This window comes from Cinclus cinclus, chromosome 5 (genome assembly GCF_963662255.1).
Source record: "Cinclus cinclus chromosome 5, bCinCin1.1, whole genome shotgun sequence".
In the NCBI taxonomy this organism is placed as follows: domain Eukaryota; kingdom Metazoa; phylum Chordata; class Aves; order Passeriformes; family Cinclidae; genus Cinclus; species Cinclus cinclus.
The window spans coordinates 13111738-13183826 of NC_085050.1; the positions used below are offsets into that span (position 1 = coordinate 13111738).

General features: G+C 40.2%; 1 protein-coding gene across 2 annotated transcripts; it reads right to left on the reverse strand.

Annotated features, from left to right (window-relative positions):
- Positions 1-12222: 12222 nt before the first annotated feature.
- Positions 12223-31533, reverse strand: WDR1 (WD repeat domain 1). Of its 2 annotated transcripts, XM_062492673.1 has the most exons (15): positions 31370-31533; positions 30986-31107; positions 27062-27152; positions 24088-24235; positions 22537-22717; positions 20619-20696; positions 19879-19959; positions 19531-19764; positions 18629-18716; positions 17549-17705; positions 16847-16934; positions 15780-15890; positions 15143-15316; positions 13871-14015; positions 12223-13575 (listed from the first exon to the last, which is right to left on the reverse strand). In XM_062492673.1, the coding sequence occupies exons 1-15, from the start codon at positions 31383-31385 to the stop codon at positions 13466-13468; spliced, it is 1824 nt and encodes a 607-aa protein (XP_062348657.1). In that variant the 5' UTR covers positions 31386-31533; the 3' UTR covers positions 12223-13465. The 2 variants fall into 2 exon arrangements, with proteins under 2 accessions (XP_062348657.1, XP_062348658.1); XM_062492674.1 differs by lacking the exons at positions 22537-22717; positions 24088-24235; positions 27062-27152.
- Between the last annotated feature and the right edge of the window lie 40556 nt (positions 31534-72089).

Genomic DNA, 72089 nt, shown 5'->3' on the forward strand with positions numbered 1-72089 from the left:
TATCTCTGTTACTGTCATTATGTCTAGACATAATCTAGGCACAGTCCTGGGTAATTGGTTGTAATTGGTAATGCTTGGGTCTGGGGTGTAGACAAGATGATCTCCAGAGGCCCCTTCCAACATCAACCACTCTATGATTCTCCAAAATTATTATACATATTAAAAGAGAATTATAATTTTTAAAATTCAAGTAGTTTTAATGGCTGTGGTGAAGTTACAGTGAAAAGAGCAGGAATCAAAACAAGTAAAATATTGCCTTTCTGGTTTTGCTTGATCAATGATTGTGTTGTGTCAGTATTTAGGTCAGCATAACCCTACTGAAATCAGCTTTTTCTCACACCCTGGGGGATTCTACATCCAGCCGTTTCCTTGTCTGACACTTTGTTACAAAATCAAGTAATCTCCTGTGATGTAAAAGTAGGTTCGTCCTTCATTCTGCGCTGATGTTTTTGAGAGGAAAAGACAGAGTTATTCTATCACCAACCATTTTTCATTATTCAAAAAATTACTGTTCAAAGAAAATCCATCTTTACTCAACAAAAACCTTGCACAGTTGTCTGTCAGGAAGGCATGTGACTTCTACATGGGTTCGTGAGTTCTGGATGAAAAAACATGCCAGATCTAACTGTCTGGGACTCTAGGTCCCATTTCTGTACTGGTATGTATTCTAAGCTGGAATCACCTTCTCCCTGTATCAGTCAGAGAGGCTGCATGACACAAGATATGGGAATTCTGCTAAATAATAGGGACAATGCAGTAACCTTCAGGTCTTAGGTAAAATCCTTAGGTCAAACAACACTGTAGAGATTGCCAGTACGTGACATGTGTTTACCTGTCCCAGTTAGCCCACTGTGAGATGACAATGGCCCAGTCTGGAAGAGAGTAGACTGCAAGGAGCATTCACAATAAGCATTATGGACAAAACTGTGTCAGCTCCACCCTACACAATCCTCCAATGTTATCCCAGCAGACTTTGTACCCTCAGGCAATTTCTCAAGGCATGCAACACACCCAGGTCATGTCATGTTATCAAACTATGCCCCTGATGGGTTGCAACATTGCACTTGTATAATTTCAGACTTGTTGAACTCATCAGAAGGTGTAATGCTCAGGAGAGGTACAAATCCAAGCACCGTGTGGTGTGGACATGAGCAAACTGTTCCACTTCAACCCTGCTTTATCTGGCAGTATGTGGCTGGCTCTGCTTGGTTTTGCAGTCTGTATGCAGCCATGGGGCCTTTGGCCTCCTGGCTTCTTGGTCCTGGTGAAAACATGAAAAATTTCTGCTGGGACAGAGGGAGGAATCAGTCTTGTTAAACCATAGAATTATAGAATATTCTGAAATGGAAGGGACCTGAAAGGATCAAGTCCAACTCCTGGCCCTGCACAGGATCACCCCAAAAGTCACACCATGTGTCTGAGAGCACTGTTCTTGAGCTCTGTCAGGACTGGTGCTGTGACCCTTCCCTGGCGAGCCTGTTCCAGGGCCCAAACACCTGCTGGGTGAAGAATATTTTCCTAATATCCAGCCTAAACCTTTCCTGCCACAATTTCAAGCCATTCCTTTGGATCCTGTCACTGTCACCACAGAGCAGAGATCAGTGCCTGCCCCTGCTCTTCCCCTCACAGAATTTGTAGCTGCAGTGAAGTTTCCCCTCAATCCCCTCTTCTCCAGGCTGAAGGAAATAAATGACCTCAGGTCCTCCTAAGCACTACACAATGGTGTAGTTTTATTACCTGAAAATTTAATATGCAACAAGCAAGACATTCCTGGGTGAAACTTCGATGCCTTTGATGTGTATCAGGCCAAATCTGATGACCTAATAGTTCCTTCCGACCTTAACTTGGGTGAGTGAGATATGCGTGGGCAGGTGTCTCACCAGGGGACACTGGGTAGCCAATTACAGCCCACAGAGGAGTGGCATGAATTGTTTCCTTTAGCAATTTTTTGGCATGACACATTACCATCTTCTCAGGTAATAAGTGACAGGGAAAGCCTTTTCTTGCCTAAGAAAAGAAATTACACAATTTACAAGGAAAAAAAAAGTACTAAGGGAGCACTGTGTTAAATAAGGCAACAGGAACATAAGTCAAATATTCCTGTAAAATCTACTGGCATGCAATGATTGTAATGTAGGTGTTACCTTAGGTGTATTATATTGGGATGTGTTGCAAAAGAAACAGGAAAACTGTGACAAGAGCAAATAGGAGATTGTTCCACTTACATCATGCAAATGAAAAGGTCTGTTCTAAAATCAAATAAAACTGACTTAATTCATCAGGATGTCATCAGTTGCACTTGATGAATGGCCACTTATAGCACTCAGGACACAATTTTGGCACAGTGTCATACTGGCAGGGTACCAATCCTGCCATGCTCTTGAGGCAGACACGTGTGACTCAGCAGAGACATCCATCGGTGTTGAGTGACTCTAGGCTCCTCTTCTACCAAAACCATTTAAAGTGAGACCTTTTGTGCTGTGACTGGGAGGTGGGCACACTGTCTGCACATCTCCAAAGGGCAATCTTCCCAAAATACTCACAATGTGGTTGCTGGAGGTCATTTGAGCTCTCTTTCTCCTTTGAAAGGGCAAGTACTAATAATAAACAAGACAAATAATTGAGCAAAAGGAGGAGTTAAACGAACAAATAAACAGTGCAAATTAGTTCTACATGCCTTCAATATCACACACTGCACTGCGCTAGCATATGGCTGGTCATTACTGGTCATTACTGTAGGTATTTGATACATCATGCATTGGCCAATAATGGACAAACTCATCTAAAAATACAGGAACAATATTTCAGCGTATAGAATTCCAGTTTTAAAATAATTCAGTTCCAGTCTAAACACCGGTAAGTGCAGTGTGGTTATTACAGTGCTTGCTTAGATGGTAAAGAAGATGATTTTATAGTTAAAGAATATTAAGATAATTAAGAAATTTAAACTAATTAAACTAAGACCTAAAAGGGCAGCCAAAATATAAATTAGTTGGTCTATTTAACAGCCTATCTCTTTAAGAATGTAGGCTCTATGAAGAAATCAAACCACTGTGAACTGAATCTGGACCATCATGATTTATATAGTTATCCCTCTTCAAAGTGTAGCATTTTTATGGTGCCATCATAATTTAATAATGTAAAGCTTAATGATTTAAAGTGAACTTCACAACACAATGCCAAAACAGTCAGATATATTAATATTCAAAAAATAGTATCTACTACATTTATCAGAACCTGCACCATTTAGAAAACCCCTCCTAGAAGATGTTATCTTTGACATTCAGATTTACATTATCCAAACTGGTTTCCTCTTCCTTAAAAATATCCAGAAATTTAAAAATACATGGCAAAGCTTGAATCAATTTCAGTAAGTGATTGGCACTTCTCCTTCCTAAAACCCAGGGTTGCAGCATTGCTGCTTAAATTGTAATGAAGGTGTTCCACAGGTTAATACTTATAATAGCTTAATGCCAAGGAGACGGAGAGGCTTGAAAGCAGCAATACCTGGGAAAGCAACTCACCTTTCTGTAAATAATCACTCAAAGCTAGCCTTTCATTTCTACCACCAGGTACAAGGAAGAGACACCAGAAAAAGGATTAGCTCATAAATGGGATATCCGGCTCACAATGCTGCATTCCAGGAAACTCTCAGTGGTTCTGGGAAAAACCAGCAGCAAGAGCACATGATTACTTTATCTCGAATTTTCCTTCCATAAGCCAGGCAACTTCAGAGCAGAAATGAGGTGGTCTTGGCTGAGCATCTGTTACCTCATTGGAAGAGAGTGCATTGGTCAAGTCATTCAGAACCTACTTCATGGGAACAGGTAGTGATGGAATGACCTTAAAGCATTTAAATTATGTAGCTTCTGTCTCAGAACAGCATTACCAAAGGTCTAGCAGGATTTGGTGATGGCGCTCTAAGACCCTCTGGGAACCAGTGCCATCACATTGGTGCTAGTGAGTGTGACTGGTGAGATCTCCTCTCAGTGGAGCACACAGGATGGGAGAGCAGACACATGGACACACAGCCATTTATCCAAACATGGGTCTAGCAGCAATGCTTTAGAAACAGGCTTGATTTTCTTTTGGTCTGGAAGGCTGATCTTAAGGAGGTCCTCTTCAAAAATACAAAACAAAATCTTTAAAAGCCATGATTGCACTAGAGTCTGGCAAAAAGTAGCGGATTTTTATACTTGTAAGCATTGGAAGCCTTATCAAATGAAATTCAGCAGCTTCTCAGAGAGGACAAAGCTGTCTGTCTGAGCTACATGTTTTCTTCTATGTGCTATTAAAAAATGCTCTTTTAATCACTTGTCCATATGGGTGTGCCACAACATTGGTTCTCCACAGGTGGGCTGTGGATGAGATAAAGTTAACTTCTTTAACTTCTTAACAGCTGAAATAGTAGAAGCGGACAATAGTTGATGATATAGGTGTTCCCCAAGCTCCCAATGATTTTTCTGGAAGACCAGGAGTGCCAGGTAAGACACACAGAACAGATCATAAAAAACCTGTACCCAATCCCAGTTACTGTGACAGGAATCTAATTCTAAACTGCAACTGCCAATGCTTCTTCCTTAAAATGCACATTTCTGGCTCATGGAAAGACCTTTGTCTCTAGATTATAACACATATTTGAGCTACAGACTTTCAAATAAAGAAATGCTCATCTTCTAGAAAAGGTGGAATGAAAAAATTTCTGAACAAATCCAGCCATCTCTATGCAGTCTCCTCTGTATGCGTGGCAAAATTTTCTGCCTCTGTCCCCAGGCAAACTCCGTACAGACCCTGCTACTCTCCCTGTGAGGCACTGAGGCCATGTGTCCACCTCCAGCTCTCCCAGTGGCTCCACTGAGTCTGCCCAGCTCTGGTGAGGGCAGGGATAGTTTCCCATCCCACCAGTGTTCTTCAGGGACCATGATGTCAGAGTCCAAGTAGGGCCAGTTGGCACCTTTGTCCTTGTTGTCGATCCAGATGCTGTGACACCAAGCCTTGTTCATCAGGCACACAGCTCAAGCAGCTACATGGCCCAGCACAATGCCATGTCCAGCTGTGCTCCCTTGACCCAAACAAGACAACCCAACTCAGCTGAATTGTTTTGTGCCCAGTATGGGCCTTAGCATCCTTTACTTTTTGATATTCCAGAGCCAGGTCCAGAGTGATAAGGTCACCCCTGAGCCTCCTCTTTTCCAGGCTAAATACCCCCAGCTCCCTCAGCTTCTCCTCATCAGACTTGTGCTCCAGACCCTTCACCACCTTTGCTGCCCTTCTCTGGACTCACTCCAGCACCTCAACCTTCCTGAACTGAGAGGTCCAGAACTGGTCACAGAACTCGAGGTGTGGCCTCAGCAGTGCTGATTACAGGGGGAGAGACATTGCCCTGCTCCTGCTCACCGCAATATTCCTGATCCAAGGCAGGTGCCAGTGTCCTTCTTGGCCATGTGGGCACACACTGGCTCATATTCAGCGTTGTCAAACAGAACCCTCAGGTCCTATTCCATCAGGCAGCTTTCCAGCCACTCTGCCCTCAGCCTGCAGCACTGCCTGAGTTTTGGGCAGGACCTGGAGCTTGGTCTTGTTGAATTTCTTACCATTGGTCTTGGCCCATTGATCCAGCCTATCCAGATTCCTCTGCAGATAATGGCTGGAGAGATGGTGACTGGAATCATCAATAGTGGTGAGCCTCTCTCCACTGCCTTGCCAGAAATGCTCACAAGAAGATGAGAGGACATTATTATCAAGGAAGACTATTGTGTATGTACCCTCAGGCTGCATCACCAAGAAACCTGGAGCAGCTACATTGATGGGAGACCAAAGTCATGTCAGGCATTGTTTTCTGGGTATCCCTGTGCCCCTCAAGCAATCTGCTGATGGCACATCCTTCATAGCCCTTGAGACCCTGCCTACATTGCCAGTGCAGGACTGGCTCTGCAGCTTGCCCAAATCTGCCAGCTGCACTAGGCTGCTGCAAAACCCAGCAGCACTCCCCTGCCAAGGAGTGCAATCTACCCACCTTGAAAGACCTTCTCTTCGTATCAGTCCTTTGTTGGCTCAGCTGGTCACTGACTCTTTCCCAGTCCAGCTGTTTTCTGTGCATTCATGGTTATCAGAATAGGATCAGCAAAGCTCCAGCTCCAGATCTTCGTACAATTGATGTTGCTGCCTTGTTATAAGATGCTATCACTGACTTTGTTAACCTAGACATTAATAAGTCAAGTTGTGCTGATCACAATAAAATGGAGTTGATTTAACTTGTTTCTGTTGGCAAATCATAGATTATCTGGTCACCTGATAAAGGTTCATTTGTTCATATTTTGTTACAGTATCAAAACCATTATACAAACCTCCACTATTTTCAGCTCTGAGGCTTTCCTAACTGATCAAGCACCAAAATTATTATCTTAGCACTGTTCAACTCCTACAGTGACCACTTTTACAAGTGCCAAACAAGATGCACACATCTTTTTCCACAAGGTCCTCTGTCCTACCTTACACATTGAGGACTCATCACCCTGTCTTTGATTCAACTTAGACCAGACATCACTTTCTCTGCTCTTGTAAGAAAATACTGTCACAAAATTGCCCTTAAACATAGGCATATAAATATAATAAAAATTTATCAATGCATATTTGACACCACCTACCTTTTCATCTCTTTATTTCAACATGGTCTAACAGAAGGTGTCCTTGCCGACAGCAACGGAGGGTTGGTGATTTGTGAAGTCCCTTCCAACCCAAACCATTCTAGGATTTTATAATTCTTTTTGCCTGCTTAAGTTCCAGCCCTCTCAGTGGCCCTTTTCTATATAGTAAATAATAAAGAACAGCGCTCATCATGATGATGCTATGCTGATCTGAGGTGATGTTCCGGCTGTAAAACCCTTGCCAAACAGCCTTTTTCCCTTCGAGACACTGCTTTCTGTCCTCGCGGGCAGCTCTGTGTCAGGGAGCAGCAGCAGGAGCACAGAGCAGGGTGACACGTGGGGATCACACGGATATATGGGCAGGGGCTGGCGGGGCTGTGGGCTGCCCTTCTCCCTGCGCGGGCTGCATGCTGCCGTGCCACGAGGAACAGCTAAATCATTCCCGAAACAGAAATAACTTGGAAGGACAATAGCTGGAAACGGAGTGGGAGATGCCGTCAGCAGTGCTGTTCTGCCACCTGGTGCTGGAGCACCGTCCCGGCTGGTCCCCGCGGCTGCCTTCCCGCTTCCTTCCCTTCCTCCCTCCTGCTTCCCTCCTGCTTCCTTCCCTCCCTCCCTCCCGCTTCCCTCCTTCCCTCCCTCCCTCCCTCCCTCCATCCCTCCCGGGACCTGCCCCGAGCGCCTCTCCCACCAGCAGCGCCGGCAGCACAGCCAGAGACCACCACAGAACTGTGAAATCCTTCTTTTACCCTGGATGATTTTTACTACTAATGAATATCATTGCCCTTTGCACAGGGCAGTCCCGGTGACTAAATTGTGTCCTAGAATGAGATAACTACTGTTTGCAAAGATGTAACTGCTACTTACCCATAATTTATAGGCACATCATGTGATACTTGGGGTTGTCCTGTGCAGGGTCAGAAACTGCACTTTGATGATCTTTGTGGGTCCCTTCACATTCAGAAATTCCAACTCTATTCGCTGATTCTATTTCGATTTTTAATGGCTAAGTCTAAAAAGTACCAAATACATTTATGATCTGATTAGGTGTGTTCTTAACCCCTTCCTCACCTAACATTTCCTTTTACATTTTAATATGGTGCACATGTTTCTGTAGTTATAAATTGAGGCACGGCTTAGTCTGAAGCATGCATTAAGGATTTGTGTTTTAACTGCTTGGAAACGGATTGTACCTGAAGAATATCAAGAATACTCAGCAGAAGGGACTGTTTTCCACTTCCAAATAAATGCTGTTGGGAAATGAAAGAAAGACTGTGTCTAAATACCTTCTGCTTTAACTTACTTGGCTACAGCTTCTTCCCCACAGTTTCCTAATCCTGGAATCACTATCCTTGCCTTATGGGGTAGTGCCTGGGTACAATGGGCACTTCTAGAGTCTCTGCACTAAGAACGATTCCGAGAACCTTGAGAAGCTCAGCAGCAAGCCAGTGCTGCTTCCCTGCAGCTCAGTGGGCGTATGAAGGACCTTCAAAGGCAACACATGGAGCAAGCCCCTGTGTTCTGTACAAGTCAAGCACAGGTTGCAGGCTGCATATAGGCAATGAGGTCTAGGAAACAAATATGCCAGCCGAGAAATCTGGCCTGCCTGCAGAGCATGAGAATCTTGGCACAGACATTTATCAATATTTATTTGACCATAATATTTACACCTGGCTACCCTGAGAAGATTTCCCCCTTCCCATTTTAATGCCCACAAGCTTTATAGAGTAAAACAAATCAACAGGCAAACACTGAGGCCTGACTGACATGTTAAGCAACTCTCAGGTATTCAGATCCTCTGACAATGCAGCCTGAATGATGTTGATAAGCCATGTCTTCAGGGGTTGCCAAGTACAGGTGACTCCCTTGCTCATGCAGGACAGACCTGCTGGCAATCACACAGACCAGGCAATTTGGAATGTCAAGGAATTCTGGGTATCATAGAAGAAGCCTCTTTTGGTGTCAGGGGTAAATTGCACTTCAAATTTCTATCTTTCTCTGCAGGAAATCAGAACTGACTGACCTAACTCAGAGGTAGGCACAGAGTGACTGCTCACAGAACAAGTTGGCTGGTCTGGGCCAACAGCCCCACTGCTCCCAGTTCCACAGGCAGTATACTCAGCTGCCATCTTCTCATTAGGATGTAACTGTTACAGTTCCAGAACTGAACATTTCAGAAAGAAAGTTCAGAATTATTTAAAAGTGAGGCTTATTCCACAGACCTGATGCGCTTCCTGCAGGTCTCAAGCAACAAGGCAACAAAACAAAGTTTCTTCTGCTGTTTTAGCAGAGAAACACAGCAGTGCTGTAGATATTTAGAACATGCACAATACAGCTGTTTTTCTTGAATATTTCAAGGAAAACATGGAAGTCTGTTCTTAAATGAGGGAAATAATCAGGCACAAGGTGATAGAAAAAGCTCAAGCACTCACTTTCTGGCTTGGGTTTTCACAGAGGCCTTCTCCCACCCCTCTGCATGTGCCAGCGTGCTCTGGAGAGGCACAACCATCAGGAGGAAACAATGTTATGATCTACCTAAAAACTGGATGTACTCAAGTCCATAGGGTGGTGATGGGACCAGCATAGAGCTGTAGAAGTGGCTGGTCCACATGATTATGAGAGAGTTAAAATATCATACATGAAACAAACCATGTTTATCATGAGAGGGCTCTGATCACTGGAAAAAGACCTCAACTCTGAATAAAAAGAAGACCCAAGGAAGAGGGGCTAGTTTGCTTCCACTGCAGTCCCCAGAGGGATGAGGGCACGCTTCCTCTTAGAATTTATTCCTAAATACTTGCAGGACACAGGAATAACCAACATGGACTTGGCACAGGCAAATTAGACTTGACCACTGGATAATTCTGCATCTCACTGCTCACAGCATTGCTGATGAGGTGAGGAAGGTGATGCAGCACATCTGGGCCTCAGACAATGCCTCCCACAACAGCTTTCCTTAGAAGCTGAGGTGTGTGGGCTGGAAGAAGTCAACAACTTAACATCCAACTGGGGCCAGCAGGTAACAGAGAAAATATTCCAGAGGAACAATACCAAGGGCACAGTACTCAACCTTCTCCTGCAAATAACACATAATATAAATAAGTGGTCACTCAATGCAGCTTGGAGTCTCAGGCTGGATATTAGAAAAAACTTAAGCGGAACAGATTACTCAAAGAAGCTGCATGATCAACATCCTTTTCAGTTTCTTAAGACTTGATTAGAAAACAGACCATAGCTGACCTGGTCTAGTATTACCCATTCATTGCAGTCTGATGATTGTTATGAGTCCCTACCAAACTGAGATATTCTGTGATTCTTTCCCTGCTTTGCTTCATTCCCAAGTCTCTCTGGGAAGCTTTGTACTTCCAGAACAAGCCATCTGCTATATATATGAGAACTTGTGACTTGGTCTCAGCCCAGCCAGTTAACTGCGTAATTCTGCTCCCAGACTCACTGAAGGCACCTTTTTCACTTCTATATACTTTCATCACAGAGATAGACAGGGCAAAATTTACCGTAGGGAACAATTTTTAATCAGCAAATTCCTTCTTGTACCACAACCATGAAACAGTATCTGCAGTGACATACTGGGTTCTCTACTCAGAAACATATCTCAAAAAAAAAAAAAAAAAACCCCAAAAAAAACAAACAAAAAAACCCAAACAAACAAAAAATCCACAAACAAACAAACAAAAATAAAATCAGTTCAAAGTTGAAGGATTCTACCTCTTTGGTATCTTACTTCAGAAAAATATTAATGTAATTTAGAGTTTAAGGCTGCTATCCTTAGTCTGAAGAATTCTCACTATTAAGAGCAAAAGCATTTGGCAGAGGAACAGAGGCATCAGAACCACTATCCATCATTCCATTGCATCCAACAAAACAAACAACTTCCATCTCCAAATAGGTCAGTGATGCCCTTTATTTTTCCCCTCTACCAATTGCCAATTAAAGAGTTGCATTTAGGATTTGCTGATATTCCACACAACAGCTGCTGGTAAGTTTCTGGCTGACTGTACAGACCAGCTTCTTGGAAGGCCAATGTGCTATACAAGTGTGGCAGAAATGGAACAGGCAGCCAGGATTAAATCACAGTTAAAGGGGGAGGGGAGAGGAATGCTTGCATTACAGCCTTGTGAGGAATTACTGGTCACATTAGTTCTCCAAATCTACCCTGGCCTAATTAAGCTGCATTTTCACTGTAAAGCAGGCAATCTGCCAGTCACGGTGAAGTGAAACCAGCTTTCCATTAACTGCCAGAAGGAGCTCAAAAGCATGTTCATGTTTAAAACAGAAGCCTTCAAGAATAAAGAGGTTTTAGAGCTATGTTTTAACAGGGCTTGATCTAACATTAAAATACAGCTCTTAAGATAGCAACATATAAGGTGCTATGGGGTTTTGTTAGGTGAGGAGTCTTTTATTTGGTTGATTTTTCTTCTATTTGCATCCTCAAAGTCTGATTTCATATTCATATCAAGTATCACTATTTCTTTTTGAAGTCAGTACAAGCTGGTACATCACTCTAAGATGATACAGACCACCTTTTTTTTTTTTTTCCTGTTTGTTTGTCCAAGGGCAGGCCAAGGGATTTGAGTTTAGCCCAAGACATCTGCAGTCTGGGGCAAAACACAAGTAATGTAGGGGCCTGATTCCGAGCAGTATAGCCAGACTCCTTAGATCAGTTTGTGATGTGTGTACACCAGATCAACAAGGCACCTGTGCTAAGATGTTTGGTCCAACAGTGGAATATATTTTAAGTTTTTTAGACAGGATTTGCTAGCCAACTACAAAGACAGTGTTAGTTCTTAAGGAATTAGAAGCTCAGGCCATATGCCAATAAACAAATCCAGTGGAAGCTGAAGCACGAGCAGTCACCCTCACTGCCGTCCAAACACACATCTCAATGCAGGGTTTCTAGCTAACAGGCAGTCCACAGGAGCAGTACTACAAGACCTTCAAGGAATCAAAAAACAGCTCATCCTACACATCACCTTTCAGGCATAGTGCACAAGCAGTGACAACTGTTTATCTTCTCCTCCCCCCCCTTACAATTACTTAAATGGCAGGGATTCAACTACCACAGGAACCCACTGCTCAGATTCAATAGCAACTCTTCCAGGTCAGACTTGGAAACGATGGATGAATTGCTCACTGTGTCAGTCCCTATGCAACAGCAGAGCACGTTTAGGGGCTAGACACTGAGAAAACCTTGTTAATATGGATCTTAAGCCAAATATCAAACATACCCTTTTCCAAAACTTCTCTTGTCCTTGCATTGTAAGTAAACATAACATGCAAAACTGCTAATATAGAGACACAGTAAACACAAAGAAACCATAAACAAAATATCCCACCTCTAAGGAGGAAAAAAAATAAAAATCTGTGTCAACTGTTCCACTGTAGATGTTGGTTTGCAAGCTAGGAGACATTCTGATCACCACCCCTAAAAAGAAATCAACATTTTTCTTTTTCAAAAGATGTATCACCAACATTTCATTTTTGTGAGGCAACTCTTTTTCAGCAATTGAGCAATAAGCCACACTATAAGCAGCAAAAGCATTTTATTTGCTGTATAATTAGTGTCATTAGAAATATGATTGGTAAAAAAACCACGCAAGTCCACACAGAAAGGAAAGCTTAATAAAACCCAAAGACAACTGGAAAGGTGGTAGTGGTAGAGACTTAGCAGAGAAAACTTTTTTTAAGTCTTCCAAGGTTCTAGACAGCAACAACTCTTTTTGGCCATCAGAGATGCTAAGAAATCTTCCTACTACTTTGCATCAGAGCGTCCTCCTCCACCCTTGTTGGACTGCTAGTTTCAAATCACTTAAACACATTGTGGAGTGTGAGAAGGGAACTAAACACAACATCAGGATCTCTTTGCATGAGGTAACGCTTTCATGCAACTGTTCTGCACATGCAAAGGCATAAAACTTACTGAGCAAACACCATCTTCTCAAAAATCACTTCAAGTCATAACAACACTTTTTTTAATTCCTGTATTTTCCAAAAGGTGGTAGAAGTACTGCATTTTTTTAAACAATAACATGCTTATCCTCCTTCAAACAGAAAATATCTTTCATCTTTGAAACAGAATGATTTCTTTTCTCTGACACTGAAATGATGAGACAGTCTTAATTCATGAAAGTAACAATTGTGTTTCTGAAGCAACAAGTTGCCACAATGATTATTTGTAAACATTATACCCACAACAGTAAGTACATTAAAATCCCACACTTCCACCTTAAAATAAACCACAAAGATTTGACATGAAATACATAAAAAGTTTATTATGAATGTACCCCATCTTCTTATCTGGAGGAGAAAATCTGAGGCAACAGTTTGGTGCAGTATAGAGAAGCAAAGCAATATACAGTAGCTGCACACAGCTTGATTGGTTTCAGACCACAACTAAATACTCTTACTATGACTGTTAGTACAGAAATGTTCTGTAATTAGAAAAAAATGAGAAGTATTACTCTCATGCTGTACAGTCTTATGTTTCTTGGTTAGAAAAGAACAACTGATTGAGTTTGAATCTTTCACGCCTGAACCTTGCACACCAACGTGTTTGGCTGTTGCCTCTGGAATGTTCAGCACAAAGGTTAAGCTCCAGACATAATTAAGTGCTTTTCATGTGCAAACTGTTACTTGCTAAAGCTTTCAAAGTACATTTAATTACAGATATGAACACCCTGTAAAGATATGAGGATATGACAGCAGACCCAGAGGCCAATACAGATTTTTTAAAAGAAATGCTATGTTCCACTGCAGTAGTTCTAGTCCCTGATTAGGTCCTTCCAAAGAGGGGGCATATTTCAATTGTAGGAGATAGACCACTCTTTAACAGAAGCATCATGGGATGTTGTTACCAGAGTATGTTCATCCAACCACGCCAAGCCGCTTACATGATGTAGTCTGTGAGCATCTGTATTGCAGTGCAAAGCAACAGAAAAGAAAGAGTTAGGAGGGCTGGGTTGACAAGGTAACTTCATCACATTCCAAATATAGTTTTTAGTTGCATTAAATACTAGTACTGGATTTTAAAAGTAACTACAAAAACAACAGAAGAATTCCAGCTAGTGTGGCTAGGCAGAGATTAACATAAAGGCTAAATTACTTTGGGAACATTCAAAGCCTGCTTACTTACCATTAATCTACAAAACAGTGTTGGATTTCAACAACTACTAGCAACTTTCAAAAGTAATATGTTGAAAAGATACCTGGTATCTTGACTCTGGTCTCTGGATCACTCACAGTCCAAACATATACCATCATGTCCATGCCTCCAGAAGCAAAGTGTTCGTTGTCTGGTGACCATGCAATACAAACAACCTTTGCATGGTGTCCATAAAAGACATTATGCTCCTATTTGAAAATTAGAGAGACAAGGGTTATTCTAGTAGTTTATGCTACTTCAGGAAATCATTAGCTTTCAATGTGCAGCATCAGAACATACATCTCAGGTGCGGATGGATGCACTTTGCAACCAAGTGGTGGCTTCACTTCATATGATTCGTTTAAATACTTAGTAGGCCAATAAAATACAAACCCCTCTTGTAAAAAAAACAAAAACAAAACAAAAAACCTACAACCTTTTTCTATGAAAGCTTGACATGTTATGTGCATCCACAATTTACAGGCTTCTCAAATTATCCCACAGATGTTTCTCAAGGCAAAATTATTTCAATTTTTACTTAGAAAATGTCTTTTGTGAAAAGCCATCCTGTGCTTTTACTTCAGCCTTTTTTTAGTCAAAGTTTAAGGATTTTACAGGCTGATATGCATTGACTGCTTGGGCTGAAAAGTGGAAATTGCCCATTTTAGGTTTTTGGTTAAAAGAAAGTAGATTGGCAGATAAAGCAAGATTCCCTGTCCTAGCATATCCCTTTCATAGCTTAGTCCTCACCATGGAACTGTGTGCCAGAGCTGGCAGAATTTTATTGCCAAGCCTGATTTATTTACTTCATTGAATATTATTGTATTGCATGATTCTTATCAAACTGAGCCTACATTCTTCTCCATTTTACCAAAATGCACACAAGTTCTCCAACACACATGGCAAGTATTTTGTTATTTCCTTTAAAAAACCCAAACTACCAAACTAGTGGTTCAGCAGACCCAAAGGAACTTTCTGTTTTTAACTAAGGCTAGTCTGTTGAAATTCAGCTCCTTCCTGTTTTAACTGTGCATTTGTTATTAGATGGCTTTCAGCGTTTTCCCCGTAGCCAGCCTATGGTGCACATTTCCTTAACCATTCTTATGGTCTTGGAGGGTTCACATAGGCTGCTATTAACACCTGTACTAGCCCAAAATAGCAGGTAAACAGCCACAGGAACATGAAACTTGCATCAATTATTAACAATGATTAAGGCTCAGCAGCTTCACTCATGTAGTACGTAGGTTTTACAATGTACTTCACTACATCAGATTTAGACATGAGCTGTCAGTCAACTTGTTTATAAACAAAGATAACTCATTACAGCAATTCTTACCGCGTAGCCATCAGCAACACTAAAGACAGTGACAACTTTGTTTGCATCACAGACTGCAAGAAAGGCACCATCGTGAGAATATGCCAGGTCAGTAACGGGACCTTTAGCTTCCAAAGTCTTATCATCACTTTTCAAAGAGGTTCCTTGGATTGAATACAAATGGACATTCCCATCCTGCAAATTAATTACAAAGAAAAGGTAGAAAAATTTTTCACTAGAAAGAGGCGTTTCTGGAACTTTTTGCATTAATTCTGTTTGGCAGTGCTTACATTAAGAAAAAGTTTAGATAGCCTGTCATTTATGTTGGCTACAGTCCACCAAGTGTGGAAATTAACCCATTTTCTAGAATTTGCCAACTCCAAGAACACACTGGGTAAAAACAATTTGGCAACTTCAAAACAGCAAGTGGAGAAATTCAATTCAAAAAGAAGTGAAATAGACTTTAGATCACAGTTGTGGCAGAACCTGGGGAATAAAAGCCCAGGAACAACAAATAACACACAGCTTACTTTAACAATACTGATGTTGTTACCAATTATCACCTACCCTTTCTCAACACAACACACCTACTATTATTAAATGCTTCTGTTACTTGCACCAGTGTTCAAAGTAGTAGTTTTAGGAAGTGCAACCTTACCGCTCCTCCCACTGCTGCTGTACTTCCTGTGGGGTGAATGGCTACAGCTTCTGGCTCATAGCCAAGGTCATCAATTGCAAAACATTTTTTCTTATCTTTCATCAAGACAATCTGTAAGTAAAAAAACCCAGTAACTAAGACCCTTCTTCAAAGTACCAAATATAAAACTACTACTAAACCACATTGCTTAGTCATAAATACCAATCCCATCTGGCAGAAGTTTAGTGTATCCTCATCTTAAGGGAATAGTTTCATTCTTAAAAAAAAAAAAAAAAATTGAAGAAATGCTTACATGTGGTGACTAATCTGCTGTACTGCAGTACTTGTGTGTTCTAACTTACACAGTGCAGGGCATTCTCCATCGCCCTCAGCTCTGCTTCACTTGGTTTGAACATCAAATAAACATGGACAAACCAGTATTTTCAGCAATGCTTATTCCCTTCCTGGTTCATTGTTAAAGGGAGGGAGGCAGGACCAAATTAGTAGCAAGTTAATGCTGCAGAGTTAAATTTCAAAGGCTACTTCCTATCCAGTTCTATGCTATGGTTAACTGGGACTGACTCACACGAAAACAGGTTTGGACAACATTATCAAATGTCCCAAACACAAAACCAGCACCCATGAAGAAAGCATACATCATTATTAGTTAATAATGTTTTGTTACAAAAGCGCCTTGGTGCAATGCCTCTGGTTTTCTGTGATCTGCATACTAGTGGCAAGCAAGCTAGAGCTGCTTATGCTGTACAACAGCACTAGCTAACTGGATAGTTGGACTAACTGAAAAAAAAAAAAAAAGCAGGAGAAAATCATCCTTTTGCCAAAACCGTGTCACTGAACATATCTGGAAAGAGTGTGGTTCTGAAGTTAACCTTCCAGCACAAAGCTGTACTGATAGCAAATACAGAGGCACCCACACAAGGGTCTTTCTGAAATGTAAATCCATACATAAACATGAAATTGGTACAGGATGCAAAAAGACAAGGTAATCCCACACTAAATAAATAAATGTTGCCATACATGGCATTATTAACACAGCAATAGTTGATAATCCACATGTCAATACTTACTTGTCCAATGCATAAAACTACAGTATAACCACCAGGACCCACAGCTAAACATTTTGGTTGAACATCCATTTTCACAGCATCCTGGCCACTGGAAGAGAATGTGCCAAAGTGGAGAAGCAGGAAGGACAAAGCAAGAAGTAGTTATTCCATGTCTACAATTATATTAAATTGCCCATTCAAATAATCACCCCCTAATCATCAAGAACACGCATAACTTATATTCTTATCCTCTAATCTTACAGTTTCCTATTGTTTTGTGTTTAAAAGCTTTACTAACTTGATCAGCCAGTACACCTTTAAAATGAAAACCAATGTTACTATATTACAGTTTAATTTTTAAACTAACTAGATTATCTTAACAAGATTCCTTGAATTCTGGTTTCCATGAAGAATCAGCTGTGTCCCACTCCCCCTAACCACATTTACCTCCACTATCCCTGGGTATTTATGCATCACAAAACAGACACCCTTCCTACAGCCACTAAGTCACCCAATACAAGACAGGTCTCCATCTAACCCATGGAAGGGCTAAAACAAATTGAAAAGCCTGGGATGCATTTCTCGCCAGAAAAAAAGCACAAGGTTGCTACAGTTTCCACGGTAACATAAATAAACTCCAGCATTTATATTTAGCATATAAAGTCAACAACACTCTTGCTGTAAAACAATTATACTGCAATAAAAGGCAACATTTTAACTAACCTGTAATCTCTCTTGCTAAGGTTGGTATAGCGCACAGTGTCGTCCATACTGCAGGTGACCAGCTGGTCCATTTCATCCACTGCCATTCTAGAAACCTGGTTTGTGTGGCCTTTCCCAGAAAAGCCATCATTCTCTCCAGTTTCAGAATCCCAATAATGTGCATAATAGAATTAAGGAACATTTGAAGATACTGGTGTGGTCAGATTCCACACCATAAAAAGTGGATAAATAATTGACAGAACATAAATAACAAATTACTGAGAGAACAGTTAAGGTTAGAAGGGACCTCTGGAGATTTAGTCCAACTTGCTGCTCAAACTGGTGTCAGCTACAACAGGCTGCAGGGTTCTGTAAGGTTTTGAGTATCTCTAAGGATGGAGACTCTACAAGCTCCATGGGCAACCTCATAATACTTATTAACTGAAACTCTGATGTTCTGTAGTGAGCTAAAGGACCTGCCACAAACAATAGCAAGTACTGAAATAATCAGCATTAAGTCTGAGACTAGAAAATATTTTTTAAGGAATTTTAGTTAGAAGCCCTTGCAACACTGGCTTTCCCACATGATGTTATATGGTAACATCAGTGTTAATTAGTCACACTGTATTACAGGTCTGAAAAGAAAGAGGACCTATATTTGTAAGATTTTATACCAACATGACACCATTTTAAAGGCAGGATAAAGGACTGTGGTTGTAACTAGACACTTCAGAATGCTGGAAATATGACAGAATATGCAGAAGGTTACAAGTGGAAAATGTATATTGCTGTTTCTTGATGTTACAGGAGGCTAATTTATATATTTATTTGCTCCTCCATACTGTCCTTTACTTGCTCCTCCATCCTACCCAAGCTACCTATCATGAAGAAGCAACAACTGTAAATTAAGAGCTGGCTTATATTTAGAAGGAAAGTGTGAAGGTAGGTAGTAAAACAGGTATTGGGGGAAAGCAAAATAAACTTTAGACAAGTTATCCAAAGTGTCCAATAAACTTTTTCTTTGGCAAAGCTTTTTTTTTTCCATCTTTCCTAATGAGCTCTCTCAGATTAGAATAAGTATCACTACCATTCAAAGGATATTAATATGACCATCATTACTTCCAGAGTAAATATAGGATTTTCCACCATTTTTGTGCACCGTAAGACACTGAATTGACTTACTATGACCCTGTGAATGTGACATAAATAATTATTGATGAGCAATTTTTAACACATACATACACCTATTTGAGAAGAATGATAGGTTATTCAGAAAATAACATGCTAATCACAAGCATTAACAGTCACCCAGTATAAAAAGCACTATTTTACAGTTCAGTCATTTAACTGTTATAGCACTGCTATTGCTCTGTCCTTGATGAGAAACGATAAGCACCATGGATGCCCTTATTAGCCTGGTGAGACAAAATACTTTTGTAACCTTTTCATCACAGCTTTTCAGGCACTTTATGATTCAGGGAAAATGACTAAATATGGTCATGTACCCATACCAACTTCCAGAATTATAGCAGTGATAGCAAAAATCTGGGACATTGTTTCTAGTTCATGTAAAAATGTAAGTTCCCATGTGAGAGTCTTGTGTCAGCCAACTCCTTAAATCCCAAAATTAAACTCTGATTGCATGGCAACCCTAATCACCTTGTCCACGATACACTAGTTCTGGGAAAATGAAACATCACTGGTAGTTTTCTATCTGTGCTGTATTTCTTATCTCAAGAATGCTTAATAGCTGCACAAAAGATAAGTTGATAACATTAATCAAAATGAAAAAAATCAATCTGGGTATTTGCACAAAGCACAGTCTCACACATGTAAATAGCAACTTACTGATTCATATAACTTCAAGAAACAGTCACACATAGCTCATTTGGCAATACTAATTTAATAAAACTATTTTTCAATACCTGCTATTTCATCTTTACAACTTCACTCACTGAGTCATTTATTGCAGAAACTCACACAGTAACAGAACTTTAACCTACCTTTATGACACGTAAAGGCTTATTTGGATTGTTCTTGTCCAAATAATTGATATAGCCAGACAGGGAGATAGTCAGTAAATGGTCTTTCTGCCACAAGCAACCCAGCTGCTGATCCAACACGTTTGATCCCATGTTAAAAGTATTTACAATAGAATTAGCACCAACATCCCAGATTTTAGCAGTTTTATCTCCAGAAGCAGAAAGCAACTGACTGCTGTCAGGGCTCCAACTAATCTGTAAAAACAAATGTCACCACAAGACAGTAAGTTCATCAATCCAAGATTTTGCAATCCATTAACTGGGTAATAAAACACTATGGATCATTTGCACAAAAGAAGTGATACTTACAGCATAAATACCTCCATCATGTGCTTTGCCTCCACCAAGAGCGCACACTTTCTCTCCAGTCTTCCCATCATAGACAAAAATCTTAAAAGAAAACACCGACATACAACTTAAAGGGAAAAGCAGTAATGGAAAAAACCCCAAGACAGTGTCTGATACTTTTATACACTAGACCCCTTTTTAAGGAGAGGCACAAGCCATGATGCATTGAATAATCAAGACTAAAGGACTGAGATGAAAATTGTAAATAATTACAGCAAGTCCCCTGTACTTTGGATCCAGAAATTTGAAATTCTGAAAGCTGTTACAGTTTTGAATCCTGCTGTGATGGCAGCTGCTTAGTACTCCTGTTATGGGAGTCCGCCCTCTAAGATGGACAAGCTACCTATGGTAGAAGTCATTGTCAACCTGCCCTTATCAGTAGGGAGTACACATGGAGCCAGGCTGCCATCTATGAATTCACTATTTCAGCTAGACCTCTCAGGATCATAACATACATATTCCAAAAGTCCAACACATTCCTCCCAAAATAACCTGTAAGAGAATGCTAGGAAGACTGAATGGGTAAAAGGCTCGTTATTACCACTTATCAGTTACTACAGCTTTACAGGAGGATACTTAGAAGTCTAAACTTGTGGCATAAAGAAGCATCATGGATTTTACAATACTAATTCTATTCCCAAAATGCACAAGAAAACCTTCTCATGATAAAATTAATATTAGAAGAGTTCCTTGATTTTTACCTGCCCATCTGCACTAGCTGTAGCAAATCTGTTCCCATCAGGAGAAAACCTCACACAGTTCACAAACCGTGTATGGTCCTGTAGAAAAAAGAAAGAATCACCAAACAAAGAACAGACTGTTCCATACAGAAGACATTCTAGTAACAATGAAGTTCTCTTACACGTGAACTATAAATTAGCCGTGTAGGAGATGCTTTTTGTACAGAATTGGTATGAGGCAAGTTTAGCCTTGATCTGAAGAGAGTCATGAGGACCAAGAACAGTCCAGGGAAGACACTGTGACATCATTACTGATGTAGTTAAAACAACTCAGTGCACACCAGGAGAATGATTACCCAGTTTCAGGGATAAGAATTTTTAAAAGTCAGAGGCAGCCTACATGCAAACTTGAGATTTTTTTCCCCCAGTTTTCATTGCCTTCTTCTGCAACATTCTCCAGATTTCAACTCCTGCTTCACTGTGCAGCGAGTTCTATACTCACAGGAGTATCTTATCCTTCTTATTGCAACAACAACAACAACAACAAAAAAGCACAGGCATAAGGAATAAGTTACTATTTTACTGAAATTCCATTCTGGGAAACTGCATTAGTGGTAGTTCTGTGAAGTAATGAGGCAAGACTGATGTATGCTCCCCAAATAGACTATTTACAAGTAGGAGACTATTCAAACCATGCAAACTAGAAAACACACATTAAATAGGGAAACACCACAATGAGGCCAAAGCTCCCATGCAGAGAGATTTGGAAGACTATTTTTAGTATTATGGAAGGCATATTCTAACTTACTTTCTTCAATTATACTTTTTATTTCCCCCCCTCCCCAACAATACTGTAGGCTCTCATCTAAACCATCTAACAGCCCATACCAGAATCCCATATATCAACTCAAATATCACTTTAAAAGGAAGGCTGCATCACATACCAGTCTAAGCAGCACTGGTAAGCAATTTGGACTTCAGGGTTCCAAAACAACCAGCTTAGCAAAATGCAAGTATCAGCTTAAGTTCAGAAATATATTAGGCAACTACATCATTTCACTGGATTGCAGAGCTCAAAACAATTCCTTTTCTAGAACTGGAATGGAATCCTTGCTAAAGTCAGCATATGAGGACTATTCAAAGCTCACGTGTAGGAGAATAAAAGGCCTACTACATTGAAAATATTTAGTTTGTATTTTAAAAACAATCTACTACTGCAATAATATCCAGTATCTTTGCAATAGTTTTTTTTGTGGCAGGAGATCTCTTGCCATCAAAACAGCTGCAGAAGCTTGTGGTTTTTTTTATTTTCCTTGGCCTTAAGCAACAACAAACTACCACCTTCACTGTGGTAGTTACAGCATTTGTTTCATTTAAGAGATCGTAACAAGTTAAATAAGAAACAAAGTTAAAAGGAACATAGAGAAAAAAAAAACCTGACCACATAAGTTACATACTCATTAGGTGAAAGAGAAATCAAGTTGTGCTTTCAAACACCTACACTCACCGATCTAAGCAGCCCTGGGATTTCAGATTTGAGCATTCTTAATCAGATTAGAAAATTCCATTAATCACCATATTTCTTGAAACATGCACCTTTAAGAAATTCTAAACACATCTGAACTGGGAAACAGAGGACTGAGGGCATCAGTAGAGCCAATAAAACGGCCTACTTCATCTTTTCCATTGCTTCGTGAGAATGAAAAAAGAAAACTGGAAACAGTGTTTCAGGTTGTCTTTTTAAGCAATAATTTTTTTTGGTTTTCTTGGCCTGAGATAAACGTTTGGTTATACATGGTTTTAAGAAAGCCACTTGACACCAGCTATGCTTCAAAAGGGGGAACTGAGAACTTCTGTTGTAACAGCCAGTTGTGACAAGAACTGCAAGCTTCTTGGAAACTGCACAGTTTAATAGAGCCACATCTAAACTTAAACTCACGCTTAGTGTAAACTTGAACTTGAATGGCGGTCCCTCAAAGAAAGCAGCACAGTTGTCATCACTGCCAGTTGCCAGACGATATGGTCTCGTTTGTTTAATGTCCACGCTATTGATCACTTTATTGTGCCCGGTAATCTCACCAACAGAAGAGCCACTATCCCACAGGAACACTGCTCCAAATCTAGTTAGAAAAGCACACAATAACTACAATTCATAAAAGTTACATGTAGATTAACTCCTTGAACATCTGCAAACAGCAGATTTGAGTGCACTCAAAGGAAAGAAATTAGGTCATCTCATTAATCACATACAAGCGCATCATAGTTCCCTGAAGGCTATTTGAGATCTTACTGGTGGGAGATTCTAATCTTCAATAGGAGACTTTTGCTGAAGGGGACGGACAATCAGGTTTTGCATATAAAGCCTCTAAAATTCAGATATCCAATGTATATTCCTCACTAAGATTACTGGTTTATAAAAGAAAGCAGTAAATAACTCCATCTGCCTAGCCACAACACAGACTGCAGAAAGCTAGGGTAACAACGACACTGGATCACAGTTATCTGACTATTTAGCCTAGACTGGATACCATCACTTTTAGAAATATTATTACTTACAGGTTTAAGGCAGAGGAGTTATAAAAGCATTTTTGACAGTTTTTACTCTAAATCACCTTTAAAAAAAACCCAGTAAAATCAATATTGAGGCATTATACCATCAGAGCATTGCTGTTTCAAAAGCCTTCTTTAGAATCCCTTCAAGAATATTCTAGACTGAAAGTACATCCACATAACAGAAAGCTGGCCAAGTTTTTGAAGGAGAGCAAACTCACATTGTGTTAGAGGGAGCAATGGAGGACAAAGAGTTGCTTTCAAGGACAATACATGATGGAATAAAAAATGGTGCAGGGAACTAGGGAACAGCACTACACAATGCTTTTCAGCCCTTTATGTGTAAGATTACCTGGTCTGGACTCTGCTTAAAAAACTCTGACAGTCTTGGAACATTAAATGGAGGACACAAACCTAAATGAGCATATCATTTAATTAGGTAGAAGACGACTGCTTGATGTCCTTTCATTAAACTACCGTAGTAAGGCCTAAAATATACTGCCAAAGGAGAAAATTCAGATATGCTTTTTTTAAACCCTTATTCAATCAGTTGAATAAGGCCATGAGTGAAGGAAGGAGGGGGGGGAAATCTTGTTTCCCCCTTCACACCCTATCAGAATCTGACAAAAAAAAATCCCCCAAACAGCTATCCTTGAATGCAATACCCACCTACTTCCAAGAAACAAATCCCATACAATTTTTTAAACTAAGCAATTGTAACAGAACTGTATTTTCCAACTAATTTACATCTGTCAAACACTGCATAGAAGACTTTGCTGCAGAACAGTCCTGAAGTCAAGACAGAGAAAAAGCAATTACTCCATTCCATTGAAGATTTAAAAGCTTTCTGCAAGGAACTTGCTTCGCTAAGAATGTAGAGGTTTACAGCAAATGCACATATGTATGTATAAACACACACAAACACAAAAGAATTACTCACTTTTCTCTTCCTTCTCCAACCACAGCAATTCTCTTGCTGTCTTCAGTCCATGCAAGGTCCTTTATTTTTCCTGCAAATGGCTGATACTCATACTTCAGTAGGTGTTCCTTCTGTGTAGTATCCCAGATTCTCAGCTTTCCAGAGACATCTGCCATAATAAAACAGCATGTAACTATTGTTCCAACATGACTCAGTCACATGACTCATCACTCTGCCAGAGGACAGATTTTCAGCTACACTGAATACTGGTACTAGGGACCTATACCTTACCCTATTACAACTACTACAAATCCCTTTATTTAGGAATGCTGAAGACTACATCCATTTCAATAAATTAGGTTTTTAACCAGATATTATGATCCAAGACATGCAGCACCAAATACAACAGACAGAGAAAACGTTTGCAGACATGTGAAAAAACTGCACAGTAAGAGAGTAGGAACTTTAATGTTATCAGCTGATATGTGTGTTAAGTATCTGTTACAAAAAGAACAAGCCAGGCCAGCCCCACTGCCCAGCAGCTACAAGAGAGCTCACTGACCCTTCACGGGGAAGTAAGCCACCCTACACGGAGGGAGCAGTCCAGTGGACAGTGGTAGATGCACTATAATTTGTACCTTCAAAGGAGACCTGTTTTGCATCAAAATACCAGGCATATGTAGATGTACAGAGATTTCTGCACATCAGTGCATATTAATGCACATCAGTGTACTTTTTCTATACAGAAGCATGTACACACTTAATGGTGGAGATACCTGGAATACTAGACAGGAATACTAGACAGAATATTCAGGAAGAGTAATGTCAAAAGCAGCAGACATGACACAGCAGTTAACAATTTAAGACTTAAGGTAATGAAAGCTCCCCAGCTCACTGTTTCCACTGAGTATTGTAAAACCCAAGAGCTACTCAGAGCAATTACTATAGTGCAGGATTGTAACCGGAGGAATTGTTCTATACACAGACAAATTTACACATCTCTAATGAAACCCACACAGCCAAATCTGTGTGTATTGTACCCTTCAAAAAAGACACTGTTCTAGAATAAAACATGTGCTAAAATATGCAACTTTCACCTCAGCAGAACGTTTACATTCTGTTCACCATTTACTGGTGCATGTTTACCATTCAATTTAAACATACAGCCACCCTGCATCTTCGGGACCTGGTCATAGACTGATCTTCATCTCTGCCTAAAGGACAGACCCAGAATTTTATAGAGAGAAATGGTTATTGAAGCAGAACTTTAATGCAGCTTTTACAGTCTAATTGTTTTCTCCATCTATTAATAGATAAAACACAGAGCTTTAACTTTGCAGTATCTCCCATTAGTACATCTGCTACAACTGCAATAAGAAATTACCATAGAAGCCAAAAGCATATTGCCAAAGGTCTGTCTCATGAAGCACATGAAGTATTAATGCAGGCTGCATGGCTAATGCAGATTTATAGACAGAGAAATGAATCTCACATGTTATACTTAGAAACAGCTTAAACAGCCTGGTCATCTATCTTCAGACCCCATGCTCAGCAGTATCACAAAACTATTTATAAATTACATATAGAAGACACTTTTTAAGGGAAAATACCACAACCTAAACTCTTCCACTTAGGTATGACAAAAATTCTGAGAAAAAAATCAACCAAATATTTCCCTAGCACAGTATCTATTATTGTTCTTTTACAAAGGACTGGAAATCTAAAAGAATACAAAAAAATTAGATAGTTTTGGTGAGTATTAAGTGCTGCATAAACCTAGAGCACCAAGTTTGTAGAATACAGAATGCAAACTGGATTTTAAGAGGTTATTCAATTTGACACATGGTCCACACACAAGATTGCGCCAAGAAAATCCTGGCTGTGGTCCCTTTCAGACAAGAATGTGAGAAAAAGGGAAGGAAAAAAACAAAGGAAAAAAACTCTGCTATCAGTGTTCTTAAAGATTTCCCCATACTCCAAAAATACTTATTCTAATACAGCTTTCTGATAGGAAGGAAACCAAGAAGGACAGGACATTTTACACTTAAAAAAAACCATTTCCCTCAAAAATGCTGAAAGAGAAACTCCCATTCTACTAAGACCTTTGCAGGAATCTGTGCTTCCTTTCTAAGGTTCTCGTATTCATAATGTTTCATTTTCAGAACTATTACTTAGAAAATATATCTATTTGGGCACATTACTTGCTTTTGAAGCACTTCTAATTGATAATGGCAAGCATTTTTTAAAGAATCTATATATTAGCTGCAAATCTTCGTAAGAAATACAAGTTACAGTATTGTATTTATCAACATTCTTCACTGTATATCAGTCCTCCTAAAAGAAAAATACCAATTATTTGATGCAAGCGCCTATTAAAAAGGGTTTATTTAGTTCTCTAGTAGTCAAAAACTGCTACAATACATGAAATTCACACTAAAAATTCATGTCACATGTCCTCAAACTATAGATTCATATGCATTATATGGAAACAGACTCAGACTCTTTGCCTGCTAACTTGGGGAGAAGAGTTTTCTTAGTTCAGGTAAAAAAGTAACAATAGTCATAAATGTTGCCAAGTTGGGTCAGGAAGAAGGGAAAAAAAGGAATACACACTGTTTTAGAATCCCTCCCCCGTTCATAATGTATCAAAGTTTATTAACATCGCAAAAAATAGTCCTGCATTTTCAGAAATAACTTTTCACTCTGATACATTTACACAAGTCTTCATCACATTAAGTATTTAGGGTTCATTTCCAGGTTCTTTCCTCATCAAAATAACACATCTTAAAATGACCAAGAATGTCACTAAGCTCAATGCCTGAGAAAGGTTAAAGGAACAAGGACAGAAACCATTCCTCCTTCAGAGATGTGAAAGTAAGTCCACCAAAGCACATCCCATTGACTGCATACTCCATACACATACACAGTGTCATTCCAGTCACGCCAGTAACTTCAACAGCTCTGCCCACACATCTCATGCACATGGATACTTTACCTCCGGATGCTATGTAGAATCCACTGGGAGCATACTTGGCAACTACAACCTGGTGGGCATGCTCAGTGTAGATGTCAGCAATTGCAGGATTCTATTTTGAAGGGAAAAAAAAAGTTAAAAGTTGCACTTCCTCCGTTTCAAAGGAATAAAATCAGAAATTCAACAATAAAATTTGTGACTTCTCCTTGCACTCCCTTCTCTCAAACCCTGCCTTCCAGCTTAAATTGAGCAACTGTCTAAAAGTGAGAAGTGCAGTACACATTGCAGAACACTGCTGGTACCATTGAAGCAACACACAATACTTTCTAACAACTGGCACAAAGAAGGATTTCCTCTTAAGGAAGCCTGAAGTGCTGGGACCTTTTCTTCTCCAATACCTGCCAAACAGTAGAGAAACACTCTCCACAATAACAGGCCAAGCATAAGACTCTCCTCTTCTAGGGCTAGCCCAGGGATAAAGCAGCTACCCAAGTAGAATATTAAATATGAGCTGTGCTTTGCAGCACACATATAAAATTCTACTGTTGTCAAGTATGAAACTTAAGCCTGCAGTCAACCATAACACATAGCTGTTAATCATCACCATGCACCCAAAATCACTCAATAACCAATGAGATGTGCTAGGCTTGCTCTTTCTTGATAATTGCAATCTGCTTAAAAAGCCAGTAGACCTGGTATCAAGAGTGGTACAGGAATTCTGAAAGAAATTCACTGCCACTCCATCATAAAATTATGTCTTCAGTCTAAACTAGGTTTTGAGATATTTCGCATTGTGCAATAAAACAAACTCTTATCTGAGCAAATCAGTAGTGCTATAGAGGCAGCACACAAATCAAAAAAGAATGACATCAAAGAACAAACTGCTTTCAAATTAATTGTATAGGGAAGTCATTCTGCACCCCACTCAATTAGAGTGTATATATGCTACAACTGTAATAACACTACTCTTTAGAAATATTTTTCTACCATTTAACAGGCTTGTTCCAGCCCCAAAAACTTCACTCATATGAGCACAACAAAATTCCATTTTTACTGGTATAATTAATACAGATTTATTCAGTTGAACCAGAAAACCACCTGATGTTATGGTATGACTCAGCCATCCAATCAGGAAAACCTACAACACCCGCTCTGTGTTAGAAAGCAGTCTGCTGCTCACAATTCCTTGCTGTTGCAGTACTGTTACATCTCAGGAGACAGAACACAGCTTGCTTGTCCAAAACGAAGCTCTTTTCCAATCCTGCTTTCATGCATTGCTTGAGTGCGTTAAGCCCTGCTTAAGTCACGACCATCTGCACTTACAGCATGCACATTCCTCTTCATTTTGTGTCCAACTGGATTTCATCTGAGCCAGATGAGATAATGCTTTCTCTAGTCTATATCTGCATCACCTACATGTTCAGGGAGTTTAAATGTCCCCCCACATATTGTTATTAATGGCTACTATTAATAGCTACTATTTTACAGTAAGAAACTCCAAGAGTCCAGAAAACTAAGCTGAGACACTAACTTGAAGGGTTAAATGAAATATAAAGACCCAAATTTAAGACATGGTAAGTAGATTTCAGAAACCAGGTAAAAAGTCAGAGCTGTCAAATTGTACATTATTTATTCAATAGTATTATTTCTGCTTGTAAAGTCAGTTTTCTAACTTGCATGTTTTTCACATCAAGCAAAACCCCCAGAAAACCACTTCTAAAAAGATATTTCAGGAGAAAATTATAGTGTGAGCTGGGACAAATGTAGTACCTAGATTAAACCAGCAGTGAGCTTATGTGGCTTATTTCAAACACTGAAACCAGAGCCACATATGAAAGTGAGTAGTTTAAGTTCCAAGCTTCAAAGTAGTCTTAGACCCATGAAGATAAAATATTAATGAAGTGTGAAACCTTAAAAATATCACTAGTCTTTCTCACAGAGCTTCCCCAGCACTGCTCCAGAACTACTTATTGTTAAAGGAAGTCTCTAGATCATGCTCAAAGATCAAGCATTAAGCCTGAATGCTATATTCATCTGATTAGCTAATGCTCGATAGCTTTAGACTTAAGGAGAAAGGTGATCACCGCATTTTGATGACCTGTTTTTTTTTTTTTTTTAATTAGAGCACAACCATTCTGTGGGAGAACTGCTCATGGAGGAATTACACACAGACCCCCCCAACATTCCATTTCGTTGTTGCAAACTTTTAGAGAGGCTTCTATATCTTGCAAAGAAGGCACAGTTCTTAACTACAAGTGAACACGTGTGCAAGTCAGGTTACAAACTGCAACATCCTCCAGCACAAAAGCCACAGAACAGGCCTTGGTCAGTTTTTGTGTTACTACTATAATACATTCTGTAGTCACCTGTCAATTATTAACAGTAGCAAACTCCCCTGGTAAATTAGGTAAGTCTGCATATCAGCATGAATTGCACCATAAAAGGGAAGGATTCCTGACTTGCATTCTCAGCTCCCCTTGAGAGTTAAACAGTTTGAATTTGAATTCCCACAACCCCACCTGGCCTGTTCTCAGGTCACCATGTGCCCTATGCCCCCCAGGTCACAGCTGGGGGTCGCATGTGGATTGGACTAATCTTCAGTGAGCTGATTCAGGTAAAGCAAATTGCTTCCTTCCAATTTAACCTCCAAAATAGGATCAGAAGAGCATTAATGATAATGCAAGGGAGAAGGTCAGCATTCACAACTTGGTCAGAAACTGTAATGTAAGCAGAGTGGCTTTTCCCTTTTCTCTCATCACACTGTGTGCCATTACAGGGTTTAACTGGGGCTTCTGGTTTCAGAAACTTGAACTTTTCCTGATACCAAGAGCAAAATACTATTACAAAGACATTATACCGACACACTGAAACCAGAGCGGGAGCTTACTTTTGGTTTTAAGTGGATGAATTTAAAGCGATAGCAATCAAGAAATCTGCAAGGAATTATTAGTAGCACTTATCTATTATAGCGTGACAATGAAGAAATGTCTGAATATAGTGGGGGTGATGAGATAAAACAGGGAAACAGCTCAGTTTACAAACGTGATTTACAGAAGCAGCCATAAACAAATCCATTGTTGTGGAGACCTAAAAATTCCAGAGAGGTATGTCCTGCCCCTCCCCCTGCAGCCCTTCCTGCTGCAGGCCAAATCTGCAGTAGGAAAGTATCTAGGGGAGAATCTGATTTCTAAAGAACAAGCAATCACTTTGAAGTTTTTAAAAACCAGCAGTAAGACAATGACCTAAAGATGCAACATTTCCTCCATACTTTTCAAAAGGATAACATCTCTGAAAAAAAATTATTCAAATAACTCTCTTAACATTTCTCTGGTTAGCATGAGAGAAAACAAACAAACCCAAACCTCCACACTACTGAAAACATTAACTGGGGCGTTTTAGTATTTAATCGATGAGCAAAATTCCCTATGAGCAGGGCTGAGAATGTGTACCCAGCTTGTTGTAGAGTCCAGCTACTCATAACTGTTTTGATTCCTGGAGTTGGAGCTGGGTGAGGGAAATAATAACACATTTGAAAGATACAGGTTATGCTTCTCTGACAGGCTAAGAGCCCAAAACAGCAAAGAGGAAAGAGTTCATTCATTAGGCAAACACAGCACTCAACTTCGTAACAGTGATACCTAAGAAGATAAACAGGGCCAACCAGAATACACCAGTTTCTCATCTCTTAAGTTTTATGCAAAGAGCAAAGATGGAAAGAATTGCACATTTTACCGAGATTTTCTACATGGTTTTACAGTCGCTATGGATTTATGCCTGAGTCATGCACTCTACTTATGCTGCCGCTGCTGATCACGGCTCTGTGACCTCGATTGAAATCGCCAAGGCTGAATGAAGCTCAGGCTGCTGAAGGAGGGGCAGGGAGACAGAACGCAACTTAGCGAAAGCGTTACATACTATGAAGCAAAACAAATCAAGATACATTACATCAATATTTCTGATGACGACACATTTTCCATTGGTATAAAGAAAATTGTTGCCCTTAGGATCACCTCCAATGATTTTGGAAACGCCTCGTTCAACCTGAGGAAGGCTGGCGAACACTTTTTCTATGGAAAAATAAAAGGAGTAGGAGGATCAAAGAAAATCAATAATAATAATTTTTAAAACCTAATTAAAAAAAAAAATCAAAATAAAAGGAAGGCGCTTAATGCCTGCTCGGTCCCGGCACACGCCCTGCCCTGCCGGCAGCCGCCGTCACTTGTTGCTGTCAGCGGGCTGCGAGGCAGCGGCGGCTCCGCGCCACCCCGCGGGGCTCCCGCTCCCATCCCCGCCCGGCACCTCGCCGCCCCGGCGCCCCCGCCAGCTTACTGATCTCGTACGGCATCTTCGCCCACTTGTTACGGCGGCGGCGGCAAGCCGGGGCAGGGAAGGGCGGCGGGCGCGGCCGGGCCGGGCTCTGTGGCTCCGCTGCCGCCGCTCAGCCCCGCTCGGCCCCGCGGCGCGAACCAGGAAGCGCCCGCGCCGCGCGCCGCTCTCCGCTGCCTTTGACCATATATAGTCAACTCTGCCAGCGCCGCGCCGCTCCCCGCCAGCCCGCGCCGCGCGCCCTCCCCCGGAAATGCCGTGCGCTCGGCCGGGCCCGGCGGGGCCGCGCTGGGTGCTGGGGCGGCCCCGGAGGCGGCCCCGCCCCGCGAGGAGCTGCGCGCAGGGCGGGCCGGGCCGGGCCGGGCCTGGCCGGGGCCGGGGCCGGGCGGGCGCCACTCGGTGGCTCTGAGCGGTCTCGGCCGCGCCGCGCGTGCGCGGGGGCCGCTCTCCGCCGCGGCGCTCCCGGGTGCGTGCGAGGGGCGGTGCGTGCGCGTGCGCGGCGGCGGGGTTGCGCGCGCCGGCACCGCCCTGTCCCGGGAGCGGCGGGCGGGCAGGGATGGGGGACATGTACCGGGATCACGGGCCGGGAGGGGGGGACATGTACCGGGATGGGGGACATGTACCGGGATCACGGGCCGGGATGGGGGACATGTACCGGGATCGGGGACATGTACCGGGATCACGGGCCGGGATGGGGGGCATGTACCGGGATCGGGGACATGTACCGGGATCACGGGCCGGGATGGGGGACATGTACCGGGATCGGGGACATGTACCGGGATCACGGGCCGGGATGGGGGGCATGTACCGGGATCGGGGACATGTACCGGGATCACGGGCCGGGAGGGGGGGACATGTACCGGGATGGGGGACATGTACCGGGATCACGGGCCGGGATGGGGGACATGTACCGGGATCGGGGACATGTACCGGGATCACGGGCCGGGATGGGGGGCATGTACCGGGATCACGGGAACGCCGGGCGGGCAGGGGGGATGTCTGCAGGGAGCCCGTCGGGACGGGGGCAGGGCAGGGCAGGCTCGGCGGTGCCGCGGGCGAGCCGCTCCGTGCCCTTCCCGGCGCCGCTCCGCACCGTGCGGCAGCAGCCCCTGGCTCCTGCGTGTCCCTGAGCGTGGCTGCTCTGCGGGCTCTGCCCCAGCGGTCCCTGAGGGGATACCGGGGTGTGCCTTAAGCTACGGCGACGGCAGAGCTTTGGTTTTGCTGGGGAGCCATGGTCCTTGTCAGCGGCGATTGAGTCGCCGCAGTCACTCCTGCGCGACAGGCTGTGCAGGTTCCCGAGTTCCTGCTCTTACAGAGCTCTTGGGAAGGCAGTTCCTGTCCGCAATCAGTATTTCCTTTAAGATCAGTCTTACCTTCATCCCTTATGTATTTGCCACCACCCTATAGTTTTATGCCATTCAAGTCCAGATGCTGCTGGGGTGCTTTACAAACTGCTAGTTTGTCCCCTGAGGCCGGTTTGGATGTCTGCTTAAATTAAGCTGAGCCACGTCCGTCCTGTCCTATGTTTCCTATGTAACTTTGGATAAATTGAATTCTTCTCTCCTTCCAATGCTATTAATGTAAATCACATCACGTGTATCATCAGCTCTGCATAATACAGCAAGGCAAAGCATTTATATCTAATTGCCAGAAACCCCTAAAAGGTGCACTATTGTGTTTTTGTCCTTTTAACTTGTTTCATTTGTCAAGCGAGTGAGTTTTTTCCCGTAAAACAAGAAAAAAGCATCGGGATAGATGGCTGTGAAAGGACTGTCTTGCCCAGTATGTAAATACAGAATACAAAAAGAGCAAAGCTTTTGGTATGTTCTTGGGCCACTGACCTGTAAAAAAGGCATAGGGGAGCCCTGTGGGATTCTCCTTTGGGGGCTGGGAGAACAGGTTGGGGAAGGGAAAACCTCTGGATTCTCAAATGCAGGAAGAATCAGTATTGCAGTGCAGGGGTGTAAAACCTTTTGTGCAGAGAGGGGTAAGCATTTCAGGATGAAAGGATGCTGAAATTTCTCAAGAACCTGTCCCGATTTGGCTTATGCAGCCATTCTGCTCAAGGAGCAGTAAAGGCTGCACTCAACTACACTGGGACTGTTGCAAGAGGTTTCTGTATTTTTCATTTCTGTGCTAAATATATTTGGATTTTTCCGTTATTCTGTGATCAAAGAGCTATATTTTCCTTGAATAATTGTCATATGCCCATTAAGAATTAAGTAATCTGTATGAAATGAGCTTTTTTTTTTCTTCCCTGGATCTTTTAGAAATACATGAATCTTTATGTATTTATTATGTCGACATTTCATGCTAAAGCAAAGTATTTAAGAGATAAGAAATCCAAATCTGGATTTCTCAATAAAACTGATGGTACTACTGAAGTTTCCATTCTTCAGACCGTGGAAGGGAATTGAATTCATTAATTGTTACTTTTCCCTTTGTAAATATTTGATTTAGTTTTTAATTACTTGGCTGGCAAGTCTTAGCTAGTTTTCTTGTTTCCACAATTGTCCTTGTGCTTTAAGTCTTGGGTTTTTTTGAACAGAGATCTTTAGCAAGCTCAAGCTGGAAGTGCTCAGTCTCTTGGGGAACCACAGCCAGCTCACATTTAGCTGCAGATTTATTAGGAATAGTTGAAGTTACTGCTCCCAGATGTCCTAAGCTTTTCTCTTAAATGGCTGAGCTGAGATATCTCTGCAATACCACTTTGCATTGATGTACCTGAGGAGATGAAAAAATCTGCTATCCTTGGCCTGGCACTGGGCATGAGTTAAGACATTTATCAGTTATTTGGAAAACCTGGTACTCTGCATCTTTTTTCAAGAGTGCTTCATCTTCATAACAGCAATTACTTAGTAATGTCATGGACATCATACAGAGATTGCTTCAGAGAATGCTCAAATGTTATGGTTTACTTCTTATAATTTATCTAGTGGATCGCAGGTGCATACATGGCTTGTGAACCATGTAATGGTAGATTTCTGTTCCAGAAGAAATTCTCTTCCTCCATTCTCCAGGCCTGTAGGTATTTACCATTAGGCATGTGATAGCAAAGATGTTCACATATTGAGAGTTGAATACTAATGTTATGACTAAGGCTCTGGGCCAGAAAAAATGGATTGTGTCTGTGGAAAAATGGAAAAAGTGTCTGTGAGGGAGGCGTGTGGACTTAGAGCTGCACTTCAGAACAGTGTTGAAAAATCAGTTTATTCTGTTGCATTGCTGAGCACATGGAATTTCTAAAATTCATAGCAACTTTTTCAGCTTTTACCATTTTTCTTTGCTGACTAAGAGGTGACTTGAATACTGATTAATAGAGCTCCTTAAATTTGCAACTCAGCAGTATAGCCTGAGGCTGGTGTTAACAACTCCTCAGAAAGTACTTCACAGTCTTTTGGTATTTCCACATCACTTAGCATAGCATTGCATTTATATACAAGTTTTGTCTGATGCTGAGTAGCCATCAGCTTTTCTAAAAGGAATTTAAGTAAAATATGTATTTATGCTGTGGTTTGGTTTTTGTTTGGTTGTGGTTTTTTTTTTCTCCCAGGCTACAGCTGTTGTTTCTCCCTGTTTTGAAGTCTAAATGGTGAAATCTGCTCCCAGATAGTAAAACAGAAATGGTACAAGAAGTTTAAAATGAGAATTAATCTTACACATCCACAGATGCTGCTATTATGGCGTTTTATAATGCACCAATTGTGAATATGTAGGTTCTTTAGGAATTATATATATTTAATAAAATATTTATTATAAATACCAGCAATATAAGTACTCTTTTTTAAGACTTAACACTTAATTCTAGCCAGATTTGTGTGGAGTCGGTGTCAGAATCATTGATCATAAATTCAATGATAAAAGACAAAGCGTGATGAATATTTTCTGACCCTGGTATACTGAAATACACTGAAAGCTAAAAAATACAATAGCTTGAGTTACTGTCTTCATAAAAATACTATGACAACATGATCATTCAATATGCAAAAAGGCAAACATACTAAGAATTGGTATGAAATTCTGTTTCCACTGACCTTTGTAGGATCAGAATTTGTTCCAGATGGTGAAGATCAAATTCCCTCCAGTTTAAAATAAAGTAATTCTGGGCTGCTGCAATCCTGCACTTGTTTCCCCAGGCCACCCATTATTCCACCATCCCTTGCCAGATACTGGCATGCATGTGTTCCCATTCCTAGATCTGAGACCTGAACTGGGCTAAACCAAACGTCCGAATTGCCAGGTTGGTTTTCAATTTAATTAATATTGGCCTGTTTCACAGGACTGTTAAATGAGTGCAAGAAGATTGCAAAATCAGCAATACAGTTTTAGATTAGCTTCAGCTATTACAGAGCAAATAGTTATGAAGAGTTATTTTTCATTTTTACAGGTTCTTAGCTTTGTCTGAGAGACAAGGCAAATTTGATTTTTCTTTTTCAGAGAAATCTGAGGCAAAGCTTGAATGAGGTAAGACAATTTGAATAATAACCAGAGATGCACTTCACATGCCCCAGCAACAAGGAGTGGTTGCAGAAGCCCTCTCTGACCTCTGTGTTTTGGAAAAGACAGTAGGAGCCCTAAAAAGCCAATACCAAGTAAAGGCTGTTGATACTTTAGGTTGAGGAGCGTATAAGGACCTTTAATTGTTGTGCTCTTCTCCAAGACATATAATGTTATTCTCAGATGGGCTTGAAGACGGCGTTAAACAGATGTCAAAATACTGTTGTTAGTCCCCTTTCTCCAGAAGCTACATCCCATTTTATGTTTGAATCAATTCATCTTTACCTCGAGCTAGTAGTAATACAAGAATATGAAGTTATTAAACTAAATCCTGCTTTGGCAAGGGTAGTTCTTGTCAGTGCCATTGGCAAAAAATTGTTTCTCCAGAAGCCTTAGTGCAAAGAATAAAGGAAAAAACATACGTAAATTCTCAGAGGAAAAAAAAGCCCACAAACAAAACCTCCGTCGTATCAGCCTGCTGCACTTATACCAGTAATACAGCATTCTCTTTAGGACGTCTTGTCAGAAAATTTATAAGAATTAATCTGAGGCGATGACAAAATAATTAACAAGTGGGGGAAGGAAGGAGTTTTGATCCAGTTAAATTGCAAATACAGCATAGGCTCATAAAAGCGAATTTCACAGGAATAGGCAGTAAGAAGTGGTCCAGAGGGAGGCAATTAGATCCTTCTCACCCTCTTAAGGGGACAGACATTGAAATCAAGAGGCAATTGATTTAGAAGAGATAGAAGGAATGTTGCATAATTAACCCACGGCATTCTTTGCCTCAGGCTACCTTCCAGTCGAATTCCTTGCTGAATTCAGTCACTTACAAAGATAACACTTAAGTTGTTGTATACATTAGAATACTCCCTATAATTGCCCTAAGTAAGAAGAAAAGCAATCGTTTGCCTGGTTAAAGACAGGTATCCATTACCTGGAAGGATGTGTGAACTTCCCCATGTGAAACATTGCCTGAATATGGTGTCTTTGAGCACAGAGCTCTGACTGCTGTCTGCAGCGTTATATGGGTTATGGGTTACTCTATTTTACTCTGTTCGAAATTATCCTGCCTGAAACAGCTGTAATGGAGTCTTGGGAAACCGTATATATTTATACCTCCATATTTCACAACAGCCTAAACCAAATTAAACGAGACAATTTGCAATTACTAAAACTATTGAGCAGTTAAAGCTTAAGGGGCATCTGAAAGGATCTTTACCCTATTCGGGATTGCAAAACCACAGTTGTCATGTAAAGAACGCGTTCTAGATTTGTTCCAGTGACTGCTGTGCTGTAGATACTCTGCTGACTGTAATGTTTCCATGTCTGCTGCCACGCACAGGAGAAGCCATACCTGTGTTACACCCAACAAAAAAAGGAATACAAAGCTTCTAAACCAGGAAAACTTTTATTCTTCCCAGAGGCAAATTATACACTGTCTTTTAGTGAGGCACAACTACAAACAAAACACATTCCTTTCTAAATGCTTATTGTTGATTTGCTCTGTCAAGAAAGGCTGTAGTATTTGGTTATTACAATGCTGTTATCAACAAGAGGAGAAATGTGAGTATACTGGAGACAAATAAAAATGAAGTTTCTCATCATACAAAGATTTTAGCTATTAAAAAAAAAATTAAGATAATTATGACCAAACAAAAAAATCAACGACTTCCAGCTGTCACTCATGTACCTGGGATACCCCTGAGGGTTGGACAGTATATTTAATTTAATGAAGCTCTTGATGCCTTATATGGAAGACATTGATGTTTGACATCAGCATTTTATTTTGGGTCGTGGCGCTTTTTCCTCCATGCTGTTTTTGCAGCTGATAATCGGCCACTCCATTTATAGTTGTCACGTCTGGCTGGTGACCCAGTCTCTGCTCCCTGTAGCATACCACTAATGCCACTGGTAAAAGCTGGAGTAATTTTCCCTGCCCTGTGACATGCACACGGGAAGGTACTTTGGGATGCAGTAACTTTCCCATGCCATTCCTCTACTTGGATTCGCTGTGCTCTGGTTTCTATCAGCTTGAATCCAAACTAAACTTGTCAAAGCTGAGCATGTTAAGGAATGCCATTTAGGCCTCAAAACAAGGTTCCCTCATTTTCAGCTGTTGTGAACACATACACATTTCCTCACCCCCATTAAGGGAGGGTATGGTGTGCATGTGGCACCACCATAAAAATCAGACCTACAATAGAAACAGCTTAAAGTAATTACCTTGAGGCATTCACATGTGAAAGTGTTGATCTTTTGCCTTCTGATGGTAGCTTATATACAGTTAAGGTCCCTATAAAATAGTTAAGAGAATAGTGAATAGTTCTTATATCTTGGGGCATGAGAAGTTTCTTCCTTCTAACATTAATATTAATCCTGTGCTGGAAAATATATTGCTTTCCAAGAATTAAAATCATAACACAGTTTCTCCATTCTACATTAACAAGCTCCTTAGGAGTTAGGTTTTGTTCTCATCAGTAGAGCAGAATCATACTCTTAATTAAGCAAATGAGGCAGACAAAGACTAACATATGCAAATTAAAAAGAAGCCTGGTAGGCAAGAGGAATAAAAAAGAGGCAAAAGACTTCAAAAAAGCAGTAGTGTCAGAGAATAATTAATCTAACTATGGGGAACTTCTGAAATGAAGAAGCATTTGCATCAGAAGATGGCTATGACTATGTGACTATGTATCCATAAAAAGTAGTAATCCCAAAGCTTTACTCAGAGCTCTGGAAGAGGGACTGTCTCATCTCCACTCTGTAAACCACCAAAATGTTCATTTACATGGGAGATTGCTCAGTCTAGCAAAGGGAGCTCTCAGTTGTGCTGCATTTACAAGGATAGACTTGAATTGAGCTGTAGACAGGTTAGTATCATTTTCCACGTAGTGAAAATCTGATTCCAAACTATTTGAGTAGCCTTCAGAGACCCCTTTGTTTTCCATGTTTCTCTGAGCTTGATTTTAAATAGAGTCTGCCAAGATAACCCCACTGAAAGGGGAATCAGAGCTTCTTAACAGAGAAGCTCCTTAAGTGAGATTAGATTAACTCCATTTGTAATCAATTTCTTAAATTACTCCAGTCAGGCTATTCAATGTATTAAGTGTCAATAAACTATTCCTATTTAATAAGAAATAGTTCTAATTCCAATGGTTCTAAACTCCAGTAAGAGTATTTTCAACTGCTTTAAGTCCATGAAGTTCAAGGATCTACCAATTGAATAGTTGTTAGGCAGGACAAAAAGAACACTTTTTATTTATTTATTATTTTACCTATTTCAGAATGCTTTAATGCACATTTTAAAAATGCAATCCAAAGTGGCAGAAATCTTGCCAGGAAATTTCATATAGGCTGCTTAGCTCTATTTTGTCTGTGTTCAGACATTATGATAGAATTGTTTTTTCAGTGGTGGAGTTATTAATGCTTTGGAAGTGGATTGCTAAAAATAGTTGATAATGATCCAAATTTCTCCTATAATTTCTGCATCATATATAATGACTAGCCTTAATAGAGCCTAAAGAACCAAAAGCTAAAATCATCAGCACTGAACTGTCAGGAAAATTATGGTGGTCTATCTACTATAGAAAGACAAAAGCTTACATCCTTAAGGGAATTAAATGTCTAAATCCTGTTTAAATTGCCTTCTTTCTACTGAAACCACTGAGAATCAGGTCTTTAAACAGAATTTAAAACCTAAATCTCTGTGGTGTTTCACCAGTGTTACCATCTGCAATATCTGTGTACATAATGGAAACACCCTAAGGAGACATTAAATTGGTTTATCAAGTCATCTATTGACTGTTGTACAATCTGTGGGCATCTTTGGGCTACATAATAATTTTAAATGGAGGAAAATAACTTTTGAAACACTTTACCTGTGGGGTAACATATCTGTGAATTACTGTAGGCACACATATTTTTTTTTGATGACTTCATGTTAGCACATGGAAAAGAATTTTTAATTCTTAGAAAGAGAACTTCCTGATTTAGCTGATGATTTTGGCATGGCTGTTAATGAAGACAGGTTTGTCAGGCCTGTTCTTAGACAGGAGCCTTAACAGCATTTACTGGTGGGAACATTAGATTAGGTGGAAACAAAACATCTGTGTGTTAGATGACAATTAAGCAACAGCCCTTATTAAAAAGGCAAAATTCTAAAAATAATTGAATTTGTGACATGGAGCACTTCCTGTTCTCAGTCACATCTTTACTTCTGTCATAAAAGAACCACACAGGATCACTTGGTGAGGGAAATGCATTATAATAATGGTAACAATTATTTTAAGCCAGAATTAATAAAAATTGGTCTGTTGATTTAGCTCAATGAAATTAAATACATTAACAAAGAAAACATATGTACCAATAATGCCTCATCACATGTTTGTGCTTAGGTATCCTCTAAAAAACACAGTAGATTGAACTGTAATTCCTTTGTAGGGGGTTGGGTTTCTTTTTTCCCTACAGGTTCAACTAATTCTTCTTCAGGGAAAAGATGTTTTGGGCTTTACCCTCTGGTTCTCGCTTGATCCCTGTTTTAGAAAATCTAGGTGGTGAGTAATCCTGTGTTGCTTCTTGGCCCATATGAATATCATTTACTCCGCTCCTGACAACTTCCTCTAGAGGAAAAGCAGACAGAAATTCACACAGTCCTGCTGGTAAGAGGCAGTTAAGTGAGATATACTTATTAAAAAAGAAATATCTTTGATGACTAAGTAAAATAGGGGAGTCAGAACATGAAATCTGTTTTTATATAAACAGACTATAAAAAATCTATCACTTGTACAGCTCTATGAGATCCACCAATGAAAGACTTTTCCTAAATGCAAAGAATTATAATATAAAGTAAGCTGTCAAGAAATATTGTCACACTGTAGAGATCACAAGCAACCCATGAAAGAAGGCAGTGTCAAGTGTCATTCAGAAGCCTTTATGAACCTGGAGTTACTCTGGCTAGGCTGCAGAGCTTACCTGGGCTGGCAGACAGTGTCAACAGTGGGTTGCAATTGCCCCAAATACACAGTTGCATCAAGGATTTCCATGGTACTGAGTGAGGGCCTGGTCTGTGTGCTTCTCAGAGAGCTATTTGGTAATAAAAAGGTTTGGATGTTGGATGAAAACATGATTAAGTGACCTTTGGAGATGGTCTGGTCCCATCTTCCCTGGTCAATACAGAGTCACAAAGTAGAGTTAATCCACAACAGACCCCAAATTCTAACAGTACACTATTTACTCTTCAGCAAACCATACATTAATTGCATGCAGAGACGCAGACATGCAGAGGTACATATCTTGTTCATTCATGAAATTGCATAAAAAAGGTATTATAAATAATACCATATATTCTTAAAAGGCTGTTCACCACATCTGAGTTATAAATAAATGTTTATTAACACCTATGTAATATTGCATGCAATTTTGAACTGTCGAAGCCTAGTTTCAGTGAACTCACTTAAATGAAGGGTATCCAGAGGGCACTTAAGTCAGAGATTTGTGATACAGGATCACAACACAAACATTTCAGGAATTTAGAGTAAATTCATTCTGGTTGCTTTAATAGCAAGACTAAGTTGTTCAGAGGATGGATTTTCACCTTGTTTTGTATCGCTGTTGGTTTTGTCTGGAAACCTGGGTTCTTACATCCTTATTGCTACCCGGCTTTTACAGACATAAAGGAAATCAGCTAAGAGTGCATTATTCCCCTCCTCTTCAATCCAAATTACTCTGGCAGTACATTCAAATTTAATGTAACACTCTTAATCTAGGGCAACCAGTCCTGATTTTAAAAAAACTTTCAGTTTATGAACCCCAAGACACCACAGTAAATGATGTGCTAGAAGCTTTGGGGGTGTGGTGTTTGTTTGTTTGTCTGTTTTTCTGTTGCTATTTCAGGAATGTTGAGGTTTTATGGTCTAAAAACATTTCTGGCAGATGAAATTGTTAAATCATTCAGAAGTTGGTTCACTTGATATAAGAACAGCCATGACCTCCAGTGCAAAAAAGCCATTATTTAGCACATCAAGCTTTGCAGAACTCAGCACCCGGAAGACAGCGACAACCCTGCCATGGCCAAATATGCTGCTGTGTTGTGTCTGTAAAGAACCAGATACTGTCACAGGAGAGTAGAAATGTGCTTAACAGGGGGGTTTTGCTAGTCATAGCTTTCACATGTTCTGTGAACCTCTAGAGTCACAGTGACTAATATTTTTGAGTCTCTCGTTAAAATTTGCAGAGTAGAGCTGTAAAATATATGTAATTTTGAGCAAACAGTTCTATGAGCCACCATGTGTCCCCTTCAGGATGTTCAGCTCATGAATTCAGCTCATGAATTTTTCATTAATATTTTTACAGGATTTCACTAGCCAGTAGAATTCCTGTCCCCTTTCTCATATATATTATTTATGTGAAGGATATGGTCAAGAACAAGCACATCAGGTGAGGAGTGCCAATGGCCCCTCTAAAGTTTGCGGTTTTACTGTTCCAGTGAGGTGAATGAACTCTGCCAGGAAAGCTTTCAGGTGATAATGGATGTCTGGATATCTTCCAGACAGGGGCTGTGCTAAAACTGATGTAGCAGTTTCATTTGTGCTGTTGAGAAATTTATTGAGACATCACTGAGTGCTAATTCCTTCATGTCCAGAGCAGGTTGAGAGTTGAGTCAAGAGAAGATGACTGCTCAGCTGCATCAAGATCAGCAGAATTTGAAAGCTCTAGGGAGAGGCTGCAGATGTTATACCTCATTTCTGGCTGTGATCTGTGTCTTGGAGGTGTAGTCTAGAACTGTACCCAGCACCAACAAAATCTCACAAGCCACCTTTGTCATCTGAGTGACTCATTCTGAAAGCAGAAAATGGAATGCCATTTGGGCATTATTTTTTGGCCTGCTTATTTTTAGGTACCTGATCCAGTGGGAGGTCTTTTTTTCTGCCCCACTTTGTCATATAACATGGGAATATAGGACTGGGAGAGATCCTGTATGTATCAGTTATTGTCCTTTACTATTACAGACATGGTACAATGAGTGACTTTCAAACCCCAATTTGGTAATAGCTAGGTTGTGGCCTTTTTTTTTTTCACAGGAGCCCTGGGAGGGGGATAACAAGAGGCCTGACAGTCCCTTCCCTGCCCCTTGGGGACCCTCATGCTGCCCAGGATGCCACTTCAGCCCCTATTTAGGGATGTCCATCCCAGCCCCAATGATGCTGGTGTGAAGCATTCTTTGCCCAGCCACAGGATTCCCTGGCTGAGGCTCACCCATGGGCTGAAGTCTTGGCCTGATCTTGGGCTGTTCCCATCCCCAGGGAGGTGCAGATGCCCAGGGCTGAAGCTGCCCTGGTGCTCCCAGCTGCTCTTGAGAGCCCTGATGGACCCCCGGGCATCTCTCACCTGGCCTTGCTGTGCCCTGACATAATTTTTGTATCCTCTAGTGCATCTGGAAGACTGTTTCACAAGCTCAGTATACTTCTTATTCAGAGCTTTTTTTCCTTAATTTTCTATCCTAAAGCTATTTGTTATGAGTCTATAATTAGTAGTGACAAATTGTTGTCTCACTGTGGCAGAATTTTCTTTACATAACAATGCAATGATGTATTTGTAATCAATGATCATATAATATTATCTGTTCTGATTGGATGGAATAAAGAAGTCAAGCCACTCGTATGTAATGGAGTCTCCAAATTCAGGGTCATCCTGTCCGTTTTTCAGTTTATGTCTCAAGTGTGAGTGATTGGAATGAGATTCATTATCCCAGAGAAGACAGCAGAAATGCTTCACACAAGAACATTGATAATTTCCTGTTTCTGCTTGTAATATTGTAGCTACAATATCCAAGGATTGTCTTTACCTTTTTCAGAATTGCCTTTCATTATCAGCCTGAGATATCTTGTTATTTAGCCCATCTGGATCCTCTTGCCTCCAAACCGTGAGATTCCAGGTTAATCAGTCTGTGTTGTAGGAACCCAAGGATACAGCTGTCTGTTTTGTACCTTTGTCTCCTCTGCTCCCTTAGGCTGGCAAGAAGTGGGACAAGGAAGAAAGCGAGGAGCACAGACAGCAAATTCCCAAAGAGTTTAGGAAAGTGACACAACACCCTAGGGAAGACTGCGCTGTAATTTTGAACTGCCCTTTGTAAAAAATATCAAGATAATTTAAGCAGAATGTTTCTGATCTCAGGGAAGTCTGTAACTGTCTGGAGACCACCTGTGGGCTGCTGCTGCAGGCTGTGGAGACATTGATTTCTGTACAAGTGACATTTCACATTAGTCAGTGCATGAATAAGCACTGACTAATAAGCACATCTTCCTGAGCTTTGCAAGCCTCCTTGTTTCTGTTTCTCCTTTATTTTTTCATAAATGTAGTTTCATAACTGGCATCTTAGTAATTTCACAAAACTTCCTAATGGCTCCTAGTGAAATGCTGTGTCCAGAATTGCTGCTGCTCTTTCACAGCAGTGCAGAAACAGGAACTTGTAAGTAATCATGACAGAGCACACAACTTTGATCTTAGTACAAAATGTTTTTTGTGCACACATAAGAAATACTTTAGATAAACTCAAATTATCCTTTTATTTTTTATTTAATATACATGTACCAAAGGACCTTTGAAATTTGGGTTGCAAATTTGAAATCTGCAATTGTTTGCCAGAAGTTCTACAGCAACACTCCTGTGCCTATCAGTAACATCAGTAGAGAGTTCAGTATTTGAAGATCACAAGCAGCAAAGCAAGGGTCACTTTAGACAAGCTTGTTCATCCATCTTGTTCTTTTTATCTGCTTTTACCTGAGGCATTCCAGCTCAGATAACACAAGTACAGACCCCTTTTTAATACTGAAGTGAAAATTCTGGCATTAAAATTTCCTTAAATGGCAAGATTGAGGTCCTAATCTCTTTAGGGAAAAGAAGACATACTTTCTACACTAAAGTGTTGGCAGAAAAAACTCATTACACTAATGATGGAACTAATCACATGAGTTCTAGAGCCTTGTATACTCTTTCTATACTCTTCTCGCTATATTTTGTCACCACTTTCCTGTTCTGTCCCCTGTAACACTCTTTGTACCTGTAATGCCTCTAGTAACCCTCAATTAATAGCTAACCATCACTCTCACACCAAGTCTCCTTTACACTGCCAAAGAAAGCTGCGTTCAGTGTGGAGCTGTGTTGAGGCTGTTTGTTTTTGGCAGGTCAACAGAAGGCTGTTAAGTTCATACTGGGGCCTTTCCTTGAGGGACACTAATTCTGGTTGCTTTTCAGATTGTGCTCAGATACTGTGTAGGTGTGACACTTACCACTGCTGTGGTTTGCCAGAGGAGAAAGAGCCTTGAGAGAAGAAGAGAGAGTCTTGAAAAGAAAGGGGGAAGAAACAGCTTTCCTGTGGGTTCTCAGTGTTCATGTAAGTGCTCTGTGTATCTGCCATTTGTGTGTCTGGGACATGAATATAAGTATACATAATATACATAATATACATAATATACATATATATATATATATATATATATATATATATATATATATGTGTGTGTGTGTGTGTGTGTGTGCTCTGCATGCATGCACCTTCTAGGAACCCATCTCAGCCTCACTGCTGGTTGGACATGGAGACATGGATGGTGCAGCCTCCCCTCTGAGCTGTTAGATCCAGCAGGGTATACTCTCTTCTAACAGTGATCCTCAGCCTACAGATGGAAGTGCTTCCTAATGACAGAGCTGGTCTGTACCTGGTGAAATATACTGAAGACAGGATATGTTGGAGCATTGCATCAGCACTCTGAAAGGCTTCTAAACATAACAATCTTTATTTAATAGATGTTTAGTTTCCTGAGAGAAGGAAAACAGTAGGCTTTTTATGTTTCTCAAAGAAAGATGAATCGTTGTTAAAGGAGCATTTATAAAAGGTATATTCTGACTGTGGGGGCATATTTTTTAGGCAGAATTATTGCAAAAGGACCAAAACAAAACACCTCTACATGCATTATTTGGCCTTTGATTTAGGCAGACACCATCTGATGAGCCTCCCACATATCAGAAAGCCTGACTTCTCTGGGAGAGTGGGTAGAGGCGATGCTGACAGGCAAGCAAGCATCAGGGAGAAGCAGCTCTTGCTTCTGACATTGGTTTCATTTTATTTCCAGGGCCTTTCTACCAGAGATACAGAGTATTTTAATTTTTAAGTATTGTTTGGCTCACAGACCTGTGAGATTAATGGCAAGTGTCAGTTGATGCAGGAATGAGTCCAGGATCATCTGAAACTGTGCCATAGTCTAAAAAAAAAGGAGAAAGAGGGTTTTCTTCTGTTTTTTTTTTTTTTTCCCCTTCAGAAAGCAGTCATGCAATATTAACTTCAGCCCATCAGAACTGTCTGCATGTGAGCAAGGGGACTGAGAAATGCAGATGATTCAAGAACATGAAGTGTATCTGAACTAGGCAAGTGCCAAGAACAGAGAACTGAGTGAGCAGTTTGGGAAGCAGCAACTCTGCCAAGAGGTCAGTATGAATTTGAGGGAAGAGGTTTTCTCTCTGTGTTCTGTGCTAGGGATTTTCTGCAGGAGCCATGGCTTCTGTAGGCACTCCTGAGTAGGCATGTAACTATCTTGCTGGTGTACTCCTGGCAGCAAAGCACAGCAGGCTGGAAACACAAGATTTCTTCCTGGAGTTAAAGTCAGGCCAGTCATGTTCCCTGCAGTCATCCTGCAGCATTGCAGGGGCTGACGTGTTCCACTCAGGAGCCACACCAGGAAGCTCAGACTGCTGGCTTGCACGGAAGGTGAATTCTTTGGCCTCTCTGAAGGAGGCAGAAGAAAGCTCACAATGGTTCTTGTTTAGGGCTGGGGGAAACATGAGTATTTGTTTAACTGTGTTACCATGACATTTTGTTCTGGAAAACCAGAATCTCTGCATCAAATCAGATAGAGTATACCAAAACAAATCCTGTTGGTTAAGCTGATTCATTCCTGTAAAAAAAAGAAGGCCCCATGATGATAGCTCTTGTACCTTTCTGGAGATAGGTGGTGTGGCTGTAGAGGAGGTGTTTACTAGATCACTTCACTTAGCTACAGAAATGAGTGAAGAAGACTGCCAGTACTTCAGATCCTGCAAAGTTAATGAAGTCTATTTTTATATGGGTCAACATCATTGAACCAAAAGGGAAAAAAAAGTCCTTTTTAGGAAATATTTGATGTTACACAAAAAGGTACACTATGGTATAAGGATTATTTTGAGAATGAAAATAAACAAAATGAAACTAAAGATATAGTCTGAGATGCTGCCAAAATACTGTTCTGCTGTGCTGCTTGCAGACCAAGGAGCATTAGTAAATTAGTAAAAGGAGTCCTTCTGAAAAATCAGCAAGAGCATAATGAGATTGTCACAATTTTAGGGAAAACTGTCTAGAGGTGAAATGGAAAAATCTGCTGTTCCAGCTGAAGAATGCCTGCTTTATGTCTCTGTACAATTTATTTGAAAACTGAGATGTCTAGCAGATTATGCCTGTTAAGCAGATGATAAACAACTTAGAATTTTTCTTACAAGTGGTGCAGTGGTCCCTGAGAACAATAGCTTCTGGTGACATCTGTTCTATGAAAAACCTAATCCTTGAAAACAGCTAAAAGTGCAGCTAAAAACTGCAGATGGCAGCCCTGAACCTATGAAACCACTCATGGAGATTTAACTGAGCACTCTAATGATTTTGACTATCTATCTGTGTCATCGCTGTGAGAAGAAACCCTAATCAGCAGCTTTAGATACTGCACACACTGATAGTGAGAGGCTCAGATAGATGGAGACAGAGACAAAGGTGAAAAAAGGAGTTGTGTTCTTCCTTATTCACAGAGAGAAGGACAAATGCACAGGGGAACTAAGAACTTGTGGCACTCTGTTCTTGTGCTAGCAGAAGTGTGTGCCAGGCTGTCCAGAAGCTAAGGCAGATACATGAATGTGGAGCTGGATCTCGGAGCAGCTTGTGAATTTGAAAGGTGCTCTCAGCCCCCACTGCCCTCCCTCCCCTTGAAGCCATCTCTTCTTCAGGCTAAACAAGCCCAGCTCCCTCTGTCCTTAGGGAAGGCACTCCAGCTTCAGATGACATCCTCCTTTGGGATGCCTCATCCATCTTTCTGGTAGTAGGTGACCCAAAACTGGACACAGTAAAGTATTTTTCAGACTCTTTCGATTCAGAAAATGCACCACTCAGTTAAAAAAATTGCCTCTTCTGAAGTATTTTTGGTGGGTGAGAACTGCACTATGAAACCATGAACTTCAATGTGTGCAGGGCACAAAAAATCTAGTTAAGCAAATCTTGGAGTTACTTGCTTTTAAGAATCACTAAATACCTCCAGAGATATCTATGATTTGTAAGACCAGAGTTTCTAAATGCATAAATTCTCTGTATTGGAGTAAATTACAACCTCTGATTCTTGAGGATTCAATGCAAATATTTCCTGGAGATAGTAATTCTCTAATCATCTACAGCATCACTTTTTTCTACCTTCTTAGAAAAACTTTATTGAGAAGGTACTGGGTTAATTGGATACTCATTAATTTAATTTTTTCCTCTCTTAAATATTCATCCACCTGCCAGCTGCAGGATTGTTTTATTTTTTTAACTCATTAGTGTTTTTCATGATGTAACCTTAATACACTATTTCCAACCCCCCTGGCTTACATCTGGGTCAGTATGAGAGACGACAGGAGAATTTCCTTTGCACTTTGCTGAAGGACAGTAAAGGTGTAACCCTGCATGCGAACAAAATGCTGCTATGACTGAAGGAAGGCTTTCATCCCTCTCAGAGAAAAATGCAAGGCATGCTGAGTTCGAGGGGGATGCTGCCCTGTGGTTCTCCAAGAGCAGCACATGTGGAGCTGGAGCAATGGGAAGCCCTTCCAGCCTTCCTGCCAGTGATGTGAGCAGGCAGAGATATCTGCCCTTGTGTATGTATCAACATAATGCAGGAATTGCAGCGTGTTATCCCTTCTGGCTGCTGGTGACTTGTTCAAGGAATCACCGGCTGACCCTCTCTCCTTAGGCATCAGTCTGCATCTGAAACAACAGCCTCACGGGCTGAGGAAAAGGGCAAAAGTATTTACAGCCACAAGAACAAAAGGTTTATGTTCGCAAGCATTGTAAGTGAGAGGTCCCTGGCAGCAAGGCAGCGCTGCCGCGGAGCCGGCTCCGGGGCGCAGGAGGTGCGGTGGCAATGACACCTAGTGTCAGGAGCTCGGGTAGCCTGAAGCCTCTTGTGTTCAGTCTTGTTTCCTAGATCGTATCACACTTCAGCCCCGCTGCCCCCCTCTGTCACCTCCCTCCTCCTCCCTGCCATAATCATTTTGAAAGTCATTTTCTATTGGATATTGGATTTGTGGTTGCAGTCTCCATAGTCCAGGGCAAGGATCTTAACTTATGCTTCAGTTCTATTGCATCACTCACCTGCCTGGGAGTGCCTGGGACAGAGGTGGGACATGCAGCACGTCCCCAGCTGAAGTTACAAGGGAAAGAGCCAGCCTTGTTCAGTAACCATCTTGTTGATAGCATAAGCTCTCTTTTACTTGGTTACAGAAATTATGACCAGCTGGCAATCTTGTGCTGGTCTCTGCCTGCTATTTTATTGTTGTTTTTATCCATTTAATCTGTCACAAGCTAGGGAAACAAAACTCATGTTTCTAAACATTTGGAGTGTCAGGGTTGACCACATGCAGGATGAGGAGGGAGAGCTTTGTCTCTAGAATTGGAGAAAGGGATTTTCCAGAGGCAGAACTACCATACAAGACAAGGGACAGCTGGGAACCCATAGCCTCTGTAACCTGATTTATCTACCTTAAAATGGCTAAGCAGTAAATTTTTTCTACTTTATGCTCAGCTGGTATTTTCTGAGGGATTCTACACTTACCTTGCTGGCCAAGGGAAGAAATGTCTCTGGCACAAGAGATTCTGCTTGAAGTATCATAACTTTCCTTCTTCCACTCCTGGAGATGGGCAGAGTCCAGACAGACTCACTTGATCCATTAACATAAAAGTATATGGATTTCTTGGGAGTTTTACTTTATAGGGACTCTGCCTAAAAAATAGTAAAAATGAAAACTTTAAAGAAGTGAAAAGAGCAGCTGGACAACATATTATACTTCTGCATATATCTACTTGACACAAATTTAAGGGAAATATAAGCTTGGATATCAGCTGCAGTCATGTTATCTGTGACCCTTTCCCTAATTTCCAACGCTCACTCCTAACAGGGACCTTGAAGGCTTTTTGCAGTGATCAGGATTTCAGAACTCTCCATCATCTGTGCTTTGGACCAGGTTAAGTCAGTAAAGACATGGAAGGAATTTGTCAGTCATGTATAAATATTCCTAGACAATGAAAATTGTCCAGCTGTGGGGATCTCTCTCTAAAACACGTTGAAGTGCGACTTAACCTCTTGATGAGGATGTATTTTAGTCTCATTAATAGAGTACCACTGTGATACACTGATAATAAGACCAGGTAAAAAATGGGAACTGTAAATAATTTAGAAACATAAATGGCAATGGCAAAGACATAAAAGTTCTCCTGTGGGCATAGATTTTTCTTCATGTATGATCAGAGTGACCACTTCCACCTAATAAAGTTTCTTGCTCAAAATCACAATTTTTTTCCAAATGGTTTCTCAATGTGCCACAAGAAAACAGGAAAAATATCAGCCAGTTATGGTCTCAAATTTTCTCTTGCAAGGAAATGTGACACAAAGAAACAGTGAGCTCAGTGAACTAGGAAGGATACATTAATTCAGTTTAAAATATTCTCGAAGTCTGAAGGACTCTCTGGCTCAAATTTCAGAGGATGGTATCATTAATCAGTGCCTGTCTGCAGGGACAGTCCTTGTTCAGAACGACAAGACTGAGCAATCACTGCAGTCACTGTTAAAATGTAGAGCCAATGGCGTATAAAATATTTATAGTCTTTGTCTGTATCCCTTTTTACTGAGACATGGACAAATTCCAGTAGATTTTATTTTTTTAAACTGATGCTCATTCACTTGTCAATCTCATCCCTGCTTATGTTGTCTCCTGAGATCCTAGGCTGAGTTTTAGGATTTTCTACCCTTCTTACCAAGCAAAACTGGTGATTTTGTATGTCTGTGACACTTCCCAGGGGGGTTCCTGGTATCCCCAGGAGTGTACACCTGGTTTTCAGGAGGCAAGAAGCAGCCAAGATGTCCTCTGAAACAATTTCTCAATAACTGCTGATAGCTGTTCTTCCTTACAGAACATAAAAGCAATACAGACAATTTTTACCACGTTTATAAGAAGCTGGTCTTTGAGAAGATGACTGCATTTTTAAATTTCTGTTATTAGAATGACATCATATTCTGTTATTGGTTAGTGGGCTTTTTGCACCCTTTGTGGAAATGGTAGCTCCAGAATTACCTGAAGGGCTTTTTGTTGCAGGTGCTATTCTAGTGTGGGGCTGCCTGCTCCATGCTGGGTAGGGACACTGCCTGGAAGCTGGTGTTCCACTCTTTCCAGTAGGACAGAAAAGAATTGGGTATTCATCTGACAGCATTCTCCCTGTCTGGCATTATCCTCACTTTCAACCCATCTCTCTTTCTGGCACAGAAATTAAAATCTGCTATGCTTTTCTGTATGACATAAACTTTTAAGATCCTAATGCAATCAGAAGGTCATGAGAACACTTGTGTTGGGTGCTGTTTGTAGGTAGGTATGAGATTGCTCCCCTAAACAATGGCTTTTGCTGCCAGCCATTAACCTCTGGGTGGCTGATACTTGGAGAGTGGAAAGGGAGAAGTATCTATTTAGTCTTTGTTCAAAATTAAGGGAATAATGATAGCTATATCAAATGTGTTTCCCTGTTAACAAGTAATATTACTTGTTAATTCTAAATTAATTCAGGTTTCCAAGTTATTCTGAGAATAATGGGACAATTTTATTTTTTAAGCCTTATTGTAGGGACAAATATTAGGATTATATTGATTAATGCCTAGTTATGTGCTACATGTCTTAAAAGCACCACTCCATAAAGCAGATTAAGACATGGAAATATCACTAATTATGTTTCTCTGAATGAGGAACAAGTTTGCTTAATTTTTTGACTAAAAAAATCAATAAAATAAAATTAAAATTAAAATTAAATTAATTAAATTAAATTAAAATTATTAATTTTTTGACTATTTGATTCTGTTAATTTATCAATTTTTAAACAGATGATTTCTTTTTAGTTATTAGCTAATAAAACATGCCTCATTGGAATATCCTATACTACTTTTTCCTACTATATGCACTCAAATTTTTAAAATAGGTTCACAAACTTTCTTGTAACTCACATTTTCTTAGTATTTAATATAAAAGATGTGGTACAGGTAACTTGTTTTCTTATATAACTGTTGAGTGTCTGATCCATTTCCAATTATAAGGAAAATAAAAGACTCATATTAGGAAACCAAATCCATCTTGCTTATGTCAGAGAACCTAGGTGAAAATACACCAGGAAAAGTGGGATTTGGATCACAGCAAAATTGTTAGCTTTATTCTTGGTATATTTTTTTGAAAAAAGCTTTTGTGTTCCTTAGACTGAAATTCAATGAACACAAAAACACAGGTCAAAAATATTGAGATGAAAACATTCATGTTAATTTTGCAAAATCAATAACTGTAAGAGAAGAAATTGGTAGATCAAATATGCTGAAGCTGTAAGGAGTGACAATGCTTTAAAGGTTCAAAAATCTTAGATACAGGAGCCTAACATAGAGCAAATACCATTTTCCTGGTCGGTACTGAAGACCTTGCACACATGTGCATGCTTTAAATATGAACTGCAGAAACTGTTTCACACTCTCAAAAAGGATGCTTGCCAGAGGTGATAGAAAACTGAAGGTACCTGGGAAGAATCCAGGCAGTCTACAGATCTGGTCCACAGTGCAGGCCAAAAAGAGCAAGTGTTCTGATGGAAGGAGAGGTGTTTGTGATATAGAGCTCAACTCACTTCTTCATGCGTTAATCCTGGAGAAATTCGAGCTATTCCTGTTATTAATTTTTCACTAGGGAATCATCAACCCACTGCTGTCCTTGTGCTGTGTGTCCAGTGGCTCCCTGGCAGCTTGGGTGTAACACACCAGTGACACCAATCTTATTTCTTGCCCTTAATCCTCTCACTCCTTTAATCTGTGGCTGTTGACAGCAGCTCCCTCTAACTCAGGAGTCACTCAGACTCCTAACTGGGGGAAGATCCTCCCTCCTCTGCATCCTGACTTGGCTGTAAAGTCTTCCTGCTCCTTCCCTCCTCTCAGTTAAATGCAGTTCAACCATACCCACAGTCCTTCAGGCATCTTTCTTCCCCTAATATAACTTCTTTCCTTGCAGTCTCACTGGGAACTGTCTCTCTTCACTCCCCATCGCTCAAAACACAACGCCTTCCAACCTCTGCCACTGTTTCTCCTTTTCACTTGTTTCCTCAACCACCTTAAATGTCTCATCTTTGTCTTGAAGGTCTTTGTAGCTCCCTCTTGTTCAGCAGTCTGATCTACTCTCTTACCTTGCTCCCCTTGCTCCAGTAATAGCTCCAGTCTTTCCTTCAGATTGTTTTCTTCCTTTATCCCTCTCTGCAGGACTTTTTCCACATTGTATTTTTAGAGCCAGACCTGCCATCAGAGGTTCAAAGCTTTCAAAAAGGGTATTGTTCTTTCATATTATATTTCTGGGAAGCTGTCAGACACTGTATAAACTTCACACACGGACAAGTTCTTTAACAAGGGGCTGGTGTAAAGGCTTGAATCTCTGATTGGCATCTCCCCATCTTAACCTATGTCCATCTGTAGGACTGTAAGCTTGTCAGGGCTGGTTCTGACTCTATTTTATGAGCCTAACTGCCAGGCTTTGCAAGATACTTTGTGAGAAATCTGGTGACATATTGCTATTTAAGATACAAGATATATGTATTTTTTATTACACTGTATACCCAAGCAACTCTTTATATATAGGGTCACATATCTTGCCCTGTTGAGATGGCAGTTGGGAATGCAAGTGCAGATGTTAAGAACAAATTTCAGAAAAAATATCCTACAGCACAGTTGTTGCTTTGATAATGTTTTTTAATCACAAATTTGTTTTCTTTTTTTTTTTATATATATATAAGTATTCCAGAACAGTAGCTGAGAGAGCTCTCTCTCCCCTGTATTTAAAATATCTCTAAGTTTGTGGGAAGTCCTTTGGTGTTTCTTGTCCACTAATTCCATTGTACCTGAATCTCACAGCTGATGACATGGACTTATTAAGGAAGATGATGCTCCTCACTTGCAGCATTAATGATGTCATTTACAATTTGTAAAATATTATCTTTCATCACTTTTCCTATCAGATGAATGTGAGATCATACAGGGATGGTGGAGCCTGGTGACAACTGAAGTACAGTATCCAGTTGTGTTCTGCAGTCTAGAAAACATTAGTGCTCTCCCCATCTGTTCTCACTTCCATTGTAGTGGTTTGCCTGCCACATAACATTAAAATGCTGATAATCTCCAGCAAAACACAGACTGAATGTTTGTTTCTGTTCTTATCATGTTCAAACAGACTTGCATGTGGTTCTCACTTCACCATCAGAAATTGAAACAATACACTCTGGTTTAGCTGCAGCATTCCCATGTTACCATGCTTGTATCTGCAACGTGCCTCATAAATCAGCACTTAATGAAAATTAAACTGGATGAAAACTATTTAATTTATATTTTTTTATTTAGAAACCAACAGGAATTTTACCAACAGATGTGAAAATCAACATTGTACAGAGCTACAGATGCAGAAGAGCTCAAATAATATATATATATGTACATATAATAAATTTATTATGAATAAAGAAGTTTATTATATTATGTAAGTGTTATGTCTACTAAAGAAGTAAATAAGCAATGAAAAAATTTCTTTGCTATTTGCTGTAACATAATTATAAAATCTTGCCTTTCCCAGCCTGGTGAGTGACATTCTCAGAGTAGCATTTCCCAAACTAGTCCTGTTTGCTAGATGACAGTAATTGGGAACAAAAAGTCTGACTTTATAGTGTGTAAAATAGGGAGCTCACTCTCAGTTAGGAGTATGCAGCTTCAATGCAGAACAATTGTGTGAATTGGGATGCATTTAACACCTTCACTTTTCCCCATTCTAGAATTGTGTTTTAAACTTTTTTTCTCATTATATAAATGCAGAAAACATATGGTACTCAGTGTATGCTCTTACTGTTGTGAAAAATCAAACTATCTGAAAACAGAGTTAAACTCTGTGTGTATGAGAGAATATATATGTATTGTGCTTATCCTACCAGCCCAGTGTGTCATTAGTTTGGCCTGATCAGACAGACAGTGTTGTGTGTGGGATTATGCATGGGCTTGTGAGCAAAAGTGGGACAGAGGGACAGAAGGACAGAGCTGTGTAACCCATGCAATCGTGTAATCTTTTATTATATAAACAATCATCTTGTCTTGATCCAGATGGATTTTCCTTATGGACTGGTGGTGGTGTGGCCTTCCTTTTGGGCAGATGGGGTTATCAGGCTGATCTGGTTTTTGAAAATATGAGAATTAGTTTTGTAATCATGTTCTTTTATTTGACTGGGTTTGGCTCTCTGTTCTTAGAGGAGCGTGCACACAGTGACTGACCAGCCCCAGCAGCCCTGCCTTGCTCCACACTGGTGCCAGCCAGTTCCTAGAGCTGCATGTGAGCTCTTACTGCAGGGCCAGGCACAGGTGAGACACCCTAAACACAACACTGCTCTGATGGGTCAGACAGGGAGTCAGTTTGGCTTAAAGAGCATTCAAAAGCCAGGTCCTGAAGGTAGACTCCACTCTCTGATGCACTGTTCACTTGCTGCTCATTTTAGATCAAACCAGCCTTTTTAACATGAAGATATTTTGCTGTTGATGGTGACGTACAGTCTCATACAGCAATGGCACCATGTAATTCAAATCATGGCTTATTTCACCCGGGATTAATTCTCCCCAAGGTACACATCAGATTTCTCCTGGGGAGAAGTCTGGGGAGAAGTGCCACATTCTCAGAGGTGAAAACTGTTCCAGCTATGTGCCCACATTCTCCCATGCACCTTGCTCCCCATAACCATGCTGCTTCAGGATGTGTTCCTGTGTGAAATTCCTAAATAGGTATCTTGGAAAAGCCAGAACAGGTTCTTGAGACACAGCAGTATGTACATTCTGATTACCCAAGGATGCTGGAGGGACTGAGGAGCCACTGTAAAAGGGCAGAAAGCATCTCACTGCAGGAGAAAAGGAAGGTGCCATTCTTCATCTCTACCATAAACTAGCTCTCAAATTTAAAAAGGGAAAAGATATAATTTTTATTGTTTTCATGGGATGGTGCCCAAGGTACACGGGTGGCTGCAGTGCTGGGCCCAAATACCAGATTACTCTCAAAAGAAGTGAACAAATGATACACAGCATAGCAAACTGCAAAAACCAAAATGAGCCTTTCATGCACTCTCAAATTTGATGTACAGCAAGACATGGAGTGTGGCATGGAGCAAGTAAGGGAATAAACAAGACCATGTCAAGAACATTTAACTCAGTATTGCAACCAGCAAGCGCTGAATAGATACAGAGTTAGGTTCCTCTACCACGCTCTGATCCAATCTGTTGTTTTCCTGAACACTTAGTGCTCTGAGTTGGGTGATGGGAAGGACTGTGATGGACTCACCCTGGATGTCAGCTCAGCCTCACAGAGCTGCTTTCTCACAACTCTCAGTGGAATAGGAGGAAGAACTGGCATGGCAGAAATGAGAAAAGTCATGCTTTGAGATAAAGTACGACATAATAAGGAAAGGGTTAAAAATAAGGCAAATCCAAACGAAATAACCCAAAGTGATGCAAAAGCAATAACTTCCCACCGACTGCTGCTGACCCAGCCCCTGAGCAACAACCCCTCAGAAAACTCACCACCCCACGTTGCTGAGCATGGCATTGGATGTAACGGAATGTTCCTGGGATCAGCTGGGGTGACTTGGGGTCAGATGTCCTGGCTGTATCCCCTCCCAAACTCTCGCCCACCCTCCACCTTCTCACTGGGGGGCAGAGTGAGAAAGACAAGGCCTTGTGCTGTACAGGCAATTCATTTCAGCCAGAGCCCACACAGTTCCATAACTCTGTGCTTGTCGAGTCTTAGAGATTTAAATTTGGATTTCCTCTTGGCCACAGAATGAGTAGGGTCTTTGATGATGTCCAGAGAAAATGTTAGAGCCCTTCCTGAGATTCATACAGCCCTGACTGGATCTTGCAGAGAAGAACAGAGGGTCAGCTCAGTGCCCAACAGCCTGGAGTCATCCTTGGGTCTCTATTCCACATTGGGAAGTAAAAAGGCAGGTTTTGGCATGCTCAAAGGGGCAAAAAAATCTCAAATGTCTGCTTTATTGCTCGTTGTAAATTGAAGCGTAATGATTTCTTTTTCTTTTGTATGTCACATTCAATATCACTTCCCCTCAGCCTGGTGGGTGGTGTGCACCAGCCATGACAAATGTGGATCAAAAGAAATTCTTTCAAACCTAATCAGTTTTATTCCTTAATTGGCCTGAAGGATGCTAAAACAAATAAACTAAAATTTAGCTGATAATTTTTGTTTGCCTGTTCTGCTGTGCTCGTGTTGAGATTTTTCTTTGAACGCTAAAAAGTCTACTAATTCAGAAAATCATCCTTGGTTTGTAGCCTGACAAAACAAACAAATTAGGACAATTACAGCAACAGGAGCAAGTGCATAAATTTTGAAGCACATGGAGTACATAAATAATTTGTACATACTTTAAGAATAATTATGAAGACATGAAGCTACCTGGAAATTAGGGTAAAATGCAATATAAATATACCAGAATAGATGGCATCAGGCTGTCCTGATAGCTCTTGCCAGTTTTCTTGAGAAATGCAAAGATATGAATCTCAAATGGCTTTCCGTAAACACTGCATAATCAACTAATTTTTTTGTGTGAAATGTGCTTGCCATTTCTGTACAAGTTCTTAAATTTTAGATGAATGGATGCTGTCAGGTTTTATTAATCAAGAACTCTCCTAGCAGCCTTCCTGTAGCTCAAAGGCACTATATAAAGAAGTACTAACTAGGGCATAGAAGATGGTATAGAGACCCATAGAAGCTGGCTTTAAGTCACAGGGTGGATCAGGTGCTTCCTCCCCCTCGTGGGTGGGTCATCACAGATGGGAACTGGTGTGAGAATGGGTGGGGAACTGGTGAGAAAGGAGGAAACAGTGGGCTGTGTTGCAAAGGAATGTATCAGGACATGGAGTAGTGGCTAAGGGAGCTCCTTGAGTATCATTCCTAGGACTGCTCATGTTTGAAATATTTTCTGATGACTCTGACTCAGTAAGTGCTTAAAAATGAAAATTCCTGATTGCATTGAACTTGGATGCTTTGTCAAAACAGAAGAGGGCCAAAATTATATAAAAGAAGAACTAAACAACCTTGACCACTGTACAGCTAGGGCTGGCATGAAATTCAGAGCACAGAAAGGGTAAGGTTTTGTACTCAGGGTCTGGCAGATACAAATCTTCCTAGAAGGTCTGTGTTCCATTTCAAAGCAAACAAAAAGAAGGACCTGAGAAGAAGCAGAAGAAGCTGGATACCATTTTAAGTTGCCATGGAAAAGGTGAATGTAATTCCAGAACATATCAGAACAAGCATTTCCAGCAGTGCTGGTGTGAATGTCAGTGGGAAATTCCCCCAGGACTGTCTTGGCATGACCCCTAATATTTCAAAAGGACTGGAAAAAGAGAGAGGCTGCTGAGAGAGCTGATGGAGGGGAGGTTAAAAGGAAATCTCTTTTCTGCCTGTGAACTCCTGCAGAATCTTCCCAGGTGAAGAGAGGAGCTATTTAAAATAAGAAGGAAGGTGGCACAAAAGCAGAGGCATATGTCCTTGTCATGGAAATACTTCAGAAAGACTCTCTTTAGTTTCTGTGCTGGGTCACTCTATGCCTTGCCTGAAAGGAGACCCTGAGGAAGCAGGCTCTTGGCTGTTTGTCAGGATGCTTCAGCCGAGAGAGTCTACCCAAGGAAAAAGAGTGGCTTTCGAAGCAATGCTTGTAACCACACTAGCTGGCATTAGTTTGTTAGCCTAATTAAACATTAGGCTTTTGAAGTGTCTTAAAATAATCCTGATTTTAAAAAATACTGTCAATAATTGAAGGAAAGCTGGATAGAAAAGAAAAATACCTCTTTGTATTAAATACAGACTTCTGATCGCAATAGTATTTCTTTTAAATATACGACTGGTATTTTTTAGCATTGGACATAGAGTTGTAATTCTTTTTCTCCTTCAAGATGTGCAATTTAAAAGAATAGGTTTTTGGCTAGTTATACAAGAATAAGTGGAATTAAATGCCTGAATTGCGTGCTAACACACTCTCACACATACCATCAGTCTTGCAGCAGATTATTGTCTTTTTCTGCCACAATAACTACAAATTGTCTGAACCATGTAAACAGTCATTGACTATTTAGAAAAAGAAAAAATTATGTATTTTGAGAAAAGGACAGACAAAAGGTCTCCCAGTGCCAAACCTTTTCAGAATGATGCAAGGAAGAAAGACATGGTCTTCCCTTCCCTACCTTTCTGAGCATTTTTATTTATAGACACAGAAGATTTGCCAGATTATATAAATTGGTACACAATGTGAAATTAAAGATGGTCTGTTTTTGTGGCTTTGAAACTGTTATTTGTATCTTGTTTATGGGTGGAGACAAATAGTGAGGAGATAGAATAAACTATCCAAAAAATTGTCAGGTAATAGAGTTTTCCTCTAACATAATTGCAATTGCTCTAGTTCATTAGTCACAGTATTTGCTTGAAATAATAGCAGTCTGCAATTATTTGATAGAAATAGTTGTGGCAGAGATTCTTTGCTCTATAGACAAATCAAACTTGCCTTTTGTTATATAGCAGTTAGTTTTTGAAGCTCTGCATCATTTGGAAAAAAATCCTGTCACCGGAATTTCTTATATTCTTGTCTGTTGATGCCTGTAACTAATTATAAATGTATTCTCATCCTATCTGGATGAAGAAAAATCTAAAATTCAATGATAGAATAAATAACAGTAGGCCCAGTAAAGATCACAAGCTTCATTAGTTTCTTCCTGCATTACACTTTTCTATTTCCTTAAAAATAGCACAGAAAAGAGACAAGTTTACAAAGGGTTTTGGAGGGAAATTAGCCACACAGAGACTGCTACGGCAGACTAGGGGCATTCACCAGAAAGGCCTGGAATCCTACAATCCAATGAATTACAGTGGCATTTCCAAGTATCTCATGAAGTCAGTCACAGAGCCCCAAGAGCTCTTTTACCTTCTGCAAAGCAGCAGGTAACAAGAACAAACCTCATCTTTCTATCACTCCTTACTTAATGGGAGATGAAATCTTGATGTTCAGGCCAGTCTGCTAGAGCAGGGAGGGGGAGAGTGGGTGAGAATAATTCCTCCCCGATCCTGCAAAAAACTAGGTGGTTCTAATGGTTAGCAAAGGAGCAATTGGCCAGTCACAAGCACAGTTATTAATTTATGCCTTGTCTAGTGCCTGTCCAAAAACCCACTTCTAGGGTGGACATTATGATTTATTTGCTATTAAATCAGTGATCAGCACTGGGAAGAAAATGCTTTTGTTTTACATAAGGAAAAATGGTTATGTGGCAAGAATCCTGCATACTGACCCACTGGGAGAGGGGTTTTGCATTGCCATGCAAAATACGTATGACAGATTAATTAGTGCTTTGAGCATCAATTATATTAGGGTTGATAATTCTAAGATAAAAGCTGTACAAGAACACTGTGTATATTTTCACTGGAAAATATTCCATAACTGAAATCTCTAAGCCATTGCCACTTCTTTCATTCATGATGCCATCCTCTGAGTTTCATGTTTGGAGCACAACTTCAGTGGAGACAGGTGCTCTTCAAAAAGCACAGAGTTTCTGACTGTGTCTTTTTCACTTTATAATTTTTCATCTCTGGAGATGCCAGATATCTCCCATGCAAAAATGGAAGGGACCTCATTCAGCCAGCACAGTCACTTGGGTTGCCCACAGTACTTTTCCCTCCCGATACCAGCTAACAAAATCGCAGCTGGTGGTGGCACACAGGTGACAAGTGTGAGGTACAAAGTGAAGAATTTAAGGCCAGTCTAGGCACTTCCTGTTCCTGCACACTTGGCTTGGAACAAGGCACTTTGCGAACACTACAGTGTGGCTGCAGCTTAGAGTCTTTGGGGGTGTAAAAGCTCAAAGTCTGAGAAACAGAATAAGGCACTGGCTTGTAAATCATGAGCAGTACCCATTCTGTGGTAATAAACAGTCACTGAGATAGCTGTTGTCATAACAGATGAGCAGAAAGAGATACTGCTGCAACAGCAGCTCTTGTCTTTCTAAGTACCCCTAACTGCATACATGGAAAAATCCAAATATTTCTAAACAAAGAGGAGAAAGTAATACAAGTTATTTCTTCAGTACTTTAAATGTAGCTCATCTGTGCCCTAATGAGTAGTCCAGACTCCCAATTCATATTATTATCCAGGAACAATGGGGAGCAGGATGCCATTTAGCTAGTAGCCTCAGGTCCAAAAATGACTAAATTCAAAGCATATGTGTTTGGACTCCCCAGATATCCCTCACATTAAACATTATAGCATGTAAAAAATGTATCTTTCTTGTCACAGAATAGCATTAAGTGGAAGAGGAATATGGTCATATCTGTCATGGTCATTAAACCCACACTTATAAATTGCCACCTGCTTGCTGCAGTCAGTGGTTGTATTCAGGACAATTACAGATGGCATCCATGAGGAATCTATTGCCTGTTTTGGAGATGTGGTGCCATGTAGTGTAGTCCATGATAATTTTAACATAAACTAGTGCGATATCTCTAAGGGTGTGCAGAACACTGCAATACCTCTTTCCAGTTTTCATTCAGTCTTTCAGAGAGAAGTCTTACAGTGAAATCTTCTAACATCTGCACTATTTTCAATTAACAAGCCTGTAAATATTTACTTGAGAGTTATTTGAAGGGGATTTAATCCTGGAAATGTATTTATTTTCTCTTTTGTGTCTTTTGCAGATGCCTATTAGATAATCCAGGAACAAAACTGCTGATTTATAGAGCAATACTGCACGTCACTGGTCTGATTTATTGGGTAGCCTCTGTTTTGTTAGTTCAGCTAAACAGGAATGGTATTTTAGGGGCCAGAAGTGCCAAAAAATATTGTTCATCATTAAAAATCTAACTTCAGGAGCAAGATGAATTACTGAGGTGCCAAAGTAGCAGGGTTATGTCATGTCCTTCTTTTTATGGTCAGCTGTTAGGTTAGAGAACCACAGAACTCCAAGGTTAGTGTTGGCTCACACGTTGTGTCTTTACGCCTGTCTCAAGCAGGTTTGATGGTCTAACTGTAGATTTCCCATTATTATGACAAGTTCTGGCATTATGTCACACTCCATTTTATGCATCCCCTGTTCAAGCTATGAATAAGTAGCAAAAGTGGTACTCTTCATAAACAAATTCCTTTTCTGTAGTTGAGTTATATCTGATAGGGTAGATGTGATTATGTATGAATTCTCTATTTGCTAACGAGGCTTGATTTGATTCAATTTTTTTCAGACTATTTTATTTTTCTGAATCTCAGCCTTTAAATAAAAATGCTCTTTCATGTCCTTATTGGTCATGATATCTAACATTCTTTAAATGTACAAAGCAGAAGCTTAAGTCTTTTTGTAATGATTAGCATTATAGCTGTCAATCTTGCACTGTATTTGGTGCAAGTATCACAGTAGTAGAATTCCTCAGAGATATAAAAACCCCACCTACAAGTATTAAGTTAAACTTTTCAACTCATTTGATAAGCCTTTTTCATAAAGCCCTAGAAATATTTTCTCACTTAGTTTTCCCTGTCTCATATTCTCAGTTTGTAAGGGTTTTTTTTTCTTTGTTGTTTTTTTTTTTTTTTTTCTTTAAGAACACAGTTTTCTTTACAATTTTATGCCTTTATTTTAAACAGTAACCCGTTGGGGAGCATGGCTTATTTAAGCACATGTATATTCCTCCATATAGTGATATATCTGGTCATCAGTATCTCTTTATATAAGGATATAACTCTACATCTTTATCTCTCTCTATATCCTCTGTTGACGGTTTTCATCTCTATGAAATTGATTCACTATTTGCTCCCATTTGCTTATTTACTAATGTTTCTAACATGTCAGTGCTTAAGCCAATTTGTCTACAATTTTACTCTTTCCTTTTTTGAGTAAGAGAAGTAGGTGACTGCAAGAGTGACTTCACTGTCAGTCAAAACAACAATAGCTATAATTATTTTCTAAGCCTATATTTACTGTTTGTTTCCATGAGTCTCATTTTTGACCATGTAAACATATGTTACTGAATTTCATGGGAAGATTAATTCATGTCTGTACTTCCCTCTGTATGGGGTGTGAAATTACAAAACTCCATGCATGTTTAATTTTTGAAAGATACCCTAAAGTAATTTGGAGGAGTTCAGTCTTTCTATCCCCATTTGACACTTGGTGGTACAATGTTTCTTTCACAAAGAGAATAGAAATAATACAAAATAAGTTTTTCTACATAGCATTTTTTGTATTTTTGATGGGATTTTTTTCACTGTATTGTTTTAATTGGTCATATCTTCAACATATGCAGAATAATTATTACCTGCATGAATTATTTTTAAGACTTTCAACTAGTGATTTGGAGATATGGTTTGGTGCATAGTTTTAGTTGTCTCTGAGGCACTCTAATCAGTAATTCCTAGGATATATGGATATATTCCTAGGAATTCCAGAAGGATATATGGTTTCTTGATGTGCTGTTTTCTGTATTAAGATACCTGTCACCTTCTTAGACATTGCTTCTTTTTCTGGTGATATCTAACAACAGTTCAGACATTCTTGGGGGTGACATAGGACCAGCAATGAAGTGATTTGCTCAAGTACATCAACAAGCCCATGAGAGAGGTAAACAGTTGCCAGGATGCCTATGCATAGCATCCCAATGACTAGATCACACAGCCTGCTTTAAATTTGCATGTGCTACTATAAATATGTTAAACTGTGAAACCAACCAATTCTTTTTTCAAGAATAATTGGCATGGATGTCAGTGTACATTCTCAGGTAGGTGCAGTAGATCCAGTATTATGTGTTTATATTTGAGTTTCTGCCCATTTAAGGGATTGCTCTGTAAAATTAACAACTCTTACACTCAAAATGCCAAGACATTTTTTCCCTGCATAATTGAAGTGGTTGCCAGAGAAATGGCAAAAGAAACTTGTAATTTTGTATAGCACACTAAAATGCAGGCTCACAGCTGTCTACACTAAATGTCTGATGCTGTCTCAGCTCTAAGTGTCCTAGGAGAGAAAGTGAATGATCACCTTATACACACATGAGCCCTGTTTCAGGGTTTCACTCCTTTAACAAGCATCAGCAACCACTGTGCCCAACCTCCCTTGGATGCTCTGCTGCAGAGAGGGGAGCTCATTTTTTAGGCACTGCTTGCCCAGTGTTGCCATCCATGTGTTTGAGCTACCTGCACTGCTCTGAGCTGCTCGTTGCCAGTGTTGAGCACTGCTGGGGGACATTTTCCTCTGTGTTCCCTGGGCTCAGAACCAAAAGGGGATTTGCTCAGTAGTACTTCTTAAACGACAAGTCCAGATTCTCTGAGGGTCATGGAGGGACTGACAGATATTTGTGAAATTAAAAAAAGCTGCAAAAAGACAGATACGTTATTTTAAGAAATTGTGATCAGTGTTCAGGGGTCTCACAAGGGTAAAGGATCAATAAAAATTTTAGTTACTCTCTGAAAAAGCTTGAGTAACTTTACGGAGCATTGTTTCCTCTTGTGCTTTTTCACCCCACATTTTGGGGAGCTTTGAATTCCACTCTAAGCCACATCCTTCATGCAATACTGACACCAAAACAATTGCCATTTTGAACATAGGCACAAGATGCACTGAGATGATGTTTCAGCAGTTGTTTACATGCCTTCAGCAGGCAGCAATAACCCCTGATCAGGCTTTACCACGCAAGCCACAGCCATACATATACAGCCAAGGGACATGCATGGCAGCTCATTCTTGATCCAGAGGCAGAGGTAGCTGAGGTCAGCAAATGCTGACCAGGAGGGCAGGACTGGAGGCCTTGGCAAGTGGTGTTGGCCTGCATGAAACTTGTTTCACCTCAGGAGATGCAATGGAAAGAGGAGACCACCTCACAGGGCAGTCTGCACTCAACATCTGCACAGTCATGGTCAGTGAAAGTCATCTTGCCAAGAAGTCTTCAGAGCTTGAGTAATCTACTCAGGTGGGTCGGCTACCTGCCTCTGGCATGGCAAAATAATGCAGAAGGGTGTAGGAGAGAGCTTCACCTGCTTGCGATTCCTTTCCCTTCTTCTGCCACTCTATTTCTGTCCTGTGAAGAAAATGACATTTAGCAAGAAACCAGCTTTCTGTGCCTTGTAGCAGCATGTGTGAGTTCTTCACAAAAATGCTGCATGTGTTTTTTGAAACATGCTCTGTATGTGTTGTATTGAGGCCACAGCATATGATCACTCCTTTTCTGCTAAAAGGAAGGTAAGTAAACAACCACAAAATTACAAGAACTGCAATGCTGAGAAATCAACCCACGGCACATGAGGATAATATAAGCAGAAATATTGTCCCAAGAGTGATTATTATTCAGGCCATTTACAAGAAATCTCCTATAAAGTTCAGTGTATAAATTATTTTCATTTACAGGAATGGCAGGCTGAGCTTTTAGAAAATAGATCTGAACTAGGCTGCATCGTTGTCTATGGAAAAACCAGCTGGTGGATCTCAAATTTGGTATTTTCATTTCCCACAGCTTCAACATTTATGATTCTTCCTGATAGTAATATATGCAATTCAGGTTTCATTTCTGTGCTGGAAATAGAGAGTAAAATGACATCCAGGAGGCATCAGTTCATTGCCTTAAGACTTACATGAAAATTGTTCAAAAAGCAGTTTAACAAGGGATCCAGCTTTTACAGCCCTCACATTATCTGAACAAAATTCCCCTCAATCGATGAAATATTTGAATAAAACACATTAATGGCAAGGCTCATAGTAATTTATAAATCCTGGCTGTCAAACAGGGATACATCAAGAAGAGGAAGACTGGGCAGAAAATTTTGGTGCGTTTTCAGAATAAAATTACACTACAACAATATCTATCATTGAGAAGTTTTCTAGCCAAATCCACCCACAGTCCTATGAAAAGACAGGGATTAGAGACACCCTGAATAGTCTGAACTTGAAAGCAGGATGTAAGTCATGTAAAAGGAAAGACTCATATTGTACTAATAATTTCTACTATTCTGAGGTAATTTAGGTCAGACAGAGATTATCTTTCACTGTTCAGAAGCACATTAATCTCACCATTTGTGTTTTGTGAATGTCAGATTCATAGGTATAACTGTGAACTAAAATACTGTCCTAGAATAAACTGAAATCCTAGACAATTTTACAGCATTTTTGCTGAGCGTTGCAGCATAACATGCCCTCTGAGTGTTGTTGATTCCAGAACAACTGGGGCATTATAGAAAAAAAATAAAGCTAACAGCCATACCCAAGAAAATAAGGATGGGTAGATTTACTTTAGGCTAAAAATTTATCCAGGATAGCTCTGAAAAATAGAGTTCATGCAAATGTTTAACCTTATGTGAAATGACACATTACTGTCTTGTAAATGGTGCTGTTTTAACTAATGGCTAATCAAAAGCTGTATTAACTTTCCAGACAGAACCACAATGGGTTCCAGATGGGCTGGGGGTAGGTGCTGTGGGAAAATAAAAAGCATCTTGAATCCCAGTTTGGAGGAACTGCTCTTGTTTGTTAAATGCATTATACGTTGAAAATGTTTATTGGTATTATTTATTGGTAAAGAATGATGTAGAAAGATTTGATAGGCACTTCTCCAAGCAAGTTTTTAAAGAAAGGAAGGACATTTATTTTAATTCTTATCAAAGCTCAGAACGAAATGGACCCATTTAACTTTCTGTTTTCCACTAAGGTTAAAATGGCACCTCTGCTAAGTTATTTAATTATTTCTACACAAAATCTTGGTTTCATCAAAGTTCAAATGTGCCAACAAGAAAAGGAATTCCGTATTCATCAAATGAAAAATTAAGCTATAGAGTAGACACGTTCATGAAGCACTTAATCTATAAAACATGAAGGCCAAGTTACTTGAACTTCTACCTTGACTTTGGCCTCCTTTCATAGAAGAAATTGGTATTTAAGTATAGACATTAACCAGAAATGCCCATTCAAGTTTTTGTTTTTACTTGGTGTCTTTATTAAAGCTGGTCATTATTTGGCAACAAAGGAGATGATTGTTATTTCCAGCTGGCATTTTAATAAAGCATTTTAAGAGTAACTGAAGGACAGCTACTGCATCTGAAAAACCTTGTTATTTCAGCAGGTTCCAGCACAGCTGTTAATGCATCACATCCTGCTGTTGCTAGGACAAGGCCATTTCCTACCAGAAGTAACAAAGAAGTAGCTCAGACATTATACAAATCTTATAAATGTCAGAATAATCTAATAGGAGCCTATACAATTTACATTTTATAATCACTGTAAACATCCAGTGTCTCTTAAAAGTTGTATTGCTCTGCCAGGAACTCCTACCAATATGAAGTCTGTACCTGCAAATCTCTAGGCAAAGGAACAACCTCTTTTCAGTGTTACATCTGTGGCCTCCACAGACCAACTGATCTCTGCCACAGCTGCCACTTGAGTTGTGATGCTCATCTGGATCTTCCTGACCACCCCCCAAATACTGTGTTCTGGTTCTTCTTTGTTTGGCATTAGTTTTAGATTTTTCACTGTTTCAACCATCTGTAATTAAGTGCAAATTTTGCCTCATGCTTGAGCCATGTTTGGTGGAGTTGGGGAATAAACATATGACTTGTTATACTGACTTACCACACCTCAATCAGTGACTTAAATTGAGGTAACTTTCCACAGCTGTGTCCTGACTGCAAATGTACATTAATTTGACATTTAGTCCTCATCAAGAAGGTTTTCAATATTCAACCTTTATTTTATAGCAATCCTAAATTCTTTTTCAAGTGCACTGCAGCTTCAGTTTAATCACTTGGACAGAACTATGGTTAGGATTTGGTTCTATTCCAAACAAAATAGATTCCTCAGGCTCCATTCTTGCACTGGTCTGACAACTTGAATGCAACTGTTTTTTATTTACAGCTGGCTGACAGCTGTAATACATTTGTAGCCTTCACTATTGCAGTGTATCATTGGCAGGAAACTTTTAGCAAGGAGCATAGCTGGAGCCATAACAAAATATTTCAGTGATTCAGTTAACACTCAGTGCACTGCATCTCACCCCATGAGCTTGTTCAGCCCTGCACTGGGAACTCCTTTTTGTGCTGATGGAGCAGGGCTGGGCAGCACCATTAGAGCTGCAGCACAGCAGGAAAACCAGGAAAACAAAAGCAGAGAACAAAAGTATGGGTTCAGACTGCCACTGCCCCCCAAACAGCCTGGAGTGGAAGTAGGACACAGGTAGAGGGGCAGGCATGGAGCATCCTCCTGGCCACTCCCACTCTGCACCATTTCTCTTGCTGTTTTTCAACCGGGTTTGAGCTGGGACTCATTTATATAATTGTACTTAGGCTATTCAAAATACAAAGTAAAACCCAGGAGGATTTGGCTGTGTATTGACTGGATATTACCTTCATCCTTTCAAATACTTTTCCATGATTAGCATGCAGTTTATAATGTATTAATGTATTATTTTTATGAACTACTGGAACTTTGTTTTTATTTTTTTTATTTTCCCTTTAATATAAAGCATATGAAGGATTTTTTCCTATTTAACTGTCTCTTTTCAAGATGTCATTTCTCTCATCTGATGCAAAAAAGGTTTAATATGATGAAAGCACCTGAACAGTAATGTTTCTTAGATTTTGTTTCTCTTCTGAGGTAGTTCATTCAATGTTAAGAAATGTGAGACAACTGTCATTCCAGTTTAAGGGAGTTTTCTTCTATTATCTTTTGTCCATTTTCTTCCTTTTACATACTCCTGTTTGAGGTGCATGCTCTGTTCCTTAGTTTATATGCTTAGTTCAGTTTATAGCTCCAAAATAAGATGCAATAGGAAGTTTTATCCGGGTTTGTATTTTTGTATGCTTTTAGTCTAACTTGAGCTGTAAGAACTGTTCCTTAAAACAGAACAAGTTTTTTGCCTTCATTCCAATTACCTATTTTGCTTTTTGTTGTGTTTTTGTTGTGTTTTAACATTGTAAGCTTAGAGAGTGGTTTAATTCCATTAAATGTCTAAATTCCATTTCCAATGCTACTCCTACAGACTCACATGATTCTAGATCTCAAACTGACTTGAGCAGCTTTTGTGGAAAAACATATTACCAGCTGAATATCCCAAAACAGCCTGCTGGGACAAAATGTCCTCATCAAAAATTTCAGTTTACTACTTTAAAGGGTAAAAGTTGTGTAATATTATCCAAAGGCTGATACCCTGTTTCACTTGATTTAGGTTAAGATAATTGGTGTGGAAAGTATTTGTTTACAAATGCTCAAACTGCCAGGACAGCTACACAGTTACAAGTAGTCTTATAAATGGCATCAGTGAAAAAAAAAAAAAAAAAAAAAAAAAAAAAAGTAAAAGGTGGTTTTATTTTTGATACCAAAAATTAGAAAACAAAACCAAACCAAACGAAAAACCCCACACCAGAAAACCCTTAAAGTCTGCCTGCAATCAGACAACCTGTTGTAGGCTTTATTTTGGCCCACACAGTCAGAAACTTCTCTCTTCATCCAGGTTTTATGTCATAGGTTACATTTATCAGAAAGAAATCTTTATCGACCCCTTTCTGGAAGTTCTCAATCTCTAACATCCTTGGAGATTGCTGTGACACTTCCTCCCTAAACTAAGGACTTTCTCACCTCTTTCAACAGAGCTCATTTTTTCAGATACATCCTGCACTTTATTGTTCTATTATGTTGGTTATTAATAAAAAAGTAAACATTTCCCAGCCTATACCTGGTGAGCTATGCACTCTGTGTACGTGACAGGCGTCTTTAATACAAACACACAAATGAGATTCACCCATGTGAATCACTGGCACTTGGCTGAGAACAGTGTGGGAGGCACCTACTTTGGGGTGACATTTGCATTGTGATGACTGAACTCCAGATCCTATCTTACAAGTAAGCAATAACAATATAGCTTCAAATGCAGCAAGCTCCAAGGTGTGCCTCAGGCAGACTGCCTGATGAAGAAGCTAACTAGAGAAATTATGATGGCAGCTGCAAAGGAGCCGGTGCACTGAGTTTCTGTGACTTTAGCTACTAAAGCTCTTGAGTTGTGTCATGGTTCAAAAGTGAATTTTTTTTCTCTCCGGTCAGAATAGTCATATAGGAGGAAATACAGAGGAAATAAGATTTACTTTACTTGGAAGGCTTTCCCTGAAACATATGAAGCCTTTTAGGGAGACAAAATCCAGACCACTCAGCAATGGGATATACTATCTGGAGCACATTCCATCTATGAAGGAATAAAGAGACAGCTCCACAGGTCAGCAGTCATTGCTAAATATTGTACATTAAATAGGTAGAATCCAGTTATCTACTCCGGAAATAATTTTTTGTTTGTGTCATTTTTTAAATACTAAGGAAAAGCTAGTGACATTCATTAGTTCTTTGTCTCTCTCATATAACAGGTATTTTCACAGTTCACTTTGCCATCTCATAATTTTAATTTCACTTCTAAACTGTTAAACATTTCTAATGCATGCACATCATCACAACTCTTGCACCCTATTTCACATTGGTTTGATAATGAATCACTGGGGTAATAAATCACACTATCCTGTGGGAAAGTATAATCAGAAACAGAGAGATTCAAACTGCTCTTCAAAGTATTTATTTACTTAACCTGAGGATTTGATAAAGGCAAACTCTTTACATAAAACTGATGGGCCATGGGAGCATAAGGAAGGGGATGGCAAATCAGAAAGTGCTCCTTCATTACAAATGTGAGGGAGGTGGTAGCAGTGATGGAGCAGTGACATCTCTCAAGACATTACTCCTCTGTAACTGGAAGAGAGGATGCTGGAGCAAGTTCTGCTCTTCCTTTGTCCTCTAGTAGATACTGTGTCTGTGATCTACTCTTCCCTGTTATCTTGTGGTTCTACTATGTACAGGATGGTTTCCATACATAAGACATATCTCTGCTCTCTTTGCAATTCCCACCTCCCCCAACCAGCTCTGCCCAGCTCCCCCAACCAGCTCTTCCTGGCTCCCAAGACTGCATTCCTGCTCTCATGAGTCATTGACCTTCTGTGGTTTGTGCTCCCACCCCAGCTGGAGCCTCTGCTCTTGGCCTCCCTGGCACTCTTGGGGACCTTGTGATGTTACTGTGAAATTCAACAGGCTACTGGCATGCAGTGACAGATCTTCAAAGGGCAATAGTGTCCCAAAGCTCAATATTAGCATAGCAAGCCCCAGCGCCTTAGCTCCCTGCACAGTCAGTGTAGAGAGATAAGCACCCCAGAGAGAAATTAAAAGTGGCAAAATTGGAATTTCAATCCTGAACCTCTTTCTGAAGGACCTCCTCTCTGACTGTTAATGCTAGAAGAAGCCCAAGATGTTAAATCTCAGTAGGTTATATCAGCCTTTGAATACGCAGCCCACATCCATCATCCCCCACCTACTGCTTCCACAGCCTTGCAAACTGAAGTGTAAGTGTCCTGAGGAACAACCACTGCAGGACTGCTGAGCAGCACTGACAGGCTCCATGAGCAGTAAATCCTCCCCTAAACTAGTTCAGCCAAGAAACTGAATCCAGTTATTGAAGATACAGAGAAACACTAATACTTGAAGGACACTCTTGAACGGCAGTAAAATCAAAGGAGTGAATTTTCCAGGCTGGTTGTGTTACAGTATCACTACAGTCTTTGTAGGAATTCTTGAAGCACTTTTAAAGGACACAGAGGTTTGGATTAACTGTTTTCAGTCACTGGATGTTCTGCTGCTGCTTCTGTAACACTGTTTTGGACAGACCTTCTCACTGAGCTTTTCTCACTTCATTCATAGCTTACTTTCCTAGAGTACTTGCACAGCTATTCATTTCTGTGCTTAGTTAATGAACTTGTCTCTGACTCTAAGCTTCCACCTTATCTAACATC

Excerpts from the sequence above, each read along its gene's own strand:
- WDR1 (XM_062492673.1), bottom strand. Across the intron at positions 27,153-30,985 it reads TCGTCATCAGAAATATTGAT|AATCCTGCAATTGCTGACAT; the intron begins GTAATGTATCTT and ends CCTTCAAAATAG. Across the intron at positions 19,765-19,878 it reads ATGATGGAGGTATTTATGCT|ATTAGTTGGAGCCCTGACAG; the intron begins GTAAGTATCACT and ends TTGTTTTTACAG.